Genomic DNA, 72,089 nt, shown 5'->3' with positions numbered 1-72,089 from the left:
CTCTGCTCGTCTCCACAGCAACAAGCGTGCAGTCAGTAATTGAGGTCAAGGATTCATTGTATACTGGACCCTTCCGCAGAAGACTGGAGCTCCGCTTCACTTTGTCATACCTCACTTTTATTTTTCTTGGGGTAAGTTGCCCTGGTAGGCGCTATACAAATGTAATCTTGTTGTTGTTGTTGTTGTTGGTAAACTGACAGACAATTGTTTTTACAGCAGCAAAAACAACAACAGCAAATTACATTTGTATCGCAACTTTCATGTCAGGAGGACATCCCAAGGCGCTGGACAGTCAGGGATCCGTACCTGAGCTGGTGGTTGACATCAGGAGGGTTGGATAGTGGAGAGGGTAGAAGTAGGAGGGTGATCAAAGGCATGGTTGAAGAAGAGGGTCTTGAGACTGGTCTTGAAAGAGGCAAGGGAGGGGGTGAGGCGGAGGGTCTGTGGGATGGAGTTCCAGAGGGTGAGGGTGGAGAGGCTGAAAGCCCACCTGCCAATGGTGGGGCGAGCAAGGCTTGCCTCTGTTGTGCTCTGAAAAGTGTTGGAAGATGCGATTTATTCATGGGCTGCCTTTAATTGGAACCCAACTCCCAGCAGTGGAGAGCCACAAATCAGAGGACAAATTCACCACCTCTTTTTTTTCATGCATGAACATTATTTTAAATAATATAACAAAGTCAGTTGGGATGAAATTCCTGCCAGTGTTATTTCTAGCACCTTTGATAATGTGCGATTAGGGTAGAGAAATGTCACAAGCAGCTGACAATACCAGAGGCAATATAGCTGAAACAGAATGCTAAAAAAAACTAAAAGAATCCTAGGTTTTATAAATATGGATGTCACAAACGCTATCCCTGGGTGAAGGCGAGTTCTATCTGACTTATTCGCTCTTTGCTATACCATCAAGATTGGTACCGCAATTCTTGGTCAGCTCAGGCACCTGCACAGACGATATTAACACGACAGGATTGAGTGCTTTCTCTCAGAGAAGTTCGGTCTAATTCCAAAGTGATTGTAATTATGCGGACTGAGTTGGTCAGTAATAATAAATAATAATCCTTGCATTTGATATAGCACGTTATCGCATTTTCGAGACATCTCAAACTGCTTCACAGAATATACTGTAAAATGAATTGACTGTATATTTTGTGGGCGAAACACCAGTACCTCCACTAATTTTCCACTGGCGGTTTTAATTAACAGAGTCCACATATCATCACTGAGATGATAGATTTTACAGACCATCTTTGATTCAGAAGCTTGACTGCTACACTTAAACAGGTCTAACCTCTCCCAGTTCCCAGAGCAGATTAACAATCAGTCATCCCTCCAGTCTGTTTACCGCCTTGTTTTCCTCACTTTCGTTGTGTTAAGAATTATCCTTTGTTTTGAGACCTATCCCTTCTTAGAATCGCCCACCCGCCCACCCCACAAACGCACACAGGCACACACACTCACACACGTGAAAAGGTTGTATAAAAGTTATAATAAAGACAGAATATTGATAAGAATTAGTGTTGATTGGGCCAGGACCACATCCATCAGAGTTTCAGCCAGGTACGACAAGGGTGATTTCTCCAGCCTGGTATAGAAAGAGGCTCGAGATATAACCAAAGAGTGTTGTGAAAATGTATGTACGGTAAACATGTGCGCGTACGGTACACATCAGGGCACCTTCCGAAAGTGGCAAGTTGCGCCTTATCAGGATGTGTACGGTTGCACACATGGATGTGGTGTACACAGGGACTACTCCTGACTGTGTTAAAGGGAGCGTTCCAAAAAAACGTGTGCACAACCTTTGTGTGGTGAAGGAATGTATCGTAAACAACAGAATGTTTTTTATATTGGGAGAAAAGGAAAAATTATAACAGAAGATGTGTTTGTTTGGGATTTCTGTTGTACTAAATATTATATTTACAAATAAGTATATGTTTTCAAAAAAAAGGTGATATCTTTGGCCTGCCTCTGATCAGGCAGATAGATAACCTATCTATGAGGATGCTAAACCAGTGTTGTTAATTGATCTTTACATTAAAACCGGCACCACGATTTTCCCTTGGAAGCTCGTAAAAATGTTCAATAATGCCCTGTGCCGACTAGTCTCGCTTAAAAGAGAGCTTCCTTACTGCAGGAGCAGTATTCATGTCCTGGATGGGTTAGGGCTTTATACAATAAAGGAGAAAAGGAAAAGATGCAACCATTCATAGAATGCCTATAGTTAGAGCAGATGCATGCCAGCATTCCTCGGTGATGAAGTTTAGGATGTCAGCCACTTAAGTTACAGTTGCAGAATATTGACAGAATCATTCATCACTTCACTGATAACCAACATAATGCAAAAACAGAAAATAAACAAACCTAAGTACACAGCAAAAGATGTCATAGATATCTGCCCTTCTGCCTTGGGGCTTTGAATCATCAATGTTTCTTTGTCAGATTTCACTAACACATCAATAAATACCCTGCCAGATAATGCACTCAAGTGCAATGTGATTATATAAATAACCTATTCGTTAAATGTAATCCATTCCTATAACACTATCACCCCAGTAGTTGCTCATATAACATGTATTGATGGCTCATCCATTTTTTTTGTTGGTCAGCCTGACACATGCAGAAACGCATCACCATGCTTAAGAGTATCCAAACCAAGCTGAGATTTCTATGTATCCCATCTACACATGAAAATCCCAGAGATAGATTGTTGGAATGAAATGCACACTCTCTCCCTGGAGGGATGCATCTTGCTTACCTAATTCTTGAATGTATTAGGTGCAGGTTGGCAAGAGCCAAGGTGTGGAAACCCCAGGGTATGTGTTGCTGTAACTGCTGGAGTCTACCAGCTAAAACCGCATAGCTTGTTATTGATATCACCGACCAGCAAGCTTTCCCACTGCTTGTCTAGTTAGGACCACCCTACCTATTAGGGCTTTGGTTTACAGGGTTAACAGGAGCTGAGTGGGATGGCTTCCTGCTCTCAGTGACTAGTCCGCCCTTCCAGGTCCTGCTGATGAGCCAGGCTGGGCTGTGCTGTCATCACCAGCGCCCTGGAATACTGAGGACCTGCCTGGCTCAGGAACAGGACTAGAGACCGCTACAGAGGGCTGGCTCGATTTCGACATGACATGTCACCTTGGAGCCAGTTCAACAGCAAGGAGACCCAACTTACTTCCCACCAACCCCCCCATCACCCCCCAAGAAGGATGGTCCCTGGTTACAATGTAGTCAGCGCTTTGGGACGTCCTCCCGACATGAAAAGCGCTATACAAATGTAATTTTGTTGTTGTTGTAGTCAATGGCTCATTGACAGTGATGCTCATTGATGCTCTCTTTAAAGAGATGTTTGCTAGATTGAGCTATGAAAAATCCTTGCTGTGTATTAATATATCATGTTATGGATTTCAATAGAAACTCATATGAGTCACTGGCAAAAAAGTGCCCCTGACTTTACAAACCTAGCAGGAAAAATTCCACCTGGTCACAGATTTATTCTCTTTATATAGCCTGACTGGCTCTATTGGTAATACTCTCTCACCTCTAAGTCAGAACATTGTGGGTTGAAACCACCCTTTGGATCTTTGAAATCACAGTCTCGGTTGACACTCCAATATATTATTGTAATATTGGACAAATGCTGTGTTGTCTTTCAGATGAGATATTAACCTAGGTCCCGTCTGCCTGTTCAGTGGACCTTAAAGATCCAATGGTACAACAACAACAACAAGATTAGATTTGTATAGTGCCTTTCACGTCGGGAGGACATCCCAAGGCTCTGAACAAATGTTGTTACTACTCAAAAAGGCCAACAATCCCACAAATAAAATGAATTATTCACTTCATGGCTGTTTGTGGGATTTTGTTGTTCAGAACATAAATGTCACGTTTGCCTAGAAATACACAGAATTAAGGTCACATTTCAACATTTGCCAAATTTTGGATTGTCTGAATCACAAAGAGAATAGATTAAATCTATACCCAAATGTAATTTATTCCCCCCACGCCCCGCATGCCTTCTTTTTTAAAATATAATGAAATGTGAAAGGAAAATAATCAATTTCAGAAGAAATGCGTAAATTTATTCCAAGTAATTTATCTGGAAAGCCAAAGTGTTTGACATGCTGTTTTTGCGACAATGTAGCTGTGTGTATGTTGTCTAAAATAAAATGAGGGCTTTGATACCTTAAGCAACATATCTGACGTGTAATTCATGAGCTCATCAACCCTTTTAAAATTGAATTTTTCATTCCAGCTTTGTGAGGTAAAACAGTGTGTCATTTAATTATCATGTCAATTTACATTGCATTCAATTACATTATATTCAATTAAAGTAGAATAGAATTCCCTCTTCTGTCAGTAAAGAGATTTGAAGCTAAATTAAAAGAATGGGATGTTCCTTGCCTTACGATGAGACACATACAGTAGGGGACACTAGGAATGAGATGCTGGTCATTTCACCTGCAATGGTTCATTTTCGATTAATACAAATCTCTGCCGAAAAGGTGGAAATGTTGGCCTTTAAGAAACCTTGCAAGAGCCAAGGTATAGCCCTTTCATAAAGAATATCAACAATAAATAGCTAGTGATACAGCTTTAAATCAGTTAAAGGTTTCTCTGGAGAATTTAGCAGTGAAATTATTTTCCCAATGAAATGTAATGACATTACCTTTGTGGACTTAGAATGGGAATATCCTCCCAAAATTTCTACTATGAGAATGAAAGGAATTTTATCCCTTTAAGAGACAGTAACTCTGCAAGACATCCTCCCAGCATAAAAGGTGCTATATCAATTGCAATGATTATTACTAAGATGCACATTTCATACATCAGGAATCTATCTTAAGATTGCATTTACCAACAGTTGAATTTTGGACCAATTCCCAAAGAAAAATGGGTTCTCTCCACAGGGATTCCAAGTAATGTAGGGACCATTATATTTCTAAACAATAATACAATGGAGGAGATTTTCTGATCCTTGTTAAATATACCATTCTTGGTGAGTGAAGCCAACTTAATCTTAGCTGGTCAGTAAATTTACTGACCTTGGCAGTGTGAGCTTATAATGGGGAAATCAGAATAATGTAATTCACTGGCTGACTTTACTTCCAATTATACAGTTCCATCTCAGGGAGTCCCTATTGAGTTCAGAACTGCAAGGCATGACATGAGCATCAACACTGTAATTAAGCAATAAATTGAGAATGGCTAAAGACTGGCAATAAGTATCTCCTGTAAGTTGAATAAATGGCATTCCATGTACCAGTGCATTTATTAGCTAGTGGGATGCAGTTTTTTACAAGAACAAACAGTATTTTAGCTTTTCTTTACCTGATTTGTTTACATCACTGACAAATGGAGAGCCTAAAAATATGAGTCAAAGGGAGATTACCGAGTTGTAAAAGAGAAGATGGGACAAAGAAACTGAATAGAACCGAGGAAGAAAGAGCATACTTTTCAACAGCGCCTTATCACGGTGAAACTTATCACAGGTAATTACTGCAAAGCATGGTGACTGTTTCTTTATAGACAAATATGGCAGTGATTTGCACACAGCAAGGTTCTACGAATAGCCACAAGGTGAATAACCATCAGAAACTGAAGGATTCATGGGCCAGAACATTGGGAGAAACTCCCCTTCTCTTTTTGAATAGTGTCATAGGATCTATAAATTTATATCAGGATACAGAGCCATTCTCAATGTCTGGTATAACAAATCAAAATTCACATTATATTAACTTTAGAAAAATCATTTTGTATTTTTTGTGCAGTAGGGAAAAAAAAGTAGTCTAATTCATGACTCATTTCCAGATGTTAATAAAATTCATAAGTAACCAAATATACAATTTGGTGAATCAGATTCTTCAAGGGACAACACCTGCCTGAAATGACAAATCAGCCGCACCAAAGGCTATCCTGCCGACTGGGCCATTCGAGTCATCTGAAGGGGTGAAATAACACTTTGTGCTGGGTTGAAGGCATTGCTGAGATAGAATGAAATTTATGCGTGCGGAATGTTTACATGTTGTCGCAAATAATCTTAATTTCAACCAAGGTATTTGGCCCTTTATTTTTAATACATCTTTAATTTTTACGCTGACTTGACTTCAAAATTACATGGAAAATTTATTGAAAATTAAAATTCTATAGGTGCTCACAGCACTAATAATAGCACTAATAGTGTGTTAATTTTAATAAAGCCTTGGGCAAATGCTAGAAGATTAATCTTGACGATTTCTTTGTCCAGAGATTAGTCATTGGTCGCGATGTGACTGAATCATCTCTGAGGAGATTAATTTAAAATTTATAAATCTATATATTTACAGAACAGGCACAAAAAGTTCTGTGGAGCTACAGTGGAGTCTTATAGCTCACTGATTAGAGCATTCGTCCCGCAAGTGAGACCTGGGTTGTATTCCCAGCAGGACGAAACATTGGGCAAGTTTCCAAGAGATAAAAAACCAAGCAGACCAGCGACGTCACAATCAAAGCATTCTGAAAGAGTAAACTAACAGCTAATACTAACTACTAACCAACAGTAAACTAACACTAATTACGAATTAACAACACTAACAGTAAAATAATTTTTTTAAAAAAGATTAATTAAGAATTTAACTTTTTAAAAATAGTAATAATCAATTAAATAAAACTTTAATTCACAGTGGGGGTGTGAGAGGTGACAATGGCGTGGCAGGTGTTGTGTGAGGACTGTAACATGTGGGAGTTGCTGGAGGGCAGTCTGAGCCCGGGCGACCATATCTGCAGCAAATGGCTGCAACTGAGGCAGCTCCAGCTCAGAGTGTCTGAGCTGGAAACTGAGGTGCAGACATTACGCAGCATCAGGGACAGTGAGTGCTTCCTGGATAGTTTCATCCTGGAGCCAGTCACTCCCCTGAGGCTCAGGGAATGTATAGATAATAGTATCAGTCAAAGACAGGATAGGGTGTCTGACAGGCAGGAGGTTAAGGGACCACCGGAGAGAGTGGTAGTGAAGCCTCAGGCTTTAACCTTGGCCAACAGATACTAGATCCTTGCAACCTGTATGGACAAGGAAGCCTGTGAGGAGGAAGGAAAACGTGATTCCAATATTAGGGGAAACAAACATAAAGTTGTAGTGATTGGGGACGAGACTATCAGGCGGACAGATACACTTATCTGCAGCCACAACCAGGAGACCCGAAAGCTCTGTTGCCTTTCTGGGGCCGCGGTGAAGGACGCCTCGGCAGGGCTGGAGGAGAACTGGGAACTAAATTAAAACAAAGAGCATCAAAGGTATTGATATCAGGTTTGCTGCCTTTGACATGTGCAAATTAGTACAGGAATAAGCAAATTAGAGAGTTAAATACATGGCTGAGGGAGTGGTGTGGAACACAGGGGTTTCGTTTTATGGGCCACTGGCACCAGTACTGGGGGAAAAGGGGTCTATTTCAAAAAGATGGGCTCCACTTAAATCGGGCTGGGACAAATGTCTTAGCAAACCGAATATAAAAGGAGGTAAATAAAGCTTTAAATTAGTAAAGGGGTGGGGGGGGGATACAATTAGAAATAATCGCAAGCCAGCAATATTAAGAAAACTAAAGGTGGCAGAACAGAATAGCGAGAGAGATAAACAGAATAGGTCAAAGAGGGGTAAGAAGCTCAGTAAAGAAGATAAGGCATCAGAGAGTAGGGGAAATGGTAAGAAATTAAAATCGCTATATCTGAATGCATGAAGCATTCGGAATAAGGTAGATGAATTAAAAGCACAGATAGATGCATACAGGTATGATCTAGTAGCCATTACTGAGACATGGTTACAGGGAGATCTAGGGTGGGAGTTAAATATTTTGGGGTTTTCAGCTTATAGGAAGGATAGACAATGTGGAAAACGAGGTGGTGGGGTAGCCTTGTTAATAAAGGATGGAATAAAAACAGCAGAGGAGAAGGATTTCAAATCAGATAACCAGGATGTAGAGATGGTGTGGGTAGAATTACAAAATAACAAGAGGCAGAAAACATTAGTGAGAGTAGTTTATAGACCTCCGAACAGTGATCACAGCATAGCGCAGGGTATTAATCAGGAAATTAGAGGTGCATGTAGCAAAGGTAATGCAGTAACAGTGGGTGATTTCAATCTTCACATAGATTGGGAAAGTCAAATCGGCAAAAGTAGGGTAGAGGAGGAGTTTATAGAGTGTAGGAGAGATAGCTTTCTGGAGCAGTATGCTGAGGAGCCAACTAGGGGACAGGCCATCCTAGACCTTGTTTTGTGTAACGAAACAGGGCTAATAGATATTAAGGCTCCTCTGGGGCAGAGTGATCACAACACGATAGAATTTAGTATTAAGTTAGAGAGCAATGTAGTCAAATCCGAAGCAAGGGTCTTAAATATAAATAAAGCTAACCTTGCAGGTATGAGGGAAGCATTAGCTAAAATGGACTGGGGAATTAGATTAATGGATATGACAATAGACCAACAATGGCAAACGTTTAAAGATGTAGTGCAAAATTCTCAGCGGTCACATATTCCCTTGAGGAATAAGAGTACCACAGGGAAAGCAGTTCATCCGTGGCTAACTAGCGCAATTAGAGAAAGTATAAAACTAAAAGAAAAGCCCTATAAAACTGCCAAAAAGCGTAGCAAACCTGAGGACTGGGAGTGTTTTAGGAACCAACAAAGGAAAACCAAAAGGCTCATTAAGAGAGAGAAAATGGATTATGAGGGCAAGCTAGCTAGGAACATTAAGGCAGATTGTAAGAGTTTTTACAAATACACTAAGAGGAATAGGCTAGCAAAAGTAAATGTGGTCCATTTCAGGCAGAGACAGGAGGAATTATAATGGGGATAAGGATATGGCAGAGTCCCTAAATAAATACTTTGCTTCTGTCTTCACGTTAGAAGACACAAGAAGTTTACCAGAAATAGAGATGAACCAAGGGGCTAATGATAGGGAGCAACTTAGGGAAATTTACATTAGCAAAGAATTGGTGCTAGGGAAATTGTTGGCATTAAAAAGTGACAAGTCCCCTGGACCTGATGGTCTGCATCCTAGGGTTTTAAAAGAGGTAACTCATGAGATAGTGGAGGTCTTGTGTCTGATCTTCCAAAATTCTTTGGATTCTGGAACAGTTCCCATTGATTGGAAGATCGCAAACGTCACACCACTATTTAAGAAGTGTGGGAGAGAAAAGATGGGGAACTATAGACCAGTTAGTCTGACATCGGTGGTAGGGAAAATTCTAGTATCCTTAATTAAAGATGTCATAGTGGGATAGTTAGAGGATCATAATATGATTAGACAGAGTCAACATGGCTTTACAAAAGGGAAGTCATGCTTAACAAATCTTTTAGATTTTTTTGAGGACATATCAAGTAGATTAGATAGGGGGGAATCAGTGGATGTATTGTATTTAGATTTCCAAAAGGCATTCGATAAGGTGCCGCATAAAAGGTTGATCCACAAGATTAGGGCCCATGGAATTAAAGGGAATATATTAGCATGGATTGAAGAATGGCAAACGGGAAGAAAACAAAAGTAGGGATAAACAGGTCCTTCTCAGATTGGCAGGATGTGTCTAGTGGCGTGCCACAGGGATCAGTGCTTGGGCTTCAACTATTTACAATCTACATCAACGATCTAGATGAGGACATCGAATTTAATATATCCAAATTCGCGGATGACACTAAACTAGGAGGGAGAGTAAACACCGAAGATGATATTAAAAAAATGCAACAAGACATAGATAGTCTAGGTGAGTGGGCAAATGTGAAGTCATCCACCTAGGTGGCAAAAACAGTAGAGCAGATTATTTTTTAGAAGTGGATAGACTAGATAGTGTCAGTGTTCAGAGGGACTTTGTTGTCTTTGTACACCAGTTACAAACAGTTAGTTTGCAGGTACAGCAAGCAATTAGGAAGGCTAACGGTATGTTGGCATTTGTTACAAAAGGGTTAGAATATAAGAGTAAGGAAGTTTTGCTGCAACTGTATAGGGCCCTGGTGAGACCGCACCTAGAGTATTGTGTGCAGTTTTGGTCTCCTTATTTAAGAAAGGATGTACTTGCCTTGGAGGGGGTACAACGTAGATTCACTAGGTTGGTACCTGGGATGAGGGTGATGAATTTTGAGGATAGGTTGAGCAATTTAGGCCTATATTCTCTAGAATATAGAAGAATGAGAGGTGTTCTTATAGAAACCTATAAGATTATTAATGGGGCACGACAGAATAAATGGTGGGAGACTTTTTCCCCTGGTTGGAGAAACTATAACCAGGGGTCACAGTCTTAAAATTATGGGTAAGCCCTTTTGCATTGAGTTGAGGAAAAACTTCACTCAGAGGGTAGTGAATTTATGGAATTCTCTACCCCAAAGGGCTGTAGATGCTCAGTCCTTGAACATATTCAAGACTGAGATTGATAGATTTCTTGTGGATAAAGGAATTAAGGGATATGGGGATAAGGCGGGTAGGTGGAGTTAGAATAGATCAGCCATGATCTTATTGAAAGGCGGGGCAGGATAGAGGGGACAAATGGCCTACTCCTGCTCCTAATGCTTATGTTCTTATGTTCTTACTCCACACGTTTACCTAGAAGTAAGTAGGAACCTGGTTGTTAGTTGATTGGCGGATGGCTTTTCCGGGGTAATAATTCCTTCAAAAAAAAATCATAGTAAAATGTTCACTCAATCCAAGACTATTTGTGGGCCACAGCAGTGCGCAATTTGCTGCCTCCTCAGGTCTCCACTTCAAGTCTCTAATCCACACAGCTGCTTCTCCAGATCAGCTGCCACCAGCTAATAAATAAAATTAAATAAGGAAACTGACTTGTGTGTCGAGGATTCCTCTACCAATATTTGCACCCCTTGCATGGAGTTAGAACCATCATCCCAGCAGCCCCATGCCTTAACTGACCTGAGTAATGCTTTGCTGTGGATTATTTCACAGCTGATCTGGACAAGTGATGTGTGGATCAGAGATTGGGAGCGAGACTGTTTACATTCACTGCAATGCTTTTTAAAGAATTTGTGGTATTCTTTAACACATTCCTTGTGCTAATTAATACTAGGAATGTGAACATTTTACCCCATACCTCATTCAAGGTCCATCTCACCACCTACCACTTTGGCCATAAGTTTTGTCATCTTTCCTCTCCCTAACCCCCCTTGGCTCCCACCCCACCGCTCAACAACAACAATAAATGATGTTTATATACTGCCTTTCACGTTGGAAGGACGTCCTAAGGCTCAGGCACCAAGCCAGGACCGTTGAGTGTCTTGGGACATTCTCCTGGCATGAAAGGCGCTATATAAATGTAAATCTGTATTGTGATTTGTATTGTATCATTTCCAAAGCACTCATTATTCATATTCTTGGTGACAGCTATCTTTATTTACTCGTGGCTCATCCCCGTCATTTTTCTTCCTTTTCAGGTTTGTATTACGGGCGACCTTTCAAGGTCTTTTTTTTACATTGGTTTTAAGGAACTTTGGATTTATAGATACAGCTGCCTTAGCTCAGACACCTTAAAGCCATGGGGCGGGCAACGGTTAGTTGGGAGAGATCCAAACCTGTTCTCTCATTTTTCATGAGAATTTCTGTTTTCATGAATTAGTTTCTCTATTAAACGCAATATTCCTGTTACTTTGCGTTTCGATGCCGTCTTCTGCAGTTTACTCCAAGCTGTGCGACACACTTATCAGCAAAGGTCAACTGGTTCATTAGGATTTATTACATTGGTAAACTGGCAATAGTTTGCTCTAATTGTGTACTGCTGGCGATAAATTATCATGTGTGAATTGAAGCCATAATGCACTTATACCAAGGGCTATAATACCCACTATTTGTATATATATTACAGCTTAAAGTACCTTGCTGCCTCCAATTCCCTCTTGGAGTCTTGAAAATGTTTGAACTCCCAAAAAACTTAAAATAAAATGGCGATAGCACCCAGGCTCAGATGCAGTGCAGAGAATAACAAGAATGTTCCCCAAGTGTTAAAGGAATGAGCTTTGAGCAACAATTAGACAATCTCGGACTCTTCAGTCTGGAAAGGACGTGTCTCAGAGGGGATTTTATCGAAGTGTATGCAATTGTAAATTGGATTGAAAAAGTAAACCAAGAGCAATACTTTCGAATGCACCAAATCAGTAGAACAAGAGGACATGGATTTAGAGTTGGAAAGGGCAATTTCAGGAACGATAACAGGATATTTTTCTCCATCCAGAGGGCAATTAATGACTGGAACAGGTTGCCGGAAGGATATCTGAATTCAGGACACTGGACTTATTTAAAAAAACAGCTTGATGGGAGCACCGTGGGTTGGTATTCTGAAGCAATGAGATCAAGTGGGGTATAAGGGCATATTTCATCCGAACTAACTATGGCTGCAGTTAATATGGAAATGGGAGAAGAGAAGAACAGAAAAGAGAAATAGAGAAAAGTAGAGAGAAAAAACATTTCAGGGAGACTGAACTCTATGTGCTTGCCATCAAATGCAGGGAAGAGAGAAAAAAAATGTTGAGGCAATAAATCCACTTCATCAACATGCTGCTAAGGTGTGAAGCAGCATCTACAAAGGAGTGAATTGTTATGGGAAAGATTGCAAGATCTCCTGAGTTTCTTGTGAGAGAATTAACAAGCAGCAAAGGGCTGCGAGGCTTTACTCAAACTCGGCTGAAATATCAAAACCACACCATCTGGATACAAAACATCACTCAGAAAATTGCTTATAAGAAAGTCACACTTGATATTCCAATCAAAGAATAATGATAGCACAACCTCTGTCAGGCTGCTGCAAAGGCTGCTAAACAACAAATAGGCCTGTTGTCTTTTATCTGGGTCATTTGGAATCATAACTTCACACACTCTTTTAAGAACCTACAGAAAAGCTACTTCACAGTTAGGACTGAATTCAACAATTTGTCAATTCTGGACCTCTAAAAATCCTTCAAAAATAGAATAAATGCAGACCCAAGGTGTAGACACAACCCCATGTGAAGGGTGCTATATAAATGCAAGTTGTTGTTGTTGCATTTCTCCCTGCATATTCTGTCGAAGAGATGGATTTAAAAGATTGGCTAATCATAGCATTATTTGTTATTGCACTTTCTAGTCTCAAGGGTTTTCCGTATTACTTTTGGCTGGCTTGTGTATGAATTAGTTGCAGGAATTTCTGGTAAAATGCATGCTTTCAGTGCTAAGAAACACCTCAATTCAGGCAATGTTCTTAGGTATGACAATTTACAATTCGTCAAAAAAACACTTAAATATCTGACTCTCATTTGTCAGTCAGATGTGACCTAATTCAATCTGTATGTCAATTCCCATTTATTTGAAGCAAACCAAAGATTGTTTCTCCCACAAGCTTGACCTAGTCTTAAATCTTCTGGAATTAAAGATAGACATTCTGTGGGAATTGAGCAACTTTAAAACTGACAGGTGAAGGAAGATAAAAGATAACAGGCATGAAAATCCACCTGGTCTTAGCCTTTGAAATTGTTTTGTCTTAAGATCTTGCAGGATTATAGAAAATACTTAAATCCATTTCTCATTTGGAAACTGGTTCCTTTTGAGAATTGCAGAAAAAACTGCTTCTAAATTAAGGCTAAATTTAAGAACTTTCTACAGTTCTGCAGAATCATAAATTTTAAACCAAGTTGCCTTAGCGGCTAAGACTAGGTGAAGTGTTAGGTTCAATGTGTATTCTGGGATGCGCTTGCTAAGGTTAGATTCCATTTAAACTTGCATTAGAGAGTATATTTAATCACTGACTGGGATATACACCAGAATTCATTTAGATAGCAAAACTATTTAGTCTCTACGTTTTGCCACAGGGAATATTTGTTTAAAGTTCCTTGCTTTGGTATCCACTAATGCTCTGGCTAGGATCACAAGCTTTTTTTTATCATTTACTTTATACAAGTGTAGCTTAAGCATGTGACAAAATAACTCCCAACCTCTACCTTAAAGTGCCATAGAGTTTACAGCAGGAAAAGTGTCAACCCTTCATTGGTCAATTCAGTTAAGAAGCAATAAACTAAAAAGAAAAATTGCTGTGAAATCGGATTAGGAAACCTGCAATAACTGTAAGAGGATATATATTATCTTTAAGCGGAAAGCAATATTGAAACATTTGTGGTTATCTCCAGTGACTAATCAAAGGCACAACAATCAATCCTCCAGACATGCTTTTCAATGCAGCAGAGGAATTTAAAGTGAAAAATTCCATCAGAGTTCAGATTTTATACTATTCAAGTAACATTTTAGAGTGCCTAGGATGTGACAAATTGGTGAAAACAGTCTTAACTTTGAAGCCATTTTTCTGCAGTTCTTATAATAAATTTACAGAAAACTAGCTTCAATGTGAAGGCTGCATTTAAGAATATTTAAGAATTTGCCAACTTCTAGAACACTCTAAAATTCTACGTTAAGAGAGTAAATTTAGATTCATGTGCAATTTCTCCTCATTCGTGTGTTTTTAGCCACTCTGCCTGAAATGACAGGAATATGTGATGTTGCGGTAGCTACAAAGATGGAAAGAATGGTCCAGTCCACTGAGTACTGGCATCTCCAGCTGATATAAAGGAATTTAATTTATTTTTTCTTTCATTTCTTTTTAGAAGCTTTCAAGATGAAACCTAGATATTGAATAGCTTTGCTGAACACATCTTTGCAATGATCTGGGAACCTTTAATGAAAGATCAATAAGCAAATTCAAATCTAAGTCTGCTTCTGTATATTTTCTTTCATTTATCCACACTAAAAATCCATCTGCCACTTTCTAATCTATCTGCATAATTAGTCCAGATCTTTTTTGTGGGAGTTTATTAATTTTAATGTTTTTAAATGTATGTATTTTTTAACTCATCAGAGCAAAATAGAAACCAATGTTTTCTTAACTCTGATTCCAATTACCTCAACCTTCCTGGCTAATCTTTCCACAATATTGAGGCTTTATGAACCATTCTATCAACAATCAGCTCTCTTCTAGCCCTGATCCAGTCCTCAATATCAGTGTCAGGACTGAATGATCAGTGTTAGGATTAAATGGTCAGTGTTGTGAACAATCAGTATCGGGATTGAACATTCAGTGTCAGGATTGAACAATCAATCCTGGGATTAATCAGTTAATTGCCTTCCCTCACCTCCGTAACATCACCCGACTCCACCACTACCTCAGCCCTCAGACCGCTGAAACTCTTGTTCATGCCTTCATCACCTCCAGGCTCGACTTTGCAAACGCCTTCCCAACTCTTCCCTCCACAGGTTGCAGATAATCCAGAACTCTGCAGCCCATGTCCTCTCCCGCACCAAACTCTGTGACCCCATCTCCCCCATTCTTGCCCGACTCCATTGGCTCCCTATCTTTCAGAGGATCCAGTTCAAGATCAAACTCTGGAATTCCATCCCCCAGTCACTCCCACTCGCCCCCTCCTTAGCCTCCTTAAAGTTCCGCCTCAAAACCCTCCTCTTCGACCATGCCATCGGCCACCCCCCTTCCCTTCCCCTCCTTTCCCCCCCCCCACTGACCCCAGCTCAGGTCTGAAATGCTGTACACTGTTCAACGCCTTGGGACGTCCTCCCTACGTGAAGTCCTGTGCCCTAAAATATTTCCAATTGATCTATTCCTTCCAAATCCATGTAAACTATTCCTTATAGTATTAATATTAATGATTATTCCTCTAGGTGCATATTAATAGCATTGTCTGTAATTTTCTCAGACATTTTCTTTACTACACATGTTGGCATAATTTTATATAATTGATATTGGCAGAGTAAAAAAGGTGGAAACATAAAGACTCAATTCTGCAGAACTAACACCTTCAATTTTATGAGCACACAATAAAAAAAACCTTTTCTTTCATTTTTGGCTCAATATCTGTTAACTCTCGGGAGACTGTCAAAGATCACAAGAGAAATTGATTCTTTACAATCTCCAGTTTCCGGTGGACACGATCTGGAACCTAATGGAGCATTCAATTCAGAACAGGCTAGTACCATTGCAAACATAGCAGCACACAAAGGTAACAGCTTACTATGGGTGATTCCCCCCTCACTTCATCTCAATAATTAACAATAATCTTTGATTTCATATTTGATATAGTACTTATTAACATGAAAATATCCAAAAGTGCTTCATAGAGCTTACTGTAAAGTGTAGTGACTGTGTATTTATAGATAAATGTGGCTACCAATTTGTGCCAAAACAGCCATGAAGTAAATGACCAATTTTGGTTGGCAAATTCTTAGCCAGGATACTTGAAGAAACTCCCTTCTCTTTTTGATAATGCCATGCAGTTTGTAATGCCCATCTGAACAAGCAGGTGTCTCATTCGAAGGAAAGCAGGTCCAATAATGCACACTTCCCCAGTACTGCATTGGAGTGTCAGCCTCGACTATAACATACTGCTCAACATACCCAGAGGAAGAGTGTTACCAACTGAGCCAGACTGCCAAATAATTCAAATGCAGATTGTCTTACAATTTCATAGATGTATTTATTAATTATCTTACAGATAAGGAAGGCTTTCACTAAATACAAAAGAGAAATATAGCAGATTTTTGCAACTCCACTGAGGTATTGTTGAGCCCAGCAGACTGGTGCATTTTGCTGAATAATTGTTTTCATACCTAGGGAAAGATATACCATCATATTTAATATTTTGCTTTGCAATTTAGTTATTGATTATTCAGTCATAAGATCACAAGAGAGGTTCTGACGAATAAGGACCTTTGGTCCATCTGATCTCATCATTTCAGAACACCAGTCCTGGTGACTTTTCATCATCATATCATGCTGTTTTTAATTGAGATCAGTATCCTGTGTTAACCACACTTCCTGGTAACCTGTTCAAACTGTTGATTACTCTCTATGTAAAAAGGTACCTTCCTGGATTCTCACCTAAAATTGCCTTTCACACCTTAAGCCTGGGTATCTGACAATTCTGTTCTGTGTTGACTATGTTTTTGTATATACCTCTCTGTTTTCAAAGCTGAAGAGCTCTTGTTTATCCAGTTGTTCCACAAAAGATATTGTTGAAAAGCATGCATTTTATCCAATAGGATAATTAAGTTTCTGTATGTTAGGGCTCAACGTACATTGGCATTCAAGTTCTGCTCACCACGTAGCAAACTTCTATTGTCATTTTAGATTGGTCACAACATGTTTTACAATCCAATAAGAGTAGGTAAATACATTTATATGCAAAGTTCCTGTGGGCTATTTGCATGTTTTTTTTGCGTGGAAATATCAATGAGCTATCCATTCCATGAAAAGGACCTGATATTTTCACTTATTCCAGGATTAGTCACTTTTAAGCGCTCCGAGACACTATCCTGCATGGAGGGCACTATATAAGTGCAATTTGTTGTTGTTGTTGTTGTTGTTGACTAATTCTTTTTTCTTTTATGGTCAGCCGGGTGTCTGACACATGCAGAAACCCATCACCATGCTTAAGAGTATCCAAACTAAGCTGAGATTTCCATGCATCCCAGCTGCACATGCGCACTCTCTCCCTGGAGGGACATATCCTGCTTACCTAATTCCAGAAAGTATTGTGCCCAGGTTGCAAGAGCCAAGGCTTGGTGACTCCAGAGTGTGCGTTGGGGTAACTGCTGGAGTCTAACCGACTAAAACCGCAAAGCTTGCCATTGATATTGCTGTCTGGCAAGCTTTCTCGCTGCTTGTCCAGTTAGGACCACCCTACTTGTGCCCTGATCTGTACTGATGTACTACTTGTTTCAGTCCTGGACCTGAAGTAAGTCAGGGTCTTTTGTGGGAGCTGGACATCATTCACCATCCCATATCAACCTGTCCTCCTGGCAAGATTTTTTTTTCCTCCTGTGATCTCTCTCCCCTCAGCAGGCTCTGGCCTGCTCTATGTCCCCCGCCCATCCCAACCTGCCCCAACATTGACAGTGGGCCTTCAGCCTCTCTGTCCCCAAACTTTGCAACTACATCCCACAGTCCCTTCAGCTCGCTCCCTTGCCTCCTTCAAGGCATGTCGCAAGACCCTCCTCTTCGTCCACGCCTTCGGCCACCTTCCTACCCTCCCTGCCCTCCACCCCCCCGAACGGGAACAAATCCCTGACTGTCCACTGCCTTGGGATGTCCTCCCAATGTGAAATGCGCTATACAATTGTAATTTTGTATTTATCCTTCTGTTGTAATCCTCCTCCTGTTCTTCCTCCTATCCCATTCTATATGGGAAGGATGGTGTTGATATCTAGCTTCACAATCTTGCTGAACAGTGTGAAATATTGCTGCACATCAACTTCAAAAGAGGGTGTTTCAAGGAACAGTGGACAACATACTCCTGGGTGAGTGGAGATGTATGGCAACAAGTCTGTTGACGAGTGCCTCCTACTCCTCCCCATCTATACTTAGTTGAATTGCACTGCAGAACACTGACACTGTGAGAGGAAGGGTTGGACTTTATTATACTGGGTGATTAATTAAAGTTTTGCCTAAGGATTTTCGTCGTTCTGTATGCAAAAGTGACTGAACTCAAGAACAGGAGGTTGCAGGAAAAGCACTAATCAAGTGCTGAAAGCTGATTAGACTTTCAGGAAGTCAATACCTGTGCAGTTAATAAAGAGCAGCCCTGGAGCATGAAGAAAGCTTAATAGTCATTCCATCCCCGTATTTCTCAATATTTTCTCTAATCCCGAGATCATAACTGCTTAAAAAAAGGAATTGGGTAAATGTTTGTAGAAAAATAATATTGAAGGGCATGGAGAAAGAATGGAGGGATCGGCTGGGGTATGTAACTCCAGTGAAGGAGATAGTATTAATTCAGAGACGATAGACACGTCTAGTTTAGTGTTATGCTTTGAACCTCTAGAGAACTCCTTCTGTGGTGATCGATGGCAAATGAAGTTCAGTTCAGATAAGTGCAATTAAAAATAAGAGGCATATGGCAAGGCTAGACCTTGCCAAGAGGAAATCTGAAAAAGATTCAGTGGTATTATTTGCTCACAATGTCCAAGCGGTGTGAAGGAGCAATAAACAAGGCAAACAGGATGCTAGGTTGTATTATCGCATTCTCAAAAGTTATGTTCAAGCTGTCTGGTGCTCTGGTGAGACTGCACTTGGAATATTGCTACATTTCTGGTCACTGTGACTTGAGTAGGCTGCCCAGGCCTTAGAAGCAGTGCAGGGGAGACCAATGAGGATGATTCCCAGTGTTCGAGGCATTATGTATGAGTAACGGTTAGCAATTAGTTACAACTTAAGCCTCTTCAATCTTGAAAGGAGATAAATCAGAGGACCTTATAAAAGTATATGACACGTTAAATGAGAGAATAAATCCAGAACAAGGCTTTCAGATTTGCCAAGATAGCCAGAATACAGAATACAGGTTTACGGTTGTGAAGAACTGACAAGAAGTATTTCTTTATATGGAGGGTAATTTATGACTGGAATGGATTTCCAGAGAGTGGAGGGTCAATGCCAGGCACATCTCTCAATGTTGCTTTCCTGACCTTTGCCACCAGGGCAAATTCAAGGCTTCTATGCAAATATGCAGAACCGCATTTTGCTGCAAGTACCCTTAGGGATTTTGGAGCGAACTTAAAGTTGTCTGAGACTCAAAAAGCAGCAATACCTCCAGCGTAGGGTTATATTTTGAACCTCCCCAGACGCAATGTGAAATCAGCATTACTTACTCACAAGTCTAACAAATTATCATTCAGCAGCTAAACATATATGAATAAAAATAATGAATGAGTTTCCAAATAATAACTTACACAACACTTCACAAGATTTTACAGTAAAGTGCAGCGACTGTGTATTTGTAGGTGAGTGTATCAGCAAATGATGTACATTGAGAGACAAATCCCCATTTCATCGATTTAGTGATAGCTCATTGCTAACCGCAGAACCACTGGCAACTTAATCTTCCCTCCTATTGATCAATAATAAAATAATAATAATTTATTAGCTTTAGCACAAACTTTAGTAAATTAAACTAAACATATTTAATTACCGAGAGAGATTAAACAATAATACATTAGAAATAAAATAACACACAGGTAACTAGGAGATGTAGCAACAACAACAAGATTATATTTGTATAGCGCCTTTCAAGTCAGGAGGATGCAAGAGGGTTTGCAAAAATCTTACCAACAATTAAGTGAAGAAGTAAAGTTGTTGAAGCAATGGCATGACCGAGTGTATCAGAACATAAGAGCAAAGACAACAACAACAACAAAATTACATTTACAGAGCGCCTTTCACGTCGGGAGGACGGCCCAAAGTGCTGAACAGTCAGGTGTCGGGGCCCGAGCATGGGGGAGGGGTGGTTTAGGGTTGAGGGAAGGCAGAGAGGTGGGAGGGCGACTGAAGGCACGATTGAAGAGGAAGGTCTTAAGACCAGCTTTGAAGGAGGCAAGGGAGGAAGTGAGGCGAAGGGACCGTGGGATGGAGTTCCAGATTGTGGGGGCAGAGAGGCTGAAAGCCCGGTCACCGATGGTAGGGCGGGTCGGGCGCGAGACATGGAGCAGACTGGAGCCCACTGAACGGAGGAAGTGGGCAGGTTTGTAGGGAGTCAGCAGGTCAGAGAGGTAGGAGGGGGCAAGGCCATGGATGGTCTTAAAGATGAGGACGAGGATCTTGAACTCGATCCTCTGGGGGATGGGGAGCCAGTGGAGTCGGGCGAGGGTGGGAGTGATGTTGTCACGGAGCCTAGTGAGCGAGAGTACAGGAGTTGCAGAGTTTGGGATGATCTGCAGCTTGTGAAGGGAAGAGTTGGGAAGGCCAATGAGGAGGGAGTTCCCGTAATCGAGCCTTGATATGACAAATGTGTGGGTGAGGGTTTCGGCAGCCTGAGGGGTGAGGCAATGGCGGAGTCTGGCAATGTTGCGGAGGTGATGGTAGGCAGTGCCAGTCATGGCACGGATGTGGGGAAGAAAGGACAGTTCAGGGTCAAACAAGACACCCAGTTCCTGACTGGCTTAGTGAGGTGGAATGTGCAGCCATGGAGGCTGATGCTGCCAGCGCCTGAGGTGTGGAGCGAGCCAATCAGGAGGGCCTCGGTCTTACTGATGTTGAGTTGGGGAAAGTTGTCCCTCGTCCAGGACTTGATGTTGGACAGGCAGTCGGTCAGGACGCCAGTAGTCCTGGAGTTCAAGGTGGAGGCAGAGAGATAGAGTTGGGTGTTGGAAATTGGAAATTTACCCTATGTCTGCAGATGACGTCACCAAAGGGGAGTATGTAGAGGGTGATGAGGAGGGGACCGAGGACAGAGCCCTGAGGAACATCGCATGAGATGGTGCGGGGGCTGGAGGAGAAGCCGTTTGCTGTGACGAAGTGGAGGCGGTGTGAAAGGTAGGACCTGAACCAGTCAAGGACAGAACCTTGAAGGTTGAGGTGGGAGGAGAGACAGTGGAGGAGGATTGAGTGTCAAAGGCAGCGGAGAAGCGAGGAGGACGAGGAGATAGAGGGAGCCCTGGTCACACATGGTCAGGACTTTCAAAAGAAAGCTATCGATCAATAGAAGAACGGAATAAAAATCCTCTCATCGGTCCTCTTTGATCTTGGTATCCACGAGATCAAACAAGTACCATTCATTAATCGAGTCTTTGATAGTGGTGGCGTAAGGATGCAGGAATATTGTGAAGTTTTTTTTCGGTATTTTACTGTGGTAAAGTAGGGTCAGGATTATTTATGTATAACTGTTGATCAGGAAATTAGGCTAGAAACCATGCAGGGAAAGAGATTACGTGTGGTTTGTGGATGAAGTGTGGAAGAAGCGAATCTCGATTAGGATTCTATTTAGGTGTGGCTCCTTCAGAAATATCACAGAGATGCATTAGTAACTTTACAAAACAGCCGTACTTCCCAACTGTGTGGGAGTCTAATTATTAAATGTAACCAAATCTACAAAGCACTAAAACAAAATGTTCCTCCTGCAATTTAATTGCTTGGTTTATGATTGTCATCATGTTTACATTTCATGTTGTTTCAGCGGCTTTTGTCATAAGCACATGCTGTTAAGAGCTATTTAATATATTTTACAGCTTGTGATTTTGTTAAGAAGATATAAAGAGAATACATCTAAATGCTTACATTATCGATTATTTACATATCCTGAGTTAGAGGAATAAGACTGGTCAGTCTTAAAGTAAAACAACATGGGGCTGTGGGTGAATACCTCAAAGTTATGGACTGTCTCAAATGTCACCCCAAGTTTAAGATTCAGTAAAATCTGAAGCATCCTCAAATGTTTGCGTGAGAAGATGAACTATTGGAATAGTTCATGTAGTTCAGATTATTAGCTGTGAAACACCTGCAGTTTAGCTTGCTTTACTTTGAGCATTATCACTGAATTTGATATTTTGATACTTTACTCTAAGCTGCTTTATGCAAAGTTCATGATGATAAACTCGCCAGTCTGGTTCATCAAAAGGACTTGGAAGAGTAGACCTCTCATTGGGGTCTGAGATTCTTCCACAAAGCTCCTATTAAACCTACAAGCCTACCCCCTAACCCCTAGGTGGTCCCAGCTGGACAAGCTGCAGGAAACCTGCCAGTGTTTTCAATGGTAGGATGTGCAGTTTCAGTTGGTTACATTCCAGCTGTATTCCATCCTGTATTCATTTTACCATTTTTCTTCTCCATTTTAAGTTACAAGATCAAAATTGTTTCTTTGACTAGTAGTAATATACGCATTAATATTTTTCTTTATGTTATGGCCATTTATCCATCTTCATAGATGTCCAGGTCACTGTTTATCATTCACTATTCACTGTTTCCCTTTTTAGTGTTTACGATAAGGCTGACGTAAACTTCCAACTTGTCTCAAAGACAAGCTCCTCCTAAATCTATCAGTGACTCCAGAAATGATGATTCTCATGAGACAGTGCATTCAGCACATTTAGTCAATATGAATTTATAATGGGAATCCCATGAACCGCACACAATGGAATCTAAAATGCACAAGATTTGACCAGAATTCATAAATATGGAATGCGAGCGATAACTGGATGTGTGTCATGCAAACACCTTTGATTTGATCTCTTTCTGGGTGCATCCAATCAGAGATTCTGCAGGTCGGTGAAATGCACATTTGGTCACCTGCTGGATTCAACATTAATATATTTTGAAACCTTTTGCAACTACAACATTTTAGATTTCATTGTTAAACTAACTGGGAAGCAATAGTAGTAGCACCTTTATGAGGTTTTGCATGGAACCTGTTATTGGAAATGCATTAGCGAATGTTGGAACCGTGAAGATAATTACAACGCTTTACAGCTCCCAAGATCCACATTCTTAAACCTTCAAGCGTTTGAAAGAAAAGTGCAGGAAAGAAAGCAAACGCTGCAAACAGCATTGTTATTGTCATTCTGACAAGTAACTTAAACTTCAAACTGTATTAATTTCATCACTAATCCCATTCTAGTTGTATTCAAATCTGTATTCAGTTTAACATATTTGTTCCATATTGCACAGAACAATATGGTAATTTGCCAAGTATCCAGGAAATGCCTAGTGAATGTCCTAAAGCAAGATACAGTAGGTTTGAAATGGTGATCGTTTATTCAAGGAGGTATCACTATACAATTGAATGTCATATATAACAGTTCCTCCAAGCTTGCTCACCTCCTCCGATTTATATGGATGTGGACATACCCTCCCCCAACAATATGCTTGCGTAGTTCCACCAATATTTGTTTCGATGGAAGAAATCTATGAAACTGGAAACAGTAACCCCAAAATAATAACCCTGGAATATTGTGCACCAAGTAACATAAGACGGAAACTTCCTCTTTGAAAGACTCTTTGAAAGACATGGAGCATTCCAATTACTAGGAATAGGATGGTTTCAAACTGCATGGTTTCCTGAAAGAAAAAAATGTCATGGTACTTCACCATTATCCTTGCATTTGATGTAGCCTTATCACGTCTTCGAGACAGCTCAAAGTGCTTCACAGAATATACTGTAAAGTGAATTGGCTGTGTGTTTTGTGGGCAAAACGCGGCAGCCAATTGCGCACAGCAGTCTCCCATAAATAGTCGTGGATTGAGTGACCAAATTATTTTTTTTTAAAGAATTATGACCCCCAGAAAAACGATGTGACAATTGACTAACAACTGGGTTCCAACTTACTGCTAGGTAAACAGAGGCGTGTGGAGTAAGGAAACTTACCTAAGATTTCGCCCTGTTGGGAATCAAACCCAGGTCCTCTCATTTGCGAGGTGAGTGTTTTAACCATTAAGCTACAGGACTCCTTACGAGTTCAGATGAAGATGTCCTTCTGTCTGACTTTATCCTTCCAAAATGCCCATGTCTTCCCATCACAGCATCAAATGAGTTCAGTTTCTTAAATGAGTTCAGTATTCTGACCTCAATCTTGTTGGTAACTTGTTCCAAAGTTTATTATTCATTTTGTAGGCAGGCCTATGCCTTTGTACTTTATTCCTTGTTTTAGTCTATGATTGAATTACAAGAAAGCAATGCATACAAGAAAGCAATATATTCACAAGAATGCTGGGCAAGATAATGGGTTGATTTTTTTCGTGAAAATTATTCCAATCTGCATTAAGAAGTTTTTCCATTTTTCAAAGGTCAATCATTTTTCATTATGTCCTGGTGTCTCTTCTAAAATTGCCCTTGACTACCCTGAACCTGTGCTCTTTTGTCCTGCTGCCTTGGTGTATTTTAAAGATATGTCCCATTAGTATCTTCTACTAAACCTTCGCTTAAGTACCCCTGGGATGTCTCTTTTCAAGGCAGGTAAAAATATTGGACTCATCCATCTTAAATAAGGCAAGAGATTGTAAAATTTCCTCTGATGATGATAGAAGTGACTCCTTTATGTAACCTCTTGTGAACTGGAATTTAGAACTCTTCCATCAATTCTTGGTCACTGTGGTAAGTGAAGTTCACAACTTCATTATAGATTATTAATTCCTGTTGACTCTTGTGACTACAGGTAAACTTGCATAAATTATATCAATTGGGACCATAATATCTAAGACGACTTACACAGCACTGAACATGTGGTATTTCATCAATGCAGCCGGTAAGTGTGGTAGGTGTGATATGAATTAGGTGATGATTTACATTAAGTTTATTAAGAACATTAATAAATCATTATGATCAAGTTTATCCGATTTGTAAAATGTGACTCGCGTAAAGAAATCTAAGTGTTTTTTGGTAGGAAACTAAATGGGACTCGAGTACATGTATGATTAGGGTGATTATCCGATTTATAATGAGATGACTTATGCAAGTTTACCTGTCCTATATTATGTCAATGTCTGAGTAGGTGACAAGTCTTATATCTCTGTGCAGATGTGACAGAGTTTATTGAGAATTCAGTGATAAATGCCAGTATTAATCATTTCAATTTACAGCTAGCTTTAGGAGCATTTGTCGGTTATTTCTTACTGAGATAGGATCTTATAATGATTTATGAGACGCTGAAAACAACAAAAATGAGATCTAATCATTGAAATATTGTACTTTATTTGGTTCAGATACAATGTGCAGATGTATATCTGCAATAACAACCATAGCAATATTTAAATCAACCTATTGATATGCTGCTATACTGTTAGTGATGAATAAAGCACTCCACCCACTCTTCTGTCATTTATCATGTACAATAGCTCCATCTGGAGATTGGTCTAAAATAAGTAGCATTTATTATATTGCAGCGAAGGTAAAATGATTCAACTACAGTGAAACATATTTTTCTGAGAGATGTTGATAACTCCTTTTAAGGGAAGGTGGACACAATTTGATCTAAGAATGATTGTATTGGAGTTGAATGAACAAAGACTAGAATTCAAACCAAATTCTTGTACCAGATTTGTCGCCAGAAGTTAAAAAAATTCTCTACTGTTCTGAGAGCTTTTCATAATTCATCCCTGGGTGAAGGCATTTCCTGAAAGGCATACAGAATGAAAGAGTTTGTCAGATAAGCAATGTCTATTAACGACAGTAGTAATTGAAATTAGATTGATATTTGTAAAATTTGTAAAATGGGTGATAATGGTAATTCATCACTGCTTTTAACATAATCTATGTATTCAGAAGTTCATAGTAAACTCAATTTTAAAGCAGTAATTATTCATAATTTAGAGTCCTTGATTAAACGTCAAAACCTCCTCATAGTCCTAAACTGAAGACAATTGTAGTAAAATTGAAGGTTGAGAGAATATTGGAAAATTCCTAAATTAAGTCTTAATTTGGAAGTCGATTTTCCACATCACATTGTCAAAATTGCAATCGGACCAGTCAATGGCTAAATGCCAAGGGCAACATCATTGGAGTTAGCAGGAATGCAACTGCTATTTCACTGCTGCTCATGGGATATCGGTTTACCTGAATGTGAGTGAAGCTGATATCTCATGAAGTGGTATTCAAAAGCCACGGGCTGTCATCTCCATTGATGGCCATCACTGGCTTAGAGCCATCTGTGGCTTAGAGCCGTCATGTCAGTGGCAGTGCCTTCAGCCACTACTCCCCGAAACTCTTGAACTCTCTCCGCCGATCCCTCCGCCTCGGCCCCTCCCTCCCCACATTGCGTGTTGCCGTTTTCACCCCAGAAGCAATTTTGCAGTCTGACCTGTTAATGGAACGCGGCTTATGCCCAAATAGCTTACGCATTGCAGGTTAACACCCAAATGGATAGAAGTGATCATTTCTGAACAAGCATACTGGTTGTTTTTTTTTGGTCAGCTGGGTATCCGACCACATGCAGAAACCCATCACTGTGCTTAAGAGTACCAAACCAAATTCCACCAGTGCCATGGAAACCAAACCTGTTTTCCTCTTTCAGATGTTTGATCAAACTCTCTCCCTAAATCCGTGACCTTATTCTTTCTCTCCTGCCTTGAAAATCCAGTTTTTCAAGGAGATGCAAAACAAATCTATGTGACTGTGCTTTGATCAGCGCCCTCCTCCTCCTTGCTCAGTGTTCCCTAATATTTTTGTGAAGGACTTTTGAGACATTCATCCTATGGGAAAGTTGCTATATAAATGTCATTTTTTTTTGTTTGCCAAACGGTCACTGTTTATACCTAGGATTTCCCTTTTTCTTTTCAAATGCTCAACCTGTAGTCCTGTAGCTCAGTGGTTAGAGCACTCGCTTTGCAAGTGAGAGACCTGAGTTCAATTCCAGGCAGAGGGCGAAACCTTGGGCAAGTTTCCTTACTCCACACAGAGCCTAATAATAATCCCTCCAAAACAAAACAATAATAAATTGGTCATTTTCAATCTACGACTGTTTGTGGGACATTGCTGTGCGCAATTGGCTGCCGCGTTCGCCCACAAATATATACAGTCAATTCACTTTACAGTGTGTTCTGTGAAGCGCTTTGGGACGTCCTCCCGACGTGAAAAGCGCTATATCAAATGCAAGGATTATTATTATGATTATGATTATGATTATTAGTATTATCATTATTATTATTATTATTATTATTATAACAACCGATGAAGGAGGCTCCTGACCTTAAAACGAATTGAAAACATTTGCCAGGAACTTAAAAGTGTAGGTTCGACGTGAAAGGAAGCCCACACCCCACCCCCACCACAAAAAAAAACCCCCACCCCAACTGGAGAAAGGGTGAGCGTTAGGACCAGGAGTCGGGGAAAAAGCAGCGGCGATGGTGGAGATTATTCTGAATGGTTAGTAAAACCGGTGGGAGAGCGAGTGGGGAACCGATCAAGAAGTCAACGCCCGGTTGGACCGGATCGGGAGTGGGGGCTCCTGGAAAGTTATTGGGATCGGATTCCCATGTCAGGCTGTCGGGGGTCTGGGGATGCTCTGCACCACAGGGTTTGCACGGGGAGGGGAGGGGGGAGGGGAGGGGGGGGAGAGGAGTTCCTGCACTGATCGCCCGTCTGTCTCCGCTTTATATATCGACATCCACCTCGACGCTGATCGTCATATTGCGTTCAGGGCAGTTGGCTGTCGGAGCACTGCAGTGCCGGAGAAACCCCGTGAAAACGACAGACAGGTCTCTGCAGTTTGCACCTGTCCCGACAGTCGGACGTGAAGCTCTTCGGTGGATTGAGGCACAGGCGCCGCGGGAGGTACGTTTCTTTGCAACATGCACCGTCTGCACCTCTCGAATTATTCTCAGGGCTGAATACCATCCCCCCCCCCCCCCCACCCCCCCCACACACACACACACACACACTCCCCCCCCCCCTCCCCACCACCACACCTCACACACACACACATGCACATACACCCCCCCACATGCACATACACCCCCCCACACACACACATGCACATACACCACCCCCACATGCACATACACCCCCCCCCACACACATGCACATGCACATACACCCCCCCCCCCCCCCACACACACACATGCACATACACCCCCCACACACACACACATGCACATACACCCCCCCCACACACACACACACATGCACATACACCACCCCCCCCACACACACACACATGCACAAATACACCCCCCACACACACACACATGCACATACACCCCCCCCCCACACACACACACATGCACATACACCACCCCCCCCCACACACACACACATGCACATACACCACCCCCCCCCCACACACACACACATGCACATACACCCCCCCACACACACACATACAGCCTCCCCCCCACACACACACGCACACATGCACATACAGCCCCCCCCCCTCCCCCCCCCCCCCCCCCCACACACACACACACACACAGGATGGATTGGTTTTCGGATCTCTTCGCTTTATTCTTATTTATTGCCAACAAACGTTTTTTCGCAGAATGCTGTAACTGTGGGTGCGTTGCAAAGTGTGGAAACTTTTGTGGCGCGTGAAGTTTCTCGTGTGATTTGGGGGTGTTTTTTTTTTGTTTTTTGGAGGGGTGGGGAGAGAAATGCAGGTGCTGCAGGAACATGGATGGATTGAATTCTCCGGGGGAGGCTGAGTCCCTCTCCCTGAGACGGGCAGGAGTCAGCGGCTTGTGGTTGTTCCTGGGTCCCAGCGCTGCAGACGCGGTCAGCGCCCTGAGACGCTATCGTGCGCGGAAGGCTCCGCGGTACAGCGAATGCAAACTGCTGTCGGTTAGCAATAATAATAATAATAATAATGAGTGCAGAACCGACTCAATTTCGTGTCGAAATAATCCACAAAGCGCAGAGATGCGCAGCCAGTGGAGGGGGCTCACCCTTCGTTGGAATCAAATGGCCTCTCGGGGGGTGCATCGGCTGCGAGCGACGGGGACTGTGCGGATGGACGGCGTCGGTCGGGGTGAGCTGAACGAGCAGCTCCGTCTGCAGCTCGGGGGGAGATCGCTGACAGGTTGAGAGGGGCAAATGACACAGAGAGGCTGCAGCACCGCCCGGCACTGGGGTGGAGCGGATGCCGGGAGCGATCTGAGCCGGGACAGGGCAGAGGGATGGCAGGTCTGCAACCAGGGCTGGGGGGGGGGGGGGGGGGGAGCGCAGAGGGGACTGACTGACTGACTGTCCCTGATCTGCTGAGGTTGGGGTTGTGTTTGGGGTTGGGGTGGGGGTTGTGTTTGGGGTGGGGGTTGTGTTGGGGTTGTGTTGTAGCTGTGTTGGGGTTGTGTTGGGGTTGTGTTGGTGTTGGGGTTGTGTTGGTGTTGGGGTTGGGGTTGTGTTTGGGGTTGTGTTTGGGGTTGTGTTGGGGTTGTGTTGGTGTTGGGGTTGTGTTGGATTGTGTTGGGTTGTGTTGGTGTTGGGGTTGTGTTGGGTTGTGTTGGGGTTGGGTTGTGTTGGGGTTGTGTTGGGTTGGGTTGTGTTGGGGTTGTGTTGGGGTTGGGGTTGTGTTGGGGTTGTGTTGGGGTTGTGTTGGGGTTGTGTTGGGGTTGTGTTGGGGGTTGTGTTGGGTTGGGGTTGTGTTGGGGTTGGGTTGGGGTTGTGTTGGGGTTGTGTTGGGGTTGGGGTGGGGGTTGTGTTGGGGTTGTGTTGGTGTTGGGGTTGGTGTTGGGGTTGTGTTGGGGTTGTGTTGGGGTTGGGGTTGGACAGTTGGTGTTGGCTCAATCTCCCCCTCTCGTCTGTGTCAGGACCAGAGCCCTGAGATGAGGAGGAAACACAACTCACAACACACACACACACACCGCAAAATACCATCTATTTCTTCCCTATTCAAGATCACCACAAAAAGCTTTGAAATCAAACGTTTGGTTTTTTTTTCTTTTACATTTTTTAAAAAAAAACTCTGTAGTCCTTTATTTTTTCCCCCCTCCCCTCCCCTCCCCTCCCCACTCACTTTGCGGAAATAAGGTGCAGTTTTTTTTTTTGCAACGCGTTGTAAAGGGGTTGCAATGAAATAGCCCGGGGGTTGGGGGGGATAGATAGATAGATAGGCACCTCCAGGGCTTTGAGGACTTTGTTCGATCAAATCAAAGAAACTTTTTATATGAAATGTCCCCCCACCCCCCTCCCCCTCCCTCCCCTCCCATCACCTCACCATCAGACCCCTGGGTTCGAGATTAGATTGCGATCAGTCTGTCAGATCAGATCAGATCGGGGAAGGAGGTGGGTTTGGGGGAGTTGGGGGGTAGTGGTGGGGGTTGTTTTTTTTTCTTTGCAATGCCCTTGAGATGTTTTGGGAAGCGAAATTCTTCACGTAACAGCTTCACGTTTACTTGGAAAGGATTCGTATTGCGAAGGGGTTGCGACTGCGGTCTTTTCGGTTTTGCAGAGTTTCCAGCTGCAGACAGATCAAGTGCATGTGGTTTTGTTTTACACACTGTATTCAGCATCGTTTGGATTTAGGGCTGTCTTTAGGCAACGATTTCACTCCAAATTATCCCAAAGCTCATTGGTTTTTTTTTAAAAATAAATCTTCAGTGTGTTCTGTGTTTTTTGACTGTGCAGCACAGTGATCTCAGTTCTTTTCAGTGTCATTTCCTGACAGAAGTCGCACAACAGAACCATGGAAATAAAAGCAATATTACCACCTAATGGATACACATCTTGAAGGATCAGGAGGGCAGGGGGAGCTGTGTCACTTTGCTTAGGGGGTCTCATTTAATTTCCTTTCTGCTTCTTGCTTTCGCCCACAAAATACACAGTCAATCCATCCACTTATATTCTGTGAAGCGCCTTGAGACGTCTCGAGGATATGATAAGGCGCTATTCAAATACACAGATTATTATTATGATTGCTAACTCATCATGTCACAATCCATAGTGTTAAGGCAAATGATTCACCTTCATGACCAATACCCTGGACTATCTTCACATGAGGTAACCAGAGGTTGAGTGTATTGTTGCATTATTGACTGATTCTCATGCTTATGTTGAATTGTTGACTGAAATACCTAGGCTTTCAGTAACATTGTAATACAGAGTGTTTGTAATACATTTAATCAACTGGAAAGTGTATTTATTTTAACATGGTCTTTTGCATTAATTACCAGAAGTTGACACTATCTCCAATATATTGAACGAAAAGGCTGTAATTTTTGTGTCTCGTCAGAAACCAAAGTTATTCTCAGCAAGTGAGTCCTCAATATTCATACCTTTTTTTTATAAAAATGAATTGTCAGGGGCTTGAAACAAAGAGGGATATTAATTTAAGGCTGACCAAGGCAACATTGTGCATCTAGACCCAATCCAGGTATCTAAAACTACGCCACTGAAAGCTGTTTTGCACATTAAGAGGGCATGTGGCAGCCATCAGTGTTTTGGTAAAACCTGGCTCCAGTCTCGCCCCTGAGATAGCAAGTCGTGGGTTGAAGCCACACATTAGGACATTGAACTCACAGTGCACATAGCCATTTCAGTGTATTGCTGAGGATGCGCTGCATCCTTTAATTAAAAATGAGGTCCCACCTGCCTGTTCAGGTGAAAGTTAAAGATCCCCTGGCACTATTCAAAAGAGAAGAGCGTTTCTCCCAGTGTATCAATCAATTCTCCAGATAAACTGTTTATTCACTTCATGGCTTTTTGTGGGACAATGCTGTACGCAAATTGGCAGCTGCATTCCCCTACGAAAGTAATCATTACACTTTGCAGTGAATCCTATGAAGTGCTTTAAAATGTCCTCCCAAATGTGCTTGGCACTATATCAAATGCAAGGATTATTATTAAAACAGCAGTGAGGTGGCCGGATCTTTGCCACACTGTGGAGTTCGTGGATAATTCAGGAGATAAGGGGAACCAAATTTAATTCATATTCAAGTGAACAAGCAGATGCCTGATTAATGCACAAAAACACTGGCTTATATTTTCACCCACACATCTGTATCAGTCCTATGGTGACAGTTACATCTGTGAAACTCTCTTCTCCTTCAGGTGGGAATACGTTGTCAGTGTGTTTGATGTTTTGCACATGTCAAAACCCACTCTGTCTGTTGAAAGACAATTTTATTGTTACACAGAAGTATAAAAATGAGGGCAAGGGACAAAGCGAGTCTAGCTCAGTTGGTAGCACTCTTGCCTTTTTATAGTAAAATCCGTGAAGTATTTTGAGACATTCTCCTAATGTAATAACAATTAATTATTTTATAAATCTTGCTAAATTTCTACCCAGAGTGAGAAAATAATTTGTCCACTCATCAGCAATTGTTCCCTGCTCCCAGTACGCTTTTAGTATGTGAGAATGAAATTAAATGATAAAATGGGAATGTGTAACTCGCAGCAGTAATCTGTAACCAGTATTTTCAATGCAGCATTCATCAAGAGAGTGGCTCAATGTGAATCATAGCTCATCATGACTTTCTCGATTGAAATTGTTGCCTAATGCCTGGAGTGAAAATAACTCGCTCGAAGAAACCCAATGCATTTGGCCTTCAATTAATGCTAGTGGTAATGAGTTTCATTTGCCACTGGTATATTACTGCACTTACTTGGCTGAGAAAAACAAATGGAGGAAATAGCACTGTGATGGCTGATGTTTTCAGAGGCTTATGTACAGCACTGACCACAGGCTAAACCAAGTCTTAACTAAGGTCATAAACATATGCTGAAAGACTCCTGTTGTACTCTGTCCACTTAGTGAACAATGTATTGGGATTTGTAAGACATTAGCTATCCCTATCCAAGAGCACAGTAAAGTTTTAATTATCTGTTAGTTAATTATTACAATATAATCAAAATTACATTGGTATAGTGCCTTTCATGTCGGGAGGACATTCCAAGGCGCTGGACAGTCAGGTACTTGGATCCAAGCGGGGGGATTGGGATCAGGAGGGTGGAGGGCAGGGAGGGTGGAGGGTGGCCGAAGGCTCTGTCGAAGAGGAGGGTCTTGAGACATGCTTGAAAGAGGCAAATACAATTGTAAGTGACACAGATCTGCTTCCTAACAGCGCCATAAACATCACCATCTCATTCTTAGAGATTGCCATTGACAGCACCTGCTATCCCAGTGAAAAAACAACTGAAGTGAGCTAAACACCAATTTTCCTGACACTAGTATTTAGTGAAAATTACAGAATCTATTAAACCAGCTGAAAACTGCTCCCACAAGAATTGAGACTCAATGCAGGATTCGTATTGGTAAACTGGAAGAAGCTGATCAATAGAGTTTAAGAGAAATTTCTGAATACTGATAGTTTCATCTGATAAAGCACCTATAAGCATCAAAACATCTCAAAGCAATTTGCAGGTAATTATGGTCATGTATATTTGTAGGCAAACAAATCAGCCAAATTGCCCACAGCAAGTCTCTCAAACTGCTGCAAAGTGAACGACCAATTAATCTGGAGGACTGTTGACCAAGACAGTAGGAGAAGCTCCTTTCACTTTTCAAATAGTGCCTTGGGATCTTTAACATCCATCTGAACAGGCAGACATAACCCTCGCTTTAATATCCCATCCTAAGGAAGGCATCTTTGATAATGAGACACTCCCCGAATACTATACTTGAGTGCTAACTGAGAGTAAATTCATTCCAATGTAGGGCTTCTACACATGGCTCTGTGATCTAGAGGCAAGAGAACCTCTAAATGAGCCAAGAACAGCAAAAGCATTAAAAAACACGTGAAGACACTGTAACTGTTGCATGTCTCAATTTTTGTCTAATTCGGAAGCGGTAGCCTCTAGTGTTGAAAGAATCTCGGGTAGGTGAGAGATTCTCTCCCTTATTTTACAGAAGCGTATGAGAGAATCCATTTTGAAGCATTGGTACTCAATATTGTATTGCAGTATTCTTGTGGTCAACGTGAGGTCAGAGTCACCAGGAGGACGAGGACATATCTAAATGCTTCACAGAATTTACTGTAACATATAAGGATTCTGTATGTTGTACTAAAACGTGGCTCACAAAGCAAGCTTTAAAATAGTAAACTAATCATTTTTTGAAATCACAAAGCACTGTTTGGTAGCTCTTACTAAATATAAAGCTCCTTGTGGATGAAAAATTTTTTTCAATGAAAATCCCCTTTATAAAGAGAAACTCACAAACACTGTGTGTTCCTTCCAGGTTTCAGAGCTTTTATGATCGCAACGCACCTCCGTTTTAGCAGGGATAAGTAACTGCATGGATTGAGCAAATATACCAATATGGTTAATCTTGTCTCCACTGGAAGGTGAACACTCTAAAGCAGGATGATTGCTCTTTGAAGGCTAGAAAATACTTCACTTGCAGACAGATGGATAAACAGTTCAGTTATTTACTGATAGTATTGTTTGCCCACAAAACCCTCAGTCGCTCCACTTTAAGGTATATCCTGTGAAGCCTGCTACTCATCCTCCATTCTCGCCGAACCATCATTTGTGGCAATGACTTCAATCATTATGCACCTAACCTATGGAACTCCCTGATGTGAAACATGTTGTTTCAAATGCAAGGATTATTATTATTGTTATTGTGGATCTTAACAATTGGATGATAAACTGAAGTGTTTTGACCAGAGCCAGCAGTCTTTGTTCCCCATGGTTTTAAAAGTCTCTCCCACTGCTTTCACCTTCTGTTCCTTCAAAAGCAAACTCTCAGTAACTCCCCGCTCTCTGGATCCTGTTCCAAGTTCCTTTTACTCACTGCTTTTCTCGTCTCTGGGCTTCTCCATTGAAGCTTCTGACAGTCTTGAGTTCACTTGTTTTTTCTAAATTGCGTAATAGAATCAACATGAATCTAGGTCGAAATACCTCCTCGCTTGACAGACTGGCTAATAATTGGGGTGATCCNTTTTTATACCTCCCGGTGACCAACCCTGCCACTGTGTAGCACTCTGAGATTCTATCATCCATGAAGGCCTCTATATAAATGAAAGTTGTTGTTGTCCTGTTTCCAGCAAAATGGGATATCTCAGCAGCAATTTCTACTGAAATAATGTAGTGGGCACCACTATCTTGGATGATATCTGCACCCAAAATGTTTTACCATAATTCATCTCTATCAGTAATCATGATTCTGTTGTATCAGAGTAGTATAGAATTCAATTCAGTACCCAAATGGCTGCATGTGCATTTGTGCTGACAATTTCTGTCTGCTCTCTTCACAGAACAAGGGGAGTCCAGTAGAGTGCCTGCCCCAGCAGAGGAACAAATAAGCGCATCATCACAATCTAACACTTGAAGCAGGCAGCCAACATAGATGCATGTATGTCCCGAGGCTCTGGAACTCCATCCCCCAGTGCCTTCGCCTTGCTTCCTCCCTTTCCTCCTTCAAGGCCGGTCTCAAAACCTTTCTCTTTGACCGTGCCTTCAGCTCCCCTCTCGACTCTCTTCCTCCGCCTCGCTCCCTCCCTTCCCTCCCCTCACCCTGACCATTTCCCCCCTCCTCTCTCCCTCCCTTCCCTCCCTCACCCTGACCATTTCCCCCTCATCGCTCCGTCCCTTCCCTCCCCTCACCCTGACCATTTCCCCCCAATGCTCGGGTCATGACCCAACTGTGCAGCGCCTTGGGACGTCCTCCTGACGTGAAAGGCGCTCTATAAATGGAATCTTGTTGTTGTTGTTGTTGATGTACTGTGGGAGATGTAGACACCTCTGGGGAAGTCCCAGTGAAACACAGGTAGCAATGGGAGAGAAGACGTTGAAAGTGCTCAACTGATTCAGGGCGGGAAGGCCCTAGTGTGCTGTGTGCTCTCAGCAAGCTGGGAGCTCTGACTCAGTACAGGGTGGGCTAAGTACAGAGTTGCATTATCTCTATTATCTATTATCTCTATTGAGATAACATTGGTAAGGGGGGGAAACTGCATAATGATAAGTCCGCAGATGTGGAAACAACAACTTGCACTTATAAAGAACCTTTCACCAACAAAATACATAGTAATTACCCATTACAATATGGCCTGTGAAGCTCTTTGAGAAGTCTTCCTGCCAGGAAAGAGGTTATACCAACTGCAAAAATTATTATTATTCATGTGGAACAAATGCCTCAAAGTTCAATTCAGGGAAATGCGAGGTCATCCACTATGCACCGAAAAAAGATAGGGCAGAATACTTTCTTAACGGGAAGAAATTAAGAGCTGTGGAAGAGCAAAAAGATTTGGGTATCTATATCCACAAATCACTAAAAACTAGTTCCCAGGTGCAAAACATAATCAAAAAGGCAAATGATATATTGGCCTTTATCTCAAGAGGCCTGGAATACATAGGGGAAGAAATGATGCTTAAGCTATATAGAGCGTTAGTCAGACCCCACCTGGAATACTGTGTTCGGTTTTGGGCACCACACCATGGGAAAGATATATTGGCCTTGGAGGGGGTGCAGCACAGGTTCACCAGAATGTTACCAGGCCAAAAAGGGTTACGTTAGGAGGAAAGGCTGTGTAAACTTGGATTGTATTCCCTCGAGTTTAGAAGATTGAGGGGTGATTTGAAAGAGGTTTTTAGGATGATAAAGGGATTTGATAGGCTAGATGCAGAAAAACTATGTTGGGAGAATGTAAAACAAGGGGACATAGTCTTAAAATGAGAACCAGACGATTTAAGAGTGAAATTAGGAAGCATTTTTCACTCAAAGTGTGGTAGAAATCTGGAACTGTCTCCCCCAAACGGTCGTGGATGCTGGATCCATCCACACCTTCAAGAAAGAGATTGACAGATTTTTGGTAGGTCGGGGTATTAAGGGATATGGGGAGAAAGCGGGAAATTGGATTTGAAATTCTAGTAAAGATATAAATCAGCCATGATCTAATTAAATGGTGGAACAGGCTCGACGGGCTGAATGGCCTCCTTCTGTTTCTATGTTCCAAAATTTGTTAGGTAATATCAAGCTTGGAGAAGGAAGAGAGAATTAAGGATGTTGACAAAACAATGGTGGAAAAGATATGTTTTTAGGAGAATTTTGATGGTGTGAAGGAAGGAGTGAGGCAGAGAGGTTTTGAAAGAAAGTTACGCAGGGCAGACTTAGCTACAAGCTTGGCCACCAGTGGTGGGTCAGAGGGATTGTGCCAACTCCAACAGAATGAATGCGCCTAATAATAATCCCTCCAAAACCAAAAACAATAATAAATTGGTCATTTTCAATCTACGACTGTTTGTGGGACATTGCTGTGCTCAATTGGCTGCCGCGTTCGCCCACAAATATACAGTCAATTCACTTTACAGTGTGTTCTGTGAAGCGCTTTGGGACGTCCTCCTGACGTGAAAAGCGCTATATCAAATGCAAGGATTATTATTATTATTATTGAAACAATAGCTATCCGCACTGGGGGCTATAATTGAGGCCATGACATGTGCAGTGGACAGCTATCTTATGCAGGCCGCAGTTAGAGTAAAAGCATCTCTCAGAAATACTCTCTCTGGTGCTTTTGTACCATTGGGATCAATACTCACAACGTACACCCATGGCTTGCAATCGCTTGGAAAACAATTGTAGACAACCATGATGGAGGAATCTGAAGTCTGGCAGATACCTTTGGCCCTTGCTCCTACAAGCAGATTAGTGGGTATCTTTAAGAAGATAATCTCCGGTAATGCCATGCATGGATTAGCACAGGTACAGCCACAGTTCTGCACCATCTTTTACCCACCATGAATGACTCTGAGCACTGCCTCCCCCCAGCACTCAGCACAGGAACTGTTCCAGCCCTGCCACTGTCATAAGTCCATCAGCTTGAGTTGCACATGTAGGGAGTGAGCCATCCATATACCAGTGTTAAATCCAGGATTCTCTGCTGCCTGATGCTGCACCAGTTGCTCCTTAATAACTTTTAGAGAGGCTTTAACTAAATGGATCTATTCCTCCATATTCATTAAATGGCAACAATAATTAACATTTATATAGCACCTTTCACATCAAGACAATGTCTCAAAATGCTTCACAGGACCATTTGGGAATGAGCCTTAGCTAGAGTGGGGGAGTTGAGGTGGAGAGGGGAAAGGTGGCTAAAAAGCACAGTCCAGTCAGAGCTATAGATCTTAGGGTGGTGTTTGAAGGAAGGGGGGGCGTGGTGGTGTGTGGACGGCAAGGCAGAGGGACTCAGGGATGGAGTTCCAGCGCATGGGGCGTAATGCCTAAAGGCTCGCCCACTGATGGTAGGGCTGAGCAGGCGGGGGGCATGAATTCGGCTGGTGTTTGCTGAGTGCAGGGAATGGTTAGGTAGCAGTTTAGAGGAGATAAATTATGGATTTTAATTTCTGTTTCTGACGGATAGGATTGTTGACAGTAACACAGCACTAAGAACGATTGGTGTCATCATCTAACATTTCACTCTGTTTTGTCACACAGAAGATTTATAACCATGGGAATGCTGTTCTCATGGATTTTAGTTTCATCGGATTTCATTTCTCTTCCCTAACATACACCCAAATTGCTCTTGGTCTCCTTATAGCCTTAGCTTTAAGAACATCAACTGAAAATTTAAGATCATGCAGAATTTTGATTTTATTTCGGGGCTGTGGAAAGCTGTCTTCCAAATCAATACTGAATTTAAGAATTTTCAAAGATTTAGCACAATCTTACATTTTAAGGCAATGCTTTTAAGGATAAGGGCTTTCGCAGTTCTGGATTGAAGTACTAGTTACTATGGGTCAATCACTGGCAATGAGGGTCTAAACTGTGAGATTCCCAAAAGGAATTGTAAATCACAAATCCCAGAAGTGTCACCAATCAACCCTCTGGAATTCCACTCAGACGCTGCTCTTGGTTCTGATGTCTATGAACTGGGTGTTCTGAGCTGAGATCCAGATAGGTAGCCGAGCCACATCCGAGATTGTCTGATTGCTAATTTTTATTGTGACTCTTTCAATTTCGACCCAACTGTGCGGAAACGCTGGTAGAATGCTCCTGTGAGCACAAATCAATATTGCTGAACTTAGTGCATGAGAAGTGTCTCACCCGCAAACAACCACCCAGTTTGGTTTGCAGTTGATTCTGCTTTCACACTTCCTGTAGACGGATTTTTCTCTCTCTCATTAGGCAGGTCCTGAGCTGTTGCAGACTAACACCTAAGACTCCCTATGCTGTTGAAATGATCAGTTGTTTGAACAACATTATCACTGAATACCTCTGGCAATATCACAAGACCTTTACATTACATACAACAATCCCTCAGCATTCCACAAGAGTGGGATGAGCTGAGCTATTTATATGATGACGTCTAAAAAACAGAAACTATCTTATCTCTACGAAAACTTGTGAATATACATAAGCAACGTGAAGATTATGAAACAGTTTTTTTTGTTGAAAGAGGAAATGAGTGTGGGAGCAAATATGCTAAATGTTCAGGAACATTTGCTGGTCCCTGCCACTTTGGTATCAGCCAATTGGGAAAAACTTCCAAAAGTCTCAATGCATGTGGTGACATACTTACATGATTTATACAGTGGGTTATATGTTCCAGGATACATAGAATGAAACAACAGAGTTCCCAAATATAAAATCAACAAGGTTAGTAAAGAGTAAAGTTCCAGTGCTACACATATCAAAGCAGTTTTAGCATTATGTGATCTTTGTGGGTTATTGCTGTGTGCACATTGGCTGCTTTGTTTGCCTACAAAATACACAGTCACTACACTTTGCAATAAAATCCTATACAGCATTTTGAATATTTTCTCAACGTGAAACGTGCTATACCAAATGCGAAGAAAACAAATCTTATACTACACTGGAGTACTGATGTCTTCCAGGAATGCAAAATCTTATGCCCTCTTTCAACCATTGCAAATTATTACGTATAATTATCCTCTCTGACAAATTGCAGAGACTGCGATGAACAAAGAACACTGGGCACACTGCTGTTTGAAAGGAATACTATTCAAGTATGTTATTATACTGATCACAACATTATCTTTCCCTCCATATTCAAGCCCACATTTTCTCTGAACAATTTCTGTGTCGGCCTGTTGGTGACCTTGTTCACAAAATATGGAATGGATCAATGACAAACATGGATTGCATGTTAGGTTAACATCGCTATCATATTCTTCCCATTGCCTGAGATCAAAACAAAGGTTCTTGATAGCCCCACTGGATGGGAACAGTTTGGATCACTATTGCAACACATCGTGAGTAGGGTAAAGCTGACCAGTCTCACAACAGTCTAAACCCAGCTCTGTTCCCGGTCAGAGCATGAACAATCCAATGTTGAGTGAATTTCACTTCAAAATGGTGGCAAGAGCCTACATTGAAGAATTATAAAGGGACATTGCTCTGATTTTGGCTTCCAGTAACCCTCAGTAATGCGCCTAATAAGTCCACATAATTCACCAAAGATCATAGAGTCATTATTACTTGGTATTTTGAATTGAATGGCCTGCACCATTATACCTTTGATAAATTCCTGCTTTACATTGGGATTTGATTTTTTGCTGGTAACTTTACCAACTTTGGCAACTAACGTCATCTTACTATCCGCTGGGGCTGTGTGATAAAGCTCCCACTTTTAACTTATGGATCCTGGAGTGCTAACTGCTCTGTGCCACCTTTGTATCTGCACTTCAGAAGGTAGCTGGAGGAGAAGCTTCTCTCTTTGATTACACTTTCAGCCACCTCTCTTTGGCCCCTGCTATCTTCCATCCTGCTCAGACTCTCACACTATCTATGCGCAGAGCTTTTGGACGTTTTTCTCTGTGAAAAGTGCAGTGTAAGTGCAAGTTGTTATTGGGAGCCTGGGAGCTTACAGTGCGTTCTGTGGAGTATATGATGCCATCATGTCTTGGCCAAATAACATTGCACATATCAAACGTGGGTAAATTGTGAGATGTTTATTTTCCTGAACATATCTAGCACAATATTGATAGCAAAGACAAGACATGTGTCTGAATATCAGGCAACTTTGCTCATTTTTAACAAATCCACTGCTGTTAACAACTTGCATTTAGACAGCTCCCTTCATGCAGGGAAGTGTCTCAGATCGCTGCACAGTAACGGTGTTGGATATTGAGCAATAAAGAAGAGGGAAGGGGAGATGACCTTAGACACAATCAAAGAGGTAGGTCTTAAGGTGGGATTTCCCTGTAGCTCAGTGGTTAGAGCACTTGTCTCCCTTCCTGGGTTCGATTCCTGACAGGGCGAAACCTTGAGCAAGTTTTCGTACTCCACATGCCTCTGTTTACCTAGCAATAAGTGGGAACTGGTTGTTAGTCAATTGGTGGATTGCTTTTCCGGGGGTAATAACTCCTTCAAAAAAAATAATAAATTGGTCACTCAATCCACAACTGTTTGTGGGACACTGCTGTGTGCAGTTGGCTACCGCGTTTCACCCACAAAATATACAGTCAATTCACTTTATAGTATATTCTGTGAAGTGCTTTGAGACGTCTCGAAAACGTGATACTATATCAGATGTAAGGATTCTTATTATTTAAAGATAAAGAGGGATGAGGTGGAGGGATTGAGGCTTGGAATTCCAGAGGTTAGGGGGCATCATGTCTGAATCCTTGATGGTGGCATGGATGGGTCAGGGATGTGCAGCATGCCTGTGTTAACTGAGGGAAGATGGTAGGTAGAGGAGTGGGGTATGAGTGGGTCAGAGAGGTAGTGAGGTGCTAAAGAATGGAGGGATTTATATGCAAGGGTGAGGACCTTGAAATCAATCCCTTTGAAGTCAGTGGAGTCTGCAGAGTTGTGTCTGCAGGATGTGCAGAGTGTGAATGAGGGCAGTGGAGTTTTGGATGAGTTAAAATCTGTAGGCAATCAGAAAATCACCCCTCAGATTTTCCATGGAGATTTGCCAGTGTTTTCCATAATTACTGATTAGTTGGGAAGTGAGAAAAAGCCATTCTATGTTCCATTATCTCGCTCAGCATGACATCTGATTATATTTTGAATATCCCCACTGTTTTTTCTTTATTATCCTGTTTAGTAGATTATTCTAAACATTTATAATTATTGAGTGTAGAAAACGTTCCAAAATATCCATTCTAACATAATTTTCGCTCGTTTCTATTTATTGTTTGTCCACTATGTCCTCTGAGCCTAATTTGTCCTCTGAGGCTTATTTTTAAGTAATAGTCTGGTTATAACTTCTTTATATCATTAAATATTTTATACACTTCGCATGGCACATTTTTTCCCCAGACTGCAAATCTTGACATTATTTATAGATCATCCCATTTAAACCTGGAAACGGTCTTCCTGCTCCTTTCTGTTGCTTTTCGAATGCAAGTGCCATACATTTGACTAAAACTAAGCCGATTATTATAAGAGCACACTGATTAGTGCATTGGATATTATCCTCAGTCTGACTTTTACAGTCTTGGGTTCCAGGGGTCTGGTTGTGCAACCTGTCATTCTATTAGCTTTTGTATAATTTCCTCAGCATATTGTGTGCATATAAAAAGGGCCATGTTTTCCAGCTCTAATTTGATGTGATTAATAGCATGGTTATGCCCCACATTTTTCTACAGATGTTTAATAGTTCACATTCATCACTGTTAAATTTTACTTGCCAAGTTTCTGGTTAATTACATAACTGAGCCAATTCACTGTGCGGATCTTTTCCTGTATCTTTGGTCTCCAGTGCTCCAAGTATTTTGTCACTTGGACAAATTTGATCATCTTACCGTTGGTTTGGGTTTCCAACTCATTTAAGGAGATTATGCATAATAAGTGTCCCAAGTATTAGCCCTTCTGGGATACCACTTATCACGTCCCCTAGATAATATTATTATCTGACAAAATATGCAGTCACTCCACTTTATAGTAGGGTGACCCAGATGAGGTATTGTGTTCCTGGCCAAATGTGCTCTGTCTTGAGTTTAGTAACAAACTGAACAAGAACAATAAAATCCTAAAATAGAAATGCTCAGCAGAGAAACACAATCATTAATCCAACAAGCTTCTCCAGTACTATCAGCATCAGGAATTGTGGTGAGTTTATTTTTTATATATGTGTCCCCGGATTTGGTTTACAGAATATGGTCACCCTATTTTACAGTATATCCTGTGAAGCACTTTGAGATGCCTCCTGACATGAAAGGTGTTATATCAAATGTAAGTCTTATTATTATTAAATCTCATAGGGAGACTCTTCTTCCTGTCTTTTGACAAGTTTCATATCCAGTCCATTAGCTGTACAGTAGTTTCCATAGCTTCCCTTGCATAGTAGAATCAGCTTTTCCATTGTCTGCATTAAGCGCTGTGCTTGACCATTGACCTTGGTTCATGACGTGAATTAATAAAACCATGTGCTCATCCTCAGTAACATTGAGAGGTTGTGAAATGCATCACACCTTTCTTGAAGTTCGCTGAACAAGAAAACTGGTGTGACTTACTGTGCTTCCTGAAACAGTCAGTGCGATCGATATATTGAGCGCAATCCACAACAATAATAATCCATACATTTGAGATAGAGCCTTTTACTTCGGGAGGACATCTGGAAGTGATATATTGTCACAGATATACAGTAAAATGTAATTCCACATTTTCACAATTCTTTGCGTGAAGAAATGTTTCCTAATCTCCCTTCTAAATGCTTCAGCTGTCATTTTAAGATTGGTGCGTTTTGTTTTGGATCCCTTTACCAGAGCAAAGAGTTGTTCCCCTTTTCTTGCTGGTCAGTTCCCTTTGTTATTTTAATAATGTCAAATCAGATCACACCATGTCCTCCTCAGATCTAGTGAATATAACCCAAGCTTATGCATTATTCTCATTGTTCTCATTGCAGTTGTTATACCACAATTGTTTTAATCTGATTTGAACCATGTTTGCTTTTGGAGTTCCATGTGTTTCAGCTTCTTATAGGCATTCTTGCTGAATAGTTCCACTTGCTCTGAAGTCATTAACTTTAGAGGTTTTGCACCATGGTAGCCACTGCTTCAAGCACCAGCTATTTCAAATAGATTGCACAACATCTACCTCAAAGACATTCAGTAGCTGCGCTGGATGAATGAGGATATATTGGCTTGCTTCATCGCTACTGCCATCCGATTGCACCGCCTTCCTTCCGTGGTGTGTGCTCACTTTTCTTGGAGAACTGGGTTGTGTTCCATTCTTTATTGCCATCTAGTGGTTTACAATCACCAACCTTCGCATTGTGATCATTACAAATCTGTCCACCTTTCCTCTAGCAGGATACCTGCTTCCCTCTCTTTAGTGTGAATAATTACCTCTAAATGTTGTGACATTTATTTTGTCAAAATGTTATTTTGTTCCTTTGTGTCCCCTGTGAGGGCACTCAGTTTGTAACGTGCAGTTTACTGAATGCATGATTGTTATGGCCCGATGTTTCTCCTGCCTCTAGTGCCTACAGTTGTGAGCTCTCTAATGTTTTATCTACATCCAAGAAGTCTATTAGGATCATGCTTTGGTCTATCACACCATTTCCCTGAGCAGGAAGCAGTAAAGCTCAGGATAACACCAGCAAAGGCGCACATAGTTGCTGAACCGTAAAGCTAAATATCTCACGTATCCAACACATGGTCTTTATCCAGTTAGTTTAAATGTATTGATTTAATTTTGACATTTCTCTTTTTCATGCACTGACCATGGGATTTTCTGATGTTGCTATTATTGTTATTTGTCTTGCCTCTATCCATTTTTGGTACCACTCAAAAAGATTCTGTCTTTGGCAGAAAGGTAAGTAAGAAGATCACACAAGAGAAGGGTCTTTGATCCTTTTGATCTCACTCTTCCAGAATACACACTCTGCCATGCTCCATGATATTATCAAGCTGTTTTTCAAATAAGTCCAATTTCCTGGCATCAATCACGCTTCCTGGTAACAACAATGCATTACATTTGTATAGTGCCTTTCATGTCAGGAGGACATCCCAAGGCGCCAAAACCTGTTCCTGTAGTTCATAACCCGTGCTGTTCTTTATGATCTCCTCATCTAAGTCCAAAAGTGAAGTTTGTCAGCACCTCAAGCAAACTTGGGGAACGATGGAAAAACCCATGTTTTGTTCTTTTTGTGTATTTAATAATCCTTGCATTTGATATAACGCTTTTCATGTCTTCTAGACGACTCAAAGCACTTCATAGAATATACTGTAGAGTGAATTGACTGTATATTTGTGGGCAAAACGCGGCAGCCAAATCCGCACACCAGTGTCCCACAAACAGTCATTTTGGTGGTACTGGGCTCTTGCACAAAAGGTTTCTGGATTTCTCCTTCCTTTCGCTGTGTACTTGCTGTTTGTTTCACAAATTTGCAGTTTATTACAGATTTATAATGACCTTTATAGTTTAAGCAAGCCAAGAAGCCACATTCTTTCAAACATCCTGACATATATTTTGCTATTCAATAATACACTACTCCTCACACCTTCTCTGAACACTCGTGTGTCACCTTATCTGTCATAAAATATGGAATAGATCCATCACACACATTAAATGGATTTGATATCTAGAATGCAGAGACTCCAGTTCAATCCATTGGACAAACAACTGAATGCAAGAAAGAAATATTCTGTAGATTGTTGTATCTCTTAATTAAAGGCATGACACAGCTGAAGAATGTCTCACATAGGAAAAGGAAAGGTGGGCTTATCATTCAAATCCTGGCTATTTGTATGCGGATGACACCCAACTCTACCTTTCCTCCTCTACCCTCAACTCCACGACCACCGATGTCCTGACAGCCTTCCTGTCCGACATCGAGTCCTGGACGAGAGATAACTTTCTCCAGCTCAATGTGCGCAAAACTGAGGCCCTCCTGATTGGCTCACGTCAGCGCCTCTGCACCTCAGGCGCTGACAACATCAGCATCCAAGGCTGCACTCTCCACCTCTCAAAGCCATCAGGAACCTCGGGTTCTGTTCGACCCTGAGCTGTCCTTTCTCCCCCATATCCGCACCACAACTGGCACCGCCTTCCATCACCTCCGGAATGTCGCCAGACTACGGCACTACCTCACGCTGCTGAAACCCTGGTCCATGCCTTTATCACCTCAAGGCTGGACTATGGGAACTCTCTCCTCGCCGGCCTTCCCGGCACCTCCCTCCACAAACTGCAGGTCATTCAGAACTCTGCAGCTCGTGTACTGTCCCGCACCAGGCTTCGGGAACACATCACTCCCACCCTCGCTCACCTCCACTGGCTCCCCATCCCCCAGAGGATCGAATTCAAGATCCTCACCCTCACCTACAAGGCCATTCACGGCCTTGCTCCTTCCTACCTCTCTGACCTACTATCCCCCTACCTACCCGCCCGTACCCTCCGTTCCTCCGGCTCCGGTCTGCTCCACATCCCCCGCCCCAACCGCCCTACCATCGGTGGCCAGGCCTTCAGCCTCTCAGCCCCTAGGCTCTGGAACTCTATCCCCCAGTGCCTTCGCCTTGCTTCCTCCCTTTCCTCCTTCAAGGCCGGTCTCAAGACCTTTCTCTTTGACCATGCCTTCAGCTCCCCTCTCGACTCTCTACCCCCTCCTCGCTCCCTCCCTTCCCTCCCCTCACCCTGACCATTTCCCCCCTGCTCGGGTCCTGACCCAACTGTCCAGCGCCTTGGGACGTCCTCCCGACGTGAAAGGCGCTCAATAAATGGAATCTTGTTGTTGTTGTTGTTGTATTTGGAATCAATCGCCTCCTCCGAGCTGATCTGTTTTAATGTGGACTTTTAACATATTGAATGGGTGATGAGCTTCACAGTGTTGAATAACGATGTCCTTATTACCATTTCAAGTATCAGGATTAATGCTGACAGCATCAATGTTTCTCTTGAAGTATGGAGATCTGAGTCTCAAAGCCTGAAGTCACTTGAAGAGCTTACAGTTGGATAGTGTTTGCATCTTTTGGTATCTAGAGGGTCAATCCATTAACTACCATGAGAAAACAGACTATTCATGTGGATAGCGTCTCGGAGTGCTTAACAGTAGTTAGGTCTCAGAAGACCATTTAGACTTAACTGTCAGCATTGAGTGTTTGAACTGTGTGGTTTGACCATTGCACCACACCAGTTGGCCACATAAATTGGTTGGGATAGATGGACTGCATGTGGAGTCCTGTAGGGTATTGGATAGCTTCGCAAGAGAGCACCCGGGTTTGATTCCCGAGAAGGGGGAAAACTTAGGTAAGTTTCCTTACTCCATGTGCCTCTGTTTACCTAGCAGTATGTAGGAATCTGGTTTTTAGTCGATTGAAAAAATTTAAACTTCAGCATGAATCTATATAAAGGTAAGAACAGAATTGAAGACGAAGAGAGAAGGTTCTGTCGAGAGGGTAAATCTTAATATGTGAGGTCGAAGTGTCTGGCAGAATGTTCATCTACTTAATCTGCGACCTTCAGCTACATGGGGAGAAGATACAAGCTGCCCTTTACATTAGAGGGTATGTTTGTCAGGCTGACCCAGGCACACAGCCAGAACAAGCAGTCTTGTCACTGCCCAAACTGTTCACTAATTGAATTAAATTCTGAATCATTTCATTGAGAGTGGAGATTTGCATTGAGCCAAATTATATAGGAAAAACAGGCTGGGGTCAGAATAGCAGAGCATTGAGGAATGAGGAGCTCCCGCTTATAGATATTAACTAAGTATATGAAACAAGGGCTTGTCACAGGAGGGATTTTTACCTCTCAGATTGCTGAGCACATCTTCTTATAGTGACATCAAGCCTGCGAGGAATCTGTGTTTTTGTTCAATCCTCAATTCTCTTCTGAATATTGCATTATAAAAACTCTTAAGTATTAACCTTTTAAGTGGCATCTATCTGATCTTATTTAGGTCAGTGAAATCAATTAATAATCTTCTAAAAACATTTTTTCTCCACCAAGGTGTGTGATGAAGAACGAGGGCCTTTCTTGTACCATAGCTCTAACATTCAGACTTTGGCTGAAGAGAAATTAAGCGTCCAAGGCTCTCTAAAGCTAAATCTGAAACCAAGATCTAATTGTAACCCAGTAATTGATTGAGTTAAGAAATGATCTTATTTATAATCTTTCAAACATGAGATAAACACGCAGGGTGTTTTAGATCACCCTGGAGATCTAATGCATTGTTTCCAATGATGGAAAACCAATCTAAGCAGAAGTCCAGTGCCTGAAAGAAAGTCTATAGATTCTCCACAGGCTGCGAATCTGCCTGTCAGTAGTTTTAACTCCGATCTTCTACCGCGCAAAATTTTGTCTAGGTCCATTGCCTTTCCTTGTTTTGCTTTCCTTTCTATGATTATTTGAAATCTGCTGAGCTTTTTCACTTCTTTCTTCTGTGATTTCCTTTTTGCTTCTCTCACTCCCCTCTTTCCTTTATATCTCCTATTTCCTTTTTCCCGTGCCCCAGATGATGATTAAGCTTAGTGGTTATGCTCGAGTCCTACCTCACGAACTCGAGTCCTACCTCACGAACCACCAGCAGTACATCTGCACGGCTTCTCCTCCCACTCTCACCCAGTTACCTGCGGGCTACCCTAAGGATCCATCCTTGGTCCCCTCCTCTTTCTGATCTACCTGCTCCCTCTTGGGGATGTCATCCGCAGACATGGGGTACATTTCCACATGTATGTGGACGACGCCCAATTCTATTTTTACACCTCACTTTGACACTCCCAGTCCCCTGATGTTCTGTCAGCCTGCCTGTCAGACCTCAGGAGCAGGATGAGCGCAAATTTCCTTCAGTTGAACATTGACAAGACAGAAGCCATACTCTTTGGCTCTCGTCAATGTCTAAAATCCCATGGCTCTCACCTCCTCCACCTACCCGACCTCCCCCTAAAACTCTCCAAACCCATATGCAACCAGGCGTCAGGTTCAATCCCCAATTATCCTTCCTCCCCCACATCCAGTCCTTCACCAGCACCGCTTTCTTCCACCTCCGACGCATCGCCCGTCTCCGCCAATACTTCACTCCAAAGGCCGCTGAAACCCTGGTCCATGCCTTTGTCACCTCTCGGCTGGACTATTCTAACGCCCCCCCCCCTCACCGGTCTCCTCTCCACTACAATCCATAAAATCTGGGTCCATACAAATCCATACAAAACTCCGCCGCCTGCATTCTCACCTGCACCAAACTCCGCTCCCCGATTACCCCAGTCCTTGCCAGACTGCACTGACTGCCTGTCCCAGAGAGGATCGACTTCAAGATCCTCACCCTTATTCTCAAATCCTTCCATTCCTCTGCACCCCCCTACCCCTCTGACCTCTCTCCTCAAAACAGTGCCCGTTGCCTTCGTTCCACCAGGTCCGGCCTCCTTCTTGTCCCGAGTCCTCCACTCCACCCTTGGCGGCTGTGCCTTCAGCCACTACACCCCGAGGCTCTGGAACTCCCTTCCTCACTCCCTTCGCCTCGAACCCTCTCTTCCTATTTTCAGGTCTCGGCTGAAGACCTTTCTTTTCGACTGCACCTTTGGTCACCTTCCTNCCCCCTCCCCCTGGCTAGGCCCCAGAATCCATTACTGTGAAGCACTCTGAGACACCATCTGATGTGCAGAACGCTATATAAATCCAAGTTGTTGTTGTTGTTGGAAGCTTACTGCACATATGGTGTATCAAACCTCTCTCACTGCATGCCCAGTGATGTTTGACTTGACTTCAAATTCTGCAGATGGTACATATTAATGACATTTTGCATTTTCCCATGTGGCTTTGACATGGTATTACGGACATGCATTCTTCTGAATTCATACTTATTCAACATGTAGGCATATGATGTTACCAGAGGATAACATAATGGTGTTTTTACTGCCAGCAACAGACAGAGCCCCTCAATATGAATGTTAAGAGTTCTCAAGAAAAAGAGTGAGAAATCAGGCTGAAGATTTATGAATTCCCTAGATCCCTACTCCAACCAAAGATGGTTGAAGGTCTTAAGAGTACCCAAACCAGATTGAGAGTTCCACATCTGTATATTATTAAGATCTTCTTACTCTTAGAAATCCAAGATAGTCATTATATTTTTATGACAACTGATTTTGGCCATTTGGTCACCATTATGAAGTCCTGTAGCTCAGTGGTTAGAGCATTCACCTCACAAGCGAGAGTCCTGGGTTCGATTCCCAGCAGAGCGAAATGTTGGGCAACTTTCCTTACTCCATAAGCCCCTGTTTACCTAGCGGTAGGTAGGAACCCTGTTGTTAGTCGATTGGCAGATTGCTTTTCCGAGGGGTAATAATTCCTTCAAAAAAATTGGTTGCTCAATCCACGACTATTTGTAGGACACTGCTGTGCGCAATTGGCTGCCGTGTTTCTCCCACAAAATATACAGTCAATTTGTTTAATAGTATATTCTGTGAAGCGCTTTGAGGCGTCACAAAGACGTGATAAGGCGCTATATCAAATGCAAGGACTATTATTATTGGCAACCTTAATGGAGGCAGGGTTGGAAGATAGGATTTGAGATGATTGATGCCTTTTACTTGCTGACAATTGAATAACATGGTGCTTTATTGTTATATATTTTAACAGTAGTAATATATTGCTACAACTCTTTTTTGACAGGAAGAAGATATAACAGTCAGATGCGGACTCTACTTTGATATCTTTTTAATCCTCTGCAAAAGAAATCCATGGAAAGTTTAAAAAAGATGGAAAATCCCATGGATCAGAGTAAGGGCTTGAGCTACAAAAACAGTCTGGAACCTACGAAGAGGAATGGTCTGATCAATACTAAAAACTTGGTGACAGATACCAAAGATGGGCTGGTATCTCTCTACTCTGCTCCTCAGTACCACGGACATATAGTGGCCAATTTTTCACCCCAGAACTTTGGGGAAAGGAGCAAAAGCGACTCAAACCAGCAACAGCTGCTCGACCCCAGTATGCTACCACAGACAGTGGATTCCCATTACCGACCCAACATAATTTTGTACTCGGAGAGCATGCTGAGGTCCTGGGGTGAGAACATCAGTACTGACTGCTGTGAAACTACTTTCATTGAGAGCAGATCCCCCACCAAGGAAACCATGGACTACACAGACAGCAAATTTATAGATCTGTCAGCCGAGGACATCAAAGTCCACACTCTGTCTTACGATGTGGAGGATGATGAGGAGTTTCAAGAACTAGAGGTAAGAATATCTTAACCAGTTACTGAAGAAAGTACAATCATGTTTCAGTTTATTTTTTTTATGGTATAAAAGTATAAAAGAATCCTGGATTGACAGTGGATTAGCTTAGCTTTTTTCCTTAGGACCTGGGGACAGAATAAAGGTCTTGCTGATGGAACCAAGATCTTTTCTCTTAGTTTGCTGTAAGACTTAAGGTCCTTCAGATGAGATGTTAAAATGAGGTCCCGCCTGCTTGTTCAGGTGAATGTTAAAGGTCTCATTGGCATTATTTGAGAAGAGAAGGGAGTATTTCTTGGTGTCCTGGCCAACAATTCCTCAAATAAAATTAGTCATTCACTTCATGGCTCTCTATAATAATAATAATCCTTGCATTTGATATAGCGCTTTTCACGTCTTCTCGACATCTCAAAGCACTTCACAGGATATACTGTAAAGTGAATTGACTGTATATTTTGTGGGTGAAACGCGGCAGCCAACTGCACACAGCAGTGTCCCACAAACAGTTGTGTATATTTGTGGACAAAACGTCTCTGTAGGACATTGCTGTGTGCAAATTGGCTACCGTGTTTGTTTACAAAATATAAAGACACAATATTTCACAGTAAAATCCTGAAGTGTTTTGAGATATCTTGACAATGTGATAAGATGCTATTTCAAAAGCAAGGATTATTATTATAATATTGGGACAGTGATTTCTCAGTGAATAAGGACTTATTATAGCTCAGTCCTATAGCTCACTGTCTCCTGTGGAGTCCTGTAGCTCAGTGGTAAGAGCACTCACCTCGCAAGCGAGAGACTTGGGTTCAATTCTTGGCAGGGTGAAACATTGGGCAAGTTTCTTTACTCCACACGCCTCTGTTTATCTAGACGTAAGTAGGAACCTGGTTGTTAATCAATTGGCCAATTGCTTTTCTCGGGGTAATAATTCCTTATATAAAAAAATAATAAATTGGTCACTCAATCCACGACTGTTTGTGGGACATTGCTGTGCGCAATTGGCTGCTGTATTTCGCCCACAAAATATACAATCAGTTAACTTTAAAGTATATTCTGTGAAGCGCTTTGAGACGTCTCAAAGATGTGATACGGCACTATATCAAATCAAGGATTATTATTATTATTGTTTCCTGAAATGTTGTGCAGTAACTCAAATATTGAAGACCTTTCTGTCACACTTGACAAAATATTGATATTTGTGGTATATTCACCATTTATCTGTCTTGTGAATATGTCAGCGCTACATAGGTTAATGAATTGTATGGACACATGTCAACAAATACTGCTGACATTTTGCAAAGAGATACACTGAGTGGAAAGTCCCCTGATCTACTATTCCACCTGAATAACAACAGAGCAACAACTTGCATTTATATAGCGCCCATCGCATAAAGTAACGACTCAGATTGCTTCACAGGAACAATACATTAATAATTCTTGCATTTGACTTAATGCATGTAACATGAAATTGATTGAAAATATGTAATAGCTATCAATCAAGTGTCTGTACAGTTGTAGGTGAAGATGCCGACCAATTTGCGCACAGCAGTGTTCTACAGACAATCATGAAGGGAATCACTGAATTACCAATTTATCCACAGGAACTCCCTTCATTTTTTGAACAGTGCTATTACATTATATTTAACATCCACCTGAACAAGCAGACAGAACTTTGGTTTAACGACTCGTCCAGGAAAAGGAACTTACAAAATAGCCTGACTCCGGCTGTTTGGACCAGTTCTGAACTGTAGTGGAGCATGTGGTGGCTGAATCACACCACCACCACCATCACAACAACAAAATTACATTTATAAAGTACCTTTCATGTCAGGAGGACATCCTAAAGCGCTGAACAGTTAGGTGTCGGAGCCCGAGCATGGGGGAGGGGTGGTTTAGGGGTGAGGGAAGGCAGAGAGGTGGGAGGGAGATCAAAGGCACGGTTGAAGAGAAGGGTCTTGAAACTGGCCTTGAAGGAGACAAGGGAGGAAGCGAGGCGAAGGGACCATGGGATAGAGTTCCAGAGTGTGGGGGCGCCTGGGGAACACCAGAAGTGATCTAGAGAATGGGGAAAGTAGGCACCGATTTCATCATTTTATGAAATTATAGTAGTAAAGTTAGCAAATTAATTTAACATGTTCCACCTCAGAAGGCAGCATAGAATTAACCATGCTTTTCTCCCACTTTGTCTCTTCACCAAGAGTGTGAGTTACTGTCCTGTCGTATAACTCTTCACCTCATTCAAAGTTAACCCCCAAATTTAAGTTTGATGGCTGCTCATCACGTTGTTGTTTATCGGTCTTACTTTCACAGATTGATTGCCGGGTTTGGCCTCCTAACAACTTTCACTTTTATTACTAGTCAATTTTAGTTTGTAAAGGGCCTCTTATTTTATGTGAAAGGCTCTATATAAATGCAAGTTATTATTATGGTTTACAGTGATGGCACCAGACTGAATTCAACAATTTGCCAAATTTTGGGCACTCTAAAATGTTACATAGAGTGAATCTACAACCAGGTGAAATTTCTCCCCTAAAGCTCAATGACAGGTTGATTGACTGACTCATTCCAAGCTCCTTTCCAATACAGATCTGATCAAAGCCAAACAATTATACTGAAACCAGATTGGCAAATTCCCAAGTTTACTGAAGTGCTACAGAATGTCCTAGCAGATCCCGAAGAAAATCATTGCTTTTTACTCAACTGAGCTAAAAATGAAAATAAACACAGTCCCGTGATGATCTGAGTCAGGATTTTCATAATTGCTGTGTGGGCAGCAGTGTAGGAAAAGCTGAAGAGGTTATTTTGAAGCGTGTCATTACTGTCAAAGAACTGCAATAGGTTTTCTCATTTTGCTGCAAAGCCTTTGCTTTGTGCAAATTGCCTGCCGCACTCACCTGCAAAACACACAGTCATTACACTTGACAGTAAAATCCTGTGAAGCACTTTTAGATATCTCGACGAAGTGATACGGCACTATACCAAGTGCAAGGATTATTATTAGTATATAAAGCTATTAAAAAAATTCTGTATTCTGGCAGAATGATAATTTGACCTAGAGGTCTTGGGATAAATCAAAAAATGTCATCAGACTTTGAAATACTTCAAGGCAGCAGTCTTCTGTGTTGCTTATGATATATAAAGAGCCAAGTGGTCTGTAAAATCCATTTGCAGCATAAAATGTAATTGCAGCTTGGGAGTTCAGCTTCATTCGGTCAGCTCCTGATCTTAGCCAAATGCTCAGGTACGTCCAGGGGGTAAACCTAGGAAACTCACTTTAGGGACAGATAGATAGGCAGAAAGTGAAATATCTCCTCTATAACTCACTAACAGATTGACTGACTGATTTATTCCAAGTCCCTTTCCAATACAATGCAGAACTGATCCACACCAAACAATTACATTAAAACCAGATTGGCATGGGGCATCTCTTCACACATTTGTTCAAGAACATGGGGTAGGAGCCCAATTACACAGAAGAAATCATCCCCCTTCCAATATAAGATATATATATTGCATTCATCCATATTGATGTTTATTTGCAAGTGAATGGTCTGCACATTTAACTCCCTTCAACTGAGTCTTCAAATCCAGATCATTTCTGCATACTCAGAACAGGAGAAGTTCCACATTACCCCACTCTCAATACCACTCCTGATTCAACCTAACTTCTCTTAACACTACATCGACTTCCTTCTCTTTGACCTAGTTACTAATCCACACCCATGTTTTACCATTGATGCCTAATGATTTTAGATTGTAAAGGTGTCCCTTATATCAAAAGCATATCAAAAGTATATCAAAAGCACAATGGTTTGCTATCCCTAATATTAAAAAACAATTTTCTTTGCCCATATTTCCCAAGAAAATACATAGTCACTATAAAATAACATGGTCACTGCAACTGACCGTTATATCCTGCGAAATATTTTGAGGCATCCTTGTAAGTAAGGAAGGAAGGAAGGAAGGAAGGATTATTATTATTGTTATCATTATTTAAGGCCTAAAATCTAGTCCATTCTTTAAATAATGGGTAATCGACAGCTGGAAACAAATTAGGGTGTTTGAGGTCAGGATACTGAACACATTTAATAAACTACTTGATACTGCAATAGGTAGATGATATGATAGATATTTGGGAATGATGAAATCAAAAGGGAAAGGCCATTTCATCAAAACGGCCATATCCTCTGCATCTTGTGACTACATTTCTAATTCTCTTTTAATGGGATTCTGCCACAACAACAGTCTATGGCAGAGAATTCCATTTTCCCACCATACAGTTAGCACATCAACAGAGCTCGATTTCGTTTAAACCTGTTGTGCGTCAGGGATTCAGAGCAAACAGTCTAGTTCCAAACTGTTGTTTTCCATTGTTCGGCTACTTGAACCAGTTTGACACCGTACCCTTTGTGTAACTGAAGCATTAGATATTTTGTCGAATTAACTATGGGTGGTGAAAAAAAGCTGCATAATGACTTATTCACAGCTGGAAGATACATTACATCCTCCTTGCTGCTCTCCTGGGGAGAAACTTTGGGCGCTTGTTGAATTTAGTCTTAATTTGAAAAAGAGTTTACTGTAGATTTTTTGAAGAATTGTCTGAAACTCGCACACTGAAATGTGGAATTTGTTCTTTCAGAAAAGCCCAGCCTCTAGTTGCTGGACACCAAAGTGGTATAGATCACCTTTACTCTTATACTATGCATTGATCTATTCAGTAAAGTTTGGCTCTTAAACTTCCTCTGATTCTGTTGCCGTTGCCGAGCAGCTCCTGACTCCCAGAGCCGATCACATTAGGAGATCGCAGGTGTTTGTAATGAGTAGACCTGCCAAGTGTCGATCAGGGGAGAAGGCACTCCCTTTGCTCTGAGGATGTAACAAAGTTCAATGAATGTCATTGTGAGAAATAAAGTAAAATAAATAAAGTGAGATGTCAGGGGCATGAGATGTTCAAATTGGATTGTAAACTGTGCCACCAATTGTAAATCTCAGCACTCAGCAATATGAATATGAATATTCGATATGAATACACCTTGCATTCCGGCCCTCATTCAATCTGTTTTCTTTCACATCCCCAACATCCCCTCCACCAGCTCTCCCTCCAGACCCTCGTCCATCTATGTATCACCTCAGGCTTGACTGTTATTGTGTTCCTACTCACAGACTCCCCAGCTCCTCCCTACACCAGCTGCAGACTATTCAATGCTCTGTTCAGCGCCTTGGGACGTCCTCCTGACGTGAAATGCGCCTTACAAATGTAATTTTGAATTGTATTGTACTCTGCAACCCATGTCATGTCCTGCATTAGGTTCCACGATCTTATTTACCTTATCTTCCCTCAGCTCCACTGGCTCCCCTTGCCTCAACGGATTAAAATCCAGATTCTTATCCTTACTTTTAAGGGCCTGCGTGGCCCCTCTACTCCCTACCCCTGCAACCTGCTACAGTCCAACCACCCTCGCCATGCTCTCCTCTTAGCAAACATGTCTCCCACCCAATCCACCCCACCAACAGTGGTTGAGACTTCAGCGTTCTCCCCCTGTTCTCTGGAACTCCTTTCCCGGAGTCCCTCCGCCTTTCCCTACTACTCTCTGCCATTAAAATGTATCACTTCGACCGTGCTTTTTCCCATCACCAATTATACCTCCAGGCCTCAGCTTATTACCCACCTTCTTACTCCAATGCTCATTCTTTGCTTGTTATGTTTTTCTCCAACCGTAGGTTCCTTCACAGTGAAACCCATTACCCAAGAAAGTGACAGGCATCTTTCCAGGCTCACTATTACAGGTGCCACAAAATCTTACGTGCGGAACAGAATATTCCAGTTTCACAGTTTTTATATTGTTATAAAAGCCAATTGACTGTACAGGGGAGGGAAGACCGGGGGTGGTGAAGAGTTCCAGTGACTTGAAGTCCTGGAAGGATGAGTTTAAGAAGCCGACAAGAGCAATGAGTTTTGATTTTAACTGTGGGCATGCAAAGTGGAGGACAATATAAACAGAGCTTAACAAGAAAGTTAAGAGCTGAAGGTTGATGATAGTAGCAATGACAGCATGAAGAAAGACAAGAAAAGAGAAAGAATATGAATGTCTGAGGTACCACCAATACCAATTAAAACCAAAGTTCACTCACTACTTCCTATTTGTATTTGGTATAAGTTACAGATAGAAGCTGAATCACTGGTATGAAGTAATGTATGAGATATTACACGGTGACCTAATATAATAATAATGCTTGTATTTAATATAGCAATTCTCACGTCAGGGGAATGTGTCAAAGTGCTTCACCAGATTTTATTATAGAATGTGGTTATTGTGTATTTTGTAGGTGAATGCGCACATGATACAAGATTTGTAGGCAAAATGTCCTATTGATCCTTCTGTTCTTATGATCACGCAAAGCCCTTTCATTGTAATGAGATCCTGGAATTTATCACCTGGTGTATTATTAGAAAGAAATGAAGTCAGGCACAGTTACAGCTCATGGGGTTTTCCTCTGTTCATTCTGTACAAATGATTGAGCCTGACAGCTGCATTAAATGGGGCTGTCCTCATTATTGATATGAAACGATCAGATGATTGTGTGAGGAACAGTGAACACTACAAAACCATCACTATTCTGTCGACAGTTTGTCCCCTGCTTCAAATAAAGGCAAACCTTTCTGTCTCTGTCTGTCTGTCTTTCAGATTCTGTAATCCTGAACTGTATCCCTATTAGATCTCTCTCATCACCTCATGCTTTCAATTGAAATGTGCACTCAGAAAAAAATCATCCCCTAGTTGCAATACACACATGCACAATTAATGATTTCCTCCACAAAATTTCTGCTCAACTTTGCTTCTCACACCCATTGCAAGGGATTGTTGGGAAGAAGGTCTAGATTTGTTCTATTGGTGTCTTCCTTCCGAGCTTGCAGAGTTTGGCAAATTCTTAAAAGCAGCCCTAAATCTTGAAGCCAGTTTTATGCAGGTTTGTGTAAGAACTACAGAAAACCAGCTTCAAAAGTAATACTGAATTCAATAGTTTGCCAAATTCTGGGTTCTAAAATGCTTCATAAATAGAGTAAATTGGCCAGGTCGCCAAGCTTTGCCAATGTTAAGTACTTCAAGATGCTACCCCTTGTGAAGAGTGCAATGTGGAGGCAAGTTGTTGTTGTAAATCTAGACCCACATGAAACTTTTCCCCAACAATAACTTGCATTTATATAGCGCCCTTCACATAGGATAACATCTCAGAGCACTTTGAAGTGAACTCTACACTTGTAGTTATGCACCATGAATATATGGACATTCCATAACGACATGATGCAAAACTGCAAGTGGAGTGTTTGTGCTATTTGCAAAATTTAGAGAATTTGTCATGTTGTGCTTATAAATAGCTGTATGCAGTTTTACATGCACCATTTAATTTAAAATTTATGTTATTTATAATTTAAAATATGTACTGTGCTTATTTATAATTGCAAAGTGACAAATCTTCTAAGCTGAACTGAATGAACAGACCAGAATTTTAAAAAAAGCTTTTATAGCTCTTTATCACATTGAAATGTTTCAAAGCATTTCACAAGTAATTATTGCCAGGTGCAGTGATTATTTCTGAGACAAACTTGACAGACAATTTGGCTCCAGCGAAATCTCACGAATATCCATGAGGTGAATAATTGATTAATGTAGAGGCTTATTGGCTAGGACTTTCCCTTTGTCATGGGATATTTAATGTCAGAATAATCCTTAAAAATTCTTGAATTTAGTGTAGCGCCTATCATGATATCTCACAGTGCTCTACTCTAAAGAGGAGTGATAGTGTACATGTAGGTGAATGCGGCAGCCCAACTCTGCCCAGCAATGTTCCACAACCAGCCATCAAGTGAATGACCAGTTTTATTTGGAGGATTGTTGGGCAGTACATTGGGAGAAATACCCTTCTCTTTTTGTGTAGTGCCATGGGCTCTTTAACAGAGTAGTCCCCACGTTCTCTCACTAACAGAACTCCTTTCAAACATGTCTGTCCCTTTTCATCCTGTGCAGAGCGATTACTCAAGTGAGACAGAAAGTGAAGACAATTTCCTGATGATGCCGCCCAGGGATCACTTGGGGCTCAGCGTCTTCTCCATGCTCTGCTGCTTCTGGCCTTTGGGAATTGCTGCCTTTTATCTTTCACATGAGGTAAGTCAGGGTTAAAGGTCCTAAGCACCATCGATTGAAGAATTGTCCACCGTGTACTGTCAAACTACACACAGTGATTGCGGAAGATTTTACTCCATTATTTGGGAAACTCAGAAATCACTTTGATCATTTTGCCAAATTGCAGAATAAAATGCCCCTAAAGTACAGGTAGCTGCTGATTGTTCAAATTTTCAGAAGCTTTTGTTACGCCTATCTTTAGTGAATCCTGAATGGACTATCACTGTACAATGCAGTTAGAACCACCCAATGATAAAGATCGCTGTCTTTATGGATCAATGTAGCCCCAATCTCAAACATAAATGGATTTTATGTGGACTGTTACAGTACAAAAACAGACCATTTGGTCCAACTAGTCCACACTGCTGTTAACATTACGCGTGAGCCTCCATTCTTCACAATTCCCTCTCGCTCAACCCTCCATCCCTTCTCCATAATGTGTGAAAGACATTTTCTTGATTGGGAATCAACCCTGGGCTATGGCAGAGATTTAATTCAGGAACTTGAAAGGAGAACGCAGTTAAATACAGATTAGAAATCTTTTAACATTCAAAGTCTCAAGATATCAACTTTATTAGAAAAGATTTCCCAGAGAGTTACCTAAATCATCCTTTCAGTATCTGAGAACTTTTATTTTCTCTGCTTTGATCTTCTACCTGCCTCTCTTGAAGGAGCTGACTGGTGCTATTTGTGCTACACTCCCTGAGTGGTGTTCTTTGTGAGTTCAAACAGCAGACACTGAGTGTGCGTTTGAGGCAGTGCAGACCAAATTGTTCCTATCCTAATCCAACATCCACACACTAGAGCCACAACTTGCTAGTTTGAGTCCATAATTCTCAGGTATGTGTACATTATGCACGCTGGGCAGAGGAACAATTCTCCTATGGGTACATACTTGTACAGTTTTTGGAGAGGGGAAAGCCCTATATTAAAGTGAAGATCATGGGGATTTGATTCACCAAACAATTTTGAGTTGCACACTCCTCTCCTCAAATCTCCCCAGGTCTGTGATCATGATGACTCCTGTGGTTTGCTGTTTGTGGTGGCACGATTCTTACAATGTTGTCACATTGAAATGTCTCAAAGTGCTTCATGGAATTTTCTGTAAAGTGTAATGACTGTATTTTGTCAGCAAATGCGGTAGCTAATTTGCACACAATAATGGCACATAAACAGCCATACGTGACTGACCAGCCTTGTGTCTGGGGAATTGTTGACCAGGACACCAGAAGAAACTCCCTTCTCTTTTTGAATTGGTTCTTTAGCCTTCACCTGAACGGGCAGTTGGGACCTTGATTTTATGTCTCGTTCAAAGAAAGCACCTCCAATAAAATGCAGCACTCTTCAAGCACTGTAATGGAACGTCATCTTAGACTAATGTCAGACATGGAGACATTGGGGTCATTTGAGTGATTCATTGGATGTGTATTGGACTCTGTGACATTGTTCTCAATGGGAAGCTGGTGAGGGGCATTGGATTTCTGGCTCACAGCCTAAGATTAGCATTATGCTGGCTTTGCACTGAACTGAGCCCACAGGGCAGCCAGTATCCTGCTAACCAGCAGTCAAAAGCAATGACCCGGGAGCTGAAGAGTAATTTGCAATATATGCAAAGTGGGTTTGATGAACAAACTGCGACTTCAAGTCTGCAACTATTTGTTGGTATACAGAGGTAAACAGTGAGTAAAAAAAGACAGGCGAACAAAATGCTGGTCGGACCACTCGCTGGTCTTTGCCAGGTTTTGCTGCATTGCAATAATTCTATTATTCATCTGGGAATGTAGATGATGCCAGCAGGGCCAGGGTCACAGATGCCGCAACGGGGATCTAATTTGGGAGATTCATAAAATGATTCATAAAATAATTCATAGCTTGCAAATTCCGGATGAGTCGCAGGTGACCCCACTTTCGAACCCAACTTCTGAGGAGCGGGTGGTGTGAGTGTCCCGGTTACATTATTGTTGATAATTGTCCATGTTAGTCACACTTCCTTTTGTTTTCAGACACAGAAACATTCACATTCCAATGACTCTGAGATCTCAGAATAATTTCCCAGTGTTTTGCTGATCTGAGGGTCTTGTGTTGCAGACAGCATTTGAATGAGTACTGGATAACGCAGTACTTAAATACTCATCAGTAACATTGCTGACTTGGTTGCTCAAGGAGTGTGGTCAGAGACCCATTATCAAATCTATCTGCGCGATGTTAAAGATCAATATAGGCTTTTGTTTCCCAAATAGGCTTTTACCAGATAAATGACAATATACTGATTTTTCATTAAGTGAAATGAACTCAGACCCATTCTTTACTGTGTTATTACCCCCAAATTCCTGTGTTTTCATTCCAAATGCACTGCCGAGACATTTGTTGCAGAATTAGATATGAGAATGAAAAACTTTCAAGAATTTCCACAAAGATTTTGAAAGGTGTTACAATCTCTGACCAATATGTACACCACAATTCAATAATTTCTGTCTCACTACATAAAATTAATTAAGCCAATAAAACTTAAGTTTGAAAAATAATTGAACTTGAATCCTTTATCGAATAAATTTTTTATTTTTTGAATCCCACTGAAAATATTTTGTTCCAGTGCCAAAAGGTGGTCACATAAAATAGGGGCAAAATATGAGAAATTCTTAAAAAAAATGCTCGTGATAACAGATGAGAAAAGCCAGAAGGAATACTGCTAATTTGTTACTAATTCCTTAATTAACATTATGCTTAAGCTGTCACCCTTACTCACTGCACTGCTGCCGATCTTTGATTGCCGGTAAAAAGCCCAGGAAACTCTATATGGTCAACTTCCTTGTGCAGTAACAGAAGGAAAAGGTTGCGAAATACATTTACTATGGTAACGCAAGGCACATTCTAAAAAAGAAAATTCAGGAGGAACTGCTTCACGCAGTGGGTAGTGAGATTGTGGAACACACTGCCTGAAGCAGTGGTTCATTTAGATACAGTAGACGCATTCAAAAGCATCCTTCACATGAGGGAGAGAGGAATAGAAGGGTATGGAATAACAACAACAACTTGGATTTATATAGCACCCTCCACGCCGGATGGCGTCTCAGAGTGCTTCACAGTAATGGATCCCGGGTCCGAGCCAGGGGGAGGGGGAGGAAAGTAACCAAAGGCACGGTCGAAGAGAAAGTTCTTAGCAGGGACCTGAAAACAGGAAGAGAGGGAGCGAGGCGAAGGGAGTGAGGAAGGGAGTTCCAGAGCCTCAGGGCATAGTGGCTGAAGGCACGGCTGCCGAGCGTGGAGCGGAGGACTTGGGGAACGAGGAGGAAGCCAGACCCGGAGGAACGAAGGCATCGAGTACTGTTTTGAGAAGAGAGGAGGTCAGAGAGGTAGGGGGGTGCAGGGGAGTGGAGGGATTTGAATACAAGGTTGAGGATCTTGAAGTCGATCCTCTCTGGGACAGGCAGTCAGTGCAGTCTGGCAATGACTGGGGTAATCGGGGAGCGGAGTTTGGTGCGGGTGAGAATGTGGGCAGCAGAGTTTTGTATGATCTGGATTTTACGGATGTAGTGGATGGGAGACCGGCGAGGAGGGTGTTAGAATAGTCCAGCCGAGAGGTGACAAAGGCATGGACTAGGTTTCAGCAGCTTTCGGAGAGAGGTATTGGCGGAGACGGGCGATGCGTCGGAGGTGGAAGGCGGCGGTGCTGGTGAGGGACCGGATGTGGGGGAGGAAGGATAATTGGGGGTCGAACCTGATGCCTAGGTTGCGTATGTGAGATTCTAGACGTTGATGAGAGCCAACGAGTATGGCTTCCATCTTGTCAACGTTCAGCTGAAGGAAATTTGTGCTTATCCAGCCCCTGAGGTGACAGGCAAGCTGACAGAACATCAGGGAACTGGGGGTCGTAAAGGGAGGTGGAAAAATAGAGTTGGGGGTCGCCTACATACATGTGGAACTGTATCCCATGTCTGTGGATGACATCCCCAAGAGGGAGCATATAGATCAGAAAGAGGAGGGGGCCAAGGATGGATCCTTGGGGTACCCTGCAGGTGACCGGGTGAGAGAGGGAGGAGAAACAGTTTGTGCAGATGTACTGCTGGCGGTTTGTGAGGTAGGACTCGAACCAGGCGAGTGCGGTCGCACTGAGGTGGATGACGGAGGAAAGGCGGTGGAGGAGGATGTCGTGATCGACTGTGTCGAACGTGGCGGAGAGGTCCAGGAGGACAAGGAGGCAGAGGGAGCTCTGGTCACAGATAGAGAGGATGTCGTTTGTGACTTTCGAACCCCTCCAAACCGGAAGCACGATTGGAGGGGTTCGAAGAGGGAGTGGAAGGAGAGGTGTGCGCGAAGTTGATGGCAACAATGTGTTCTAGGACTTTTGCGAGGAAGGGCAGGTTAGAAATGGGGCGGTAGTGGCTGGGGTTTGAGGGATCTCGGGAAGGTTTTTTGAGGAGGGGGGTGATGACAGCAGTTTTGAGGGGGGCAGGGACTGATCGGAGGAGAGGGACTGGTTGATGACCTCACCCAGTAGTGGGCAGAGGAGGGGGAGCTGGGTGACCAGCAAGTTGATGGGGAGGGATCGAGGCAGCAGGTGGTGGGTTTCATGGTGGTGATGGTGGGTGAGAGGGAGGAGGGAGAGATGGGGAGGAAGGAATGTAGGATGGGGGTGGTGGTAGGAGCAGATGATGGGGAGGGTGAGAGGGACAGAGAGGGGGTGGTGGTGGGTGGCAAGAGGCAGGTGGATGAGGCTGCCTGGCGGATGTTGTGAATTTTAGATGAAAAGAAGTCCATGACCTCCTCGCACTTGGCATTTGATATGAAGATTGAGGAGGCCTGAGGGGGGGCACGGAGGAGGTAGTAGGTGGTGGAAAAAAGGATTTTAGGGTTGTGTTTAGCCTCCAAGATGATGTTGGAGTAGAAGGCCGTTTCTGCACGTGTCAAGGAACGGCGGTAGCCGTGGAGATGCTCGAGCTACAGTTGGTGGTGAACTGTCAGGCCAGTTTTCCGCCATCTGCGCTCGAGCAGCCAGGTTTGGGTTTCTTGGCGGCAGAGATGGTTGTTGTACCAGGGGTATCAGGTTAGTTTGGAGATGGTCCTGGGTTTCAGGGGGACGAGGGAGTTGAAGGTGAAGGAGAGGCGATCATGGAGCAGCTGGTCGGCTGCTTCAGGATCTCCGAGGGTGGAAGGCCAGAGGGATAGGATGTTTGATGATGCGAGAGCCTTTGTGAGGGCGTAAGGAATGGGTGAGGAGTTGTGTGTGGAGTATAAGTACCAGCACAAGATTGGTGGGGCTGAAAGACCTGTTTCTGTGCTGTACATTATTTCTAAATCTTTGAATATTGCAAATTTTTCCCAATGTTTTGCTTTACAATTTCCATTATGTTTCATAGCAATTATTTATGCAGCTAACTGTTAAAAATAAGCATATGGGATACTAGGCTTTATAAATAGGGGCATAGAATACAAAAGTCAGGAAGTTATGATGAACCTTTATAAAACACTGGTTAGGCTTCAGCTAGAGTACTGTGTTCAATTCTGGGCCCCAACACTTTAGGAAGGATGTCAAGGCATTGGAGAGGGTGCCAAGGAGATTTACCAGGATGGTACCAGGAATGAGGGTCTTCAGTTATCAGGAGAGGCTAGAGAAGCTAGGATTATTCTCCTTGGAGCAGAGAAAGTTAAGGGGAGATTTAATAGAAGTTTTAAATATTATAAGGGGATTCAATAGGATGAAAAAGGAGAAACTATTTCCACTTGTGGGTGGGTCGGTAACTCAAGGACACCAATTTAAAATAGTTGTTGAAAGAAACAGAGGAGAGGTGAGGAAAACTTATTTCAAACAGCGATTTGTTCGGATCTGGAATGCATTGCCTGAAAGGGTGGTGGAAGCCGACTCGATAACAACTTTTAAGAAAGAAGTAAATAATTATTTGGGGAGGACAAGTTCACAGAGCTATGGGGAGAGAGCAGGTGAGTGGGATTGATTTGGATAGCTCTTTTAAAAGAGCCAGCACAGACACGATGGGCCGAATGGCCTCCTTCTGTGCTGTATGATTCTATGATTCTAACTCCCGCACTCAACTTTTGCTTATATTTGCTTCTTTAAAGGACTTTGAGGAGTTGGCAGTGACAAGCTGATCACATTGCCTCTACCTGTTAAGGGAATGGTAGGAGTACACAGTAGAGACATGGGGAACAGTAGAAACAAACAGAACATGATTTGTGCAGAAGGCTGTCTAATGGAAAACGCAGTAATGTGAATCCATACAGAAATATGCACTTCATAATATCTCACCAGTGTTGGATTTTGCCGAGTGCTTAAATTCAGTTCTCCTCAACCCTTTGACGTTTCTAGGGCAGTGTGTGCGTGAAACATTTCAGCAAAGTGCAGGGAACACCATCAAGCATTAAAGTGCTTTAGCGTAGCTTACTAATGCGATGCTTTGTTACACTGACTCAGAAAAGTTGTTTTAGCATTTTGATCCCTTAGATGTTTGGTGAAAATAAGTTGTTGAGTATTTATGCATGGAGCCAGGAGGACTGTCACGTTTGTGTTGTGCGTTCTCTGAATGTTCTTATAGTCTTAAACAAAAGGTCAGTGGAGAGCCTAGATGCCATTCCACCTCTGTTCTCTGGAGCTCCATTCCAGAGTCCCTGCCCCTCGCTCCCTCCCTCCCCACTTCAAGACCTATCATTTCAACCACACTTTTGGTCTTCTATCTCTCCTCCCGTCCCCAGCTAGAGTATCCAGACAGTTGTATGAAGCGCTTTGGGATGTTCTCCCAACGTGAAAGGTGCTATGTAAATGGAAATGATCGTTGTTATCCTGGATTGCTGTGTGTTCTATCAGGTGCTGCACTGTCATGCTATTGATCTATGTTCTGCTGAGTGACCTAATGCTGTGTTTGAGCATAAGGTCACTCAGCACACTCCAGCACCTTGGGACATCCGCCCCACTAAAAGGAAGGCACTATATATAAATGCAATTTGTGGTGGTTGTTGTTGTTACCATGTGTTGCATTGTCATGTAGTTACTAGGAATGGTGGTTGAGGCCAGGATGCTGAACTCATTAAAGGAATAACAGAAGTCGCTGGGAACACTCAGCAGGTCAGGCAGCATCTATGGGGAAAGGAAAGTGAGTCAATGTTTCAGGTCCACGACCCTGTTCTTCTTTGTCCATAGATGCTGCCTGACCTGCTGAGTGTTTCCAGCGACTTCTGTTTTTGTTTCAGATTTCCACCATCTGCAGTATTTTGTGTTTCTTTTCATCAAAGGAATAGCTTGATGGTGAAATAAGAAGTCGGTAGAGTGGGATGATGGAAAGAGCAGGTATTCTGGAAGGAATGCATAGCTTTCATGTGGTGTTGTTATGTGTGCTATTCTGTGTATTCACCTACGATGTATGCTATCACATGTTATGACGTGTGGTATTGATATGGGTAGACATGTGGAATTGTGTGCTGTGTACTGCTGTAGTTATTGTACGTTCCATGTGGGATTTTTCGTTTTAGACATTTTGACTTTTGGTATGAATTCACCCTAAAGTGCTAGCAACCAACACACACATGTAGCATGAATATAACGCAAACCCTGCATTCGGCACTGAAAGGGTTAAGTACTCTGGGTTCCAGCTGTACAGATATTTTTGTTAAATTCTTGCTGCCACAACCCTGGCCTGTGTTCCAGGCAGCAGCAGAAACAGCGCCTGAATAATTAAAACACCATCATTCCCAACATTTCCCAGTTAACAGTGCTGTGACTTATTTTCAAGATGAGCGATGTAATCAGAAATCCCATGAGATGATCAGATTGAGAGCGAGCAGGCAGAAGTAGTTGAAGCATCCCTGTGCTTGTAGCCTGTAGCTGGCACAATCGGAAAGAATGCCAAGTAATAAATAAAGTAAGGATGCCAGGGGACCACTCCCATTCCCAGCCAGAGCTGGAAATAGAAACATGTTGCAGAATTGTTTTAATATTTAGAGGCATTTGTTTCCTCCACTTTCCTGAGTGAGTGACTTTTCCGGGGCTAGATTTCAGTGAATTGCCCAAGGAACAATACTATGAGTCCAGAGGCCACGAACCCCATCTGGTCTTAGCCTGTGAAGCTTCCTTGCCTTAAAATATAAGATTGTGCAGAATTGTGGAAAATTGTTAAATTGAGCCTTAATTTGGAAAGCGTTTTTTCTTCAATTCTTAAAAAGAAAAGCTGGGTTAGCAAGCCTCTAATTGGGAGGATTGGCATGCTGGTAAACTACAAGATGCATCCACAAGAAAGAAACTAGACTGACTCTTACGCAAATGACTGTTGTGAGTTTGGAACACTTTTGTTCCAATCATTCTGAAAGCTCATTTGTACAGTGAAATTGTGTTCCTAGTGCTTAATCATTTGTAATTTGTGTCTAGTGAGAGAGTTAACTGTAAATACAATGACTAATGACTATGGTATCCCTTTGGCAATGGAATCTGCTGGTTAAGCAACATCCTCATTCAAAAAGACTTGTTAGCATGGAAGAAGGAAAAGCACCTCCAGTAAAACACATGGAGAAACCTATCACCTTTCTTAAGAGAATCCAAACCAGACAGAGTTCCATGTATGCATGAGCACCTATATATAGAAACTTCCCAGTGTCAGGAATGGGGTAAGTGACACACTCGGCTTGGTGATCCCAGAGTGTTCATTGAGGATTAACTAGCTAAATTACTGCAGATTAACCAGATAAAACCATTCGGCTTGCAATTGAAAACACTGTCTGATAACTTTCCCACTGCTCATCAAGGAGCACCCTACCCAAAAGGACTCTGGCTTTCAAGTTAACAGAAGCTGAGTGGCAAAAATCCCTGCCCTATGACCACTCTGCCCTTACGGTCCTGCCAACGAGCCAGGCTGGCTGTGCTGTCATCAGCAATGCCCTGGAGGAATTGAAATGAATGCTTTGCTGCAATATCTGGTTATGAAAGAAAAATTGGCATGCAAGGCTAGCTATAAACATCAGTGTGGACATCCGTCATCTTAGATCCACAGGGAGGTGATGTTGAGCCAATCTTGATTAATTGACATATTTTGCTATGTTTGATCGACAGCCTGACATTTTTATTTCATTCCCCTTGAGAATCGGAAGACATGTTTGCAGATGTTTCTCCAATTGGAAGCATTACTTGGAGTTGTTCAGTGCCACCCCCCCACCCCTCCCCCCCTCCCCAGAGGTCAAATAAATCACTTTCAAGAATCCAAAACAATACAACCTGTACAAAGTTGAGTGGAGTGGGCTCTGTCCTCCATGAAGGGAGTGATATATATGCAAGTTGTTGTGATAAGTTAAACTTTTATTTTGTTTCAATTTGTGTGAAAACTTTACACTAATAATAAATCATCTGATCATCAGTACTGTTTTCTCAAATACCTCATAGAGTTTACAGAGTCTTTCCGCATCTTCGGTCCTGAATTTCAGTCCTGGCTGACACATGTTCATTTTTTTTTTAAATACCTTTTCTCCCAGTGTAGTGGCCAACAATCCCTCAGATAAAATTGGTCAGTCACTTCATGGTTGTTTGTGGGACACTGCAGTGCCCAAATTGCTGTGTGTTCGCCAAGAAAATACAGTCACTACACTTTACAGAAACTTTGCAAAATGTCTTGAGATCTCATCAACATACTTGGTGATATATGAAATGCAAGGATGATTAGTAATATTTTTATGATTGCTCCTGTGATGCAGATCATTGGTGAGTGAGCTCTGAAATATGGAATCCGATGCACTTTGGTGCCCAGTGTCAGCATCAAGCATCAGATACTGTACACCTGATACAGAGTACAACTCCCACCGCTCTGCCTACCAACCTGCCTTAAGACAACCACTCCAAATGCATCAGTGTGAATGTTTCTATTTCCTGCACCTTCTAGTCTGTCAGCCTCACTGAGCCAGACTAACGGTTTAGTTTTGATTTATGCCAAATTATGAGTAGTTTGTGATTAACTTCATTTCCTGAAGGATCTTTATACTAATTGGAGCAAGAGAGATAGAGGAAGCATTCATCTGGTCTGGATTGAAACCTAGATTCCAGAGGTGAAGAGAGGTCTGTAAACCCACTGCCACATCCCTGAACCATGATTTTCCAATTTATTTTTAACAGTTTGCAGATTATTCATACAGCCCTTCCCCCCCCACCCCCAGCTGCCTGAACCCATCGTAGCACCACAGTGCCATGGTAACGTGATGGCATCCTCAACCGAGACAAACTGCAATTTTTTAGGATTGACAACATTTTAGCTGGCTCTGATCAAGGTCTAATTTGTGATAAAAGAGGTTACATTATGAGGTCAAAATTAATGTAGCTTGTAATTAAATGATAAAGGAAAGGCAAGTGGATTTGACACTAAAGCTTAGCGTTTAGGTTCATTTGGAACAGAGGCAGATTATTGTGTCTTGCTAACCATACTTCCATTAGAGGTCTTTATTCTCTCACTGTATCTGGAGTTCAGCTCCTGTGGCCTTAACATATTAATAGTGTAGCTGATTCATTCCATCTCTTTGAAGCTCTGGGTACTTTTGTCAAGAGCTCCTACTATCACAGTCTTTCGTACTCTCCTTTTCCACTGTAAAACCAATGAACATCTTTGTTAATAGAATACCTAAGTACACATATGTTCAGTTCTTCTGCCTTTGTGTAATGTTTCACCCAAAAATGTTATTGGTGTTATAATTGCTCAGACTAATACTCGATTTAATAGTTATGCAAGAGAATACCACCACCCTGTTTTCTCAATGGGTATTTGAAACTACTGCTGTTTTTATCACACTGAGTCGTATGCACTAAGGTTCTAGTTCATTCCCAGGTCTGTTTTTTTTTGCCGCTGACAGTTATGGTATCAGTTGAGTGCAATGTAATAAGCCCTGGGCTAATAAAGGAGTATATCAGCCAGGGCTCCTGTTCATAATCATAATCCAATATCACCTTGTTACATGCAAGTACATGCATGTGGATGGCAATTTAGGACAGGATCATATTTGGCTATGTCACCCCTCTGTGGTCCAAAGGCTTTCCAACACAAACTGTTTAGGATGAAACATAAAGAATTGCAACAATGTTGAGGCACCAGAAGATGAATGGCACATGTGGAACCATTCCAGTGTGATTCACTATCTTCAGAGAGGCGGGGGTGAGAAAGAAAAAAAGCGTGAATAAGAAAAAACTACATAGATAAATAAAGAGGAAACTCACCATTGAAGGCAGTCAATGAAGGGGTCAAATATGTAATTGTTAGTGAGTTGCGACAATAGTGATTTGGGAATTTTGGTCATCAGTAGGTTCAAATGAAAAGAACCACCCGGCAAGAAAGGGTCCAAGACAGTGAGTTGTTCTCGTGTCTGAGGTAATGTCAACAGATGAGAATACTGCATATGACATTGGCTTTGTATTGCTCAAAGTTTAACAACTGGGCTGTAGAATGTGAGTTATTATATTTGTGCCACTGAAAATACCAGAACAAAAACAAGCTGAAACAGCTAAAATTGGCACGTTCGGTAGTGAGTAGCTGACAAGAAATTGATGATTTCTCACCTATTAAAAACATCTATTTTTATTTTATTTTAGACAAACAAGGCTGTGGCTAAGGGAGAATACCACCAAGCAAGTTCCAGCTCCAGGCGGGCACTGTTCTTAGCAGTGCTCTCTATCACCATCGGGACTGGCATTTATGTAGGGGTCGCCGTGGCACTGATAGCTTACCTGTCCAAAAATAACCATTTGTAAGATCTCAACCCAAAGCCCCATGGAATGCAGCTGGGGACCTCCTGAACTGCACGTGCGACGTTGGAGTGATGGGCTGGTTCGTGGCAGCAGTGCAGACAGAGCGTTTGATAAAAACAACTCTTCCCGGTGTCGAATATAACAAAGTATCTGCATTTTCTCTCAACGTACAGTATTGGCAGAGCAGTCACAAAGCACCCTTCCACTAAGTAAATACATGTCATTTTAAATGTAAAGGTTCAAAATAATCGTAAATAAAAACATGCCCTGTAGAGTCAACCGGTAATCAGCTGAAGGTGGGAGCTCACCTGTAAGCATGAAGATGAGGCAGCTGAGAGAACAGGCAGAGGCTGGCTCAGAGCAGACAGGATTTCTCTCCACTCAGATTAGGAAAACACCCGAGCTTTAAACAACACCTCCCAATGCTCATGGCACAGCGGCTCAGCACTGAGCACGTGCTGCACTGAGTTATCCTCTGCGGAAACAGTTTTAGCATTCGCCATGAATTTAATGAAGGGTGAAGATTGCGACCTGTGGTGTCACTGGTGATAATTCTAGACCAATGTCTATAATGATCACAGTTGCGATACCTTATTTCCTTTCTCCCTCCTCCCCACCACCCTCCACATTGACACCAACACAATGGTTGGCACAAAGGTTGTCTATGGCAGCCGTTGATTATGGCAGTCTGCGATTTGAGTGCCAATTGACAGGATACCAGCATAACTTGCAAGGCTGAGACATCAGCTGAGGCATTGACAGGTGGAATCTTATTTGACAGGATCATTATCAAAGTGCATGTTATAATTTTCACCCCAAATAATAGGGATTTATTTCCGTTGGTTCAGAATTGATGATCCAATGCGATGTTTCACTGAAAGTCGTTTGGAAACCTTTAAATCTTCTTTTAAACTTGCACAAAAATTCTTCTAACTTCTGTCCATTGATTAAACAAAGGATTTAACACACTGGGGTAGCATATGTATCACTC

The 72,089-nt window shown here is 42.1% G+C and overlaps 1 protein-coding gene across 4 annotated transcripts; it reads left to right on the top strand.

Annotated features, from left to right (window-relative positions):
* The first annotated feature begins 27,561 nt into the window (after nucleotides 1-27,561).
* Nucleotides 27,562-71,717, top strand: LOC103181670 (synapse differentiation-inducing gene protein 1). 4 transcript variants are annotated; one of them, XM_007898320.2, is made up of 5 exons: nucleotides 27,562-27,613; nucleotides 27,888-28,021; nucleotides 50,634-51,202; nucleotides 59,227-59,364; nucleotides 70,943-71,717. In XM_007898320.2, the coding sequence occupies exons 3-5, from the start codon at nucleotides 50,702-50,704 to the stop codon at nucleotides 71,099-71,101; spliced, it is 798 nt and encodes a 265-aa protein (XP_007896511.1). In that variant the 5' UTR covers nucleotides 27,562-27,613; nucleotides 27,888-28,021; nucleotides 50,634-50,701; the 3' UTR covers nucleotides 71,102-71,717. The 4 variants fall into 4 exon arrangements, with proteins under 4 accessions (XP_007896511.1, XP_007896510.1, XP_042189650.1 ...); XM_007898319.2 differs by lacking the exon at nucleotides 27,562-27,613 and having other exon boundaries at nucleotides 27,801-28,021; XM_042333716.1 differs by lacking the exons at nucleotides 27,562-27,613; nucleotides 27,888-28,021 and adding an exon at nucleotides 29,308-29,365.
* Nucleotides 71,718-72,089: the final 372 nt, after the last annotated feature.

This window comes from Callorhinchus milii, unplaced genomic scaffold (genome assembly GCF_018977255.1).
Source record: "Callorhinchus milii isolate IMCB2004 unplaced genomic scaffold, IMCB_Cmil_1.0 Scaffold3, whole genome shotgun sequence".
Taxonomy (NCBI): domain Eukaryota; kingdom Metazoa; phylum Chordata; class Chondrichthyes; order Chimaeriformes; family Callorhinchidae; genus Callorhinchus; species Callorhinchus milii.
The sequence above is the reverse complement of the archived record's forward strand: the minus strand, read 5'-3'. Positions and strand labels throughout refer to the sequence as shown.

Bases quoted from the DNA above. Each gene is read 5' to 3' on its own strand.
- LOC103181670 (XM_007898320.2), top strand. From the start codon at position 50,702: ATGGAAAGTTTAAAAAAGATGGAAAATCCCATGGATCAGAGTAAGGGC. The intron at 51,203-59,226 runs GTAAGAATATCT...CATCCTGTGCAG, and splicing joins AGGAGTTTCAAGAACTAGAG to AGCGATTACTCAAGTGAGAC. The intron at 59,365-70,942 runs GTAAGTCAGGGT...ATTTTATTTTAG, and splicing joins CCTTTTATCTTTCACATGAG to ACAAACAAGGCTGTGGCTAA.